This window comes from Podarcis erhardii (genome assembly GCF_964252035.2).
Source record: "Podarcis erhardii genome assembly, chromosome: 7".
NCBI classification, from domain to species: Eukaryota; Metazoa; Chordata; class Lepidosauria; order Squamata; family Lacertidae; genus Podarcis; species Podarcis erhardii.
Window position 1 is genome coordinate 55,624,740 of NC_138511.1, and position 70,782 is coordinate 55,695,521.

Genomic DNA, 70,782 nt, shown 5'->3' on the forward strand with positions numbered 1-70,782 from the left:
CTTTTGCTTAGATGACGTGCAGACAATTGATCACTCCACCCAAATAAACTAGTCTCTTGTTCATCATTGAGTGTGAATCTGTTCCTGCACCAAGTGGCTGACAAGAGTTACTAAAGTCCAGAGAACTCCATGGGAGACACATAGGCAACTCTGACCTTGTGTTTTAGGAAGACAGAGTGGAGTCGGCTTTTTATACATCAAAATAATATCTATGCCAGGGGTCAGCAAACCTTTTCAGCAGGGGGCCAGTCCACTGTTCCTCAGACCATGTGGGGAGCTGGACTATATTTTGGAAAAAAAGAAGAAGAACGAATTTCTATGCCCCACAAATAACCCAGAGATGCATTTTAAATAAAAGCACACACTGTACTCATGTAAAAACACCAGGCAGGCCCCACAAATAGCCCAGAGATGCATTTTAAATAAAAGGACACATTCTACTCATGTAAAAACACGCTGATTCCCAGACTGTCCTTGGGCCGGATTTAGAAGGCGATTGGGCCGGATCCAGCCCCCGGGCCTTAGTTTGCGTACCCGTGATCTATGGTCATGAAAGACCCCATCTGCTGCAAGGATTGCCTTGGGAAAGTTTTGGTGCAATAAGAAGAGCTACATTACTTATTATTTTTATTACATTTGTATTCCACCTTTTTTGTAAAGCTCGACATACACAGTCCTCCCCTCTCCATTTCATTCTCACCACCCTGTAAAGTAGGTTAGGCTGAGAAACAGTAACTGGCCCCAAGCCACCCAGTGAATTTTGATGGCTGAGTGGAGATGTGATCCCTGGTCTCCCAAGTCCTTGTCTGACACCCTGACCACTAACCCATACCGGCTCACATTGCACTTGTGCTTTGTGGGACCCCTCTGAGCAGAGACTAGGGTGCCTGTTGTTAGGAGAGGTGGGCATTTTCAGCTTCAACACAGTTCTGGTCCAAGTGTTGTGCTTTACTTCTTGGAAGTGGCAGCCACTCACTTATAGAAGCAAAAGGGGCCATTTTGCAATGCTACTAGTGGGGGGGGGCACACACACCTGGTGGCAAGGTCTCAAACTACAGCCTTTTTTTGCCCCACTTGATATTTGCATTGGAAGGTAAACTTCCATTAGTGGGTTGAGACTTCCATTGCCAATCTGCGCTGAGATTGCAGCAGGCCAGTGGTTAGCAGGGTTCTGTGCTGCATCAGACTCTCAACACCTACTGTGTTGCACTCAGTGCACTTTGCCAAAATTATCTACATGCTGGAAAGGAGGGGTTGTAGATGCAGAATGATCACTTACCAATGGCAATGCAGTGAACTCATGGCTGCAGTGAACACTTGGCAACTTCCATTCTCACAGCTCCAGCAGGCCAGCTGTTCCACTAGATTAGCTCTCCGACTAATCATAAGCAGCCCAAAAGCAGGGAGGGTGCAGGGTCCAACACCTGCTATCCCTTAACAAAACAAAACCACTACCAATAATAAAAGCATCCTGTGGACCACCCATTGGGCCACTGCTAATAAATGCATCAATAACCTCATCCCTGAGAAGCCATCTGTTAGGCCAGCGGTCAGGAAGGGGGGGGGGGGTGCAATAGCACACCCTGCACTGAAGGGACAATCTGTGGCACAGAGCAAGATGACTCTGACCAACTTATTAGAAACAACACTATTTGTCAGTTTCCCCATAGCCAAAAGGTGTCTTGCAGATCAACCAAGTTATAGCGTATCAATTATGCAAAACAGTAAAAAGACAGTTATGCAAAGAGGAATCATTGCTATTTGCATGATTAATATAGGTCACATAATGCAGCTTTTCAGTGTGTAGAATCTGGATGGCTCAGCCACCAAGGCCACACGCGGGCCCTGGAGGTGACCTGCCAATTCTAACAGAATCAAAAGAAGCCAAACTAAAGAGTTAGAACACCAACATCAGGTGGTGATCTTTTTAGTTTCAATAAGCAAATATTATGCAATAGGTGCAGAAGACAGAACTTGAAGCATCAGCACTTGTGAAAAATGTGTAAGCTATCAGACTGCTTTGAAGTACTTCCAGAAAATAGTAACCTTCCCAACTCTTCCATTTGATTATGGATACTTGAGTTAACTTTGTGTTTAAAGTCGATGCTGAAAGAGAATTGTTCAGGTTTAAGGTGAAAACTATTTTTACACCATCTAACATCTTTGCAAGGACAACCACAAGCCTGGTCCAGAGTAGGCAGGGTGGGTGCCAGGGTAGTAGTGAGCACTAAACTGAACACCCTGCCCTTCTGCCTTGGTTTATTTCTGCTACAAATCTACTTCTGAGCAAGGGTTCAGGCAGCAGTGGTGGTGGAGAGAACAGCAAAGACCAGCCACAGTCAACTTCTTAAGTGTTCCTGACTTAGTCCAGGAGAACCACAGACCTCTGTAGTAGTTGGTCACTTGTAACATAGCCAGGCAAACTTTACACAGCCATGAAACTTTCACCTAGGAAGTTGAATCCAACCCCTGGGTAATGGAAGAATAAAGACTATCAAAAAACTACAGTGACAAAATGTTTTATTAAAAAAAACCCTCCCTTTTCAATTCCAGCAAAGGATGTTTTCAGAAGCCCTGTAGGATGCTTAAAACTATTATTAGTACAGCTTTAAGTATGAAGACTGTATACACTTTACAAATCCTCAACTTTCCATATAGGTGGGCTTTCAAACAAATGTAGCAAATAGTTTGTCTGTTGTTTTGGTCCATCAGATGAATGGTAGAGTAGCATTAAAGTTTTACAAAACATCCCATATAAATAACCTGAAGCTGTAACAGTACACCAAGATCCGTTTCTGACACTGACACATCAGGCAGTACTAGCTGACAAATCAACATTGTTTTACAATAATGTACATTGTGCCGGCTGACTGTTTGAAATGTGACACATCTTTGCTTTCAAGGTTTTGGTTTGAGGGTGTGAAAAATGGCGAGAACTAGGCTAGGCTAACAAACAGTAAGAATTAAAAACCTCTCAGAAGTCACCAAGTGATAAAACCATTTCAGCAAACAGGAGTTGTCATATTTTACCATAACAATCCATCTTTCAGGCATTATATAATTAGACATGCTTCGTTTTCATGCCCACAATGCTTATAAACTAGATGTCTACTAAATCCTACTAGAGAAGTTCTAAGTCCTACCAAGCGAAAATGGGGAGATGCTGCAAGCCAGAGTCCTAGTTGTGGACATTTTGCACACCCTAGCAATCATCCTATTGGCACGTCCTACTGGTTGGAGCATTCTAGCACTCAGTCTAGTGCTATCACATCATCCTGCTCTTCAGCCAATTGTTCTGAGCGCAGCCGTTTGGTGCCAGTGTATTCCTTCTCATCCAGCTTCCTTTTCCGGCTCTTGCTTTCTGTGTCATCAGCATTGCTTGAAGAACCTTCCTCAGTCTCAACTATCAGTACATCATCATCTTCCTCTTGAGCTGGAAAAGAAAAGAGTCACTGTAGTGCAGCCTAGCGCTGTTGTTTTAAATATCGGCTTAACATAAATAGGCTAAATGTTCCACACTTGTACCTAAAATGAGGCACATGACTGTTTTCAAATATTCAAGACAATGAATGATACTGAGAGTGATGGCAAGTTGCCATCTTAGAAAATAATGGGCCAGCTCAATCCATATATGCATGGTCCCTCAGTGAGTTAAGATATATCGATTGGATGCGCAAAAGCTAAAGCAAAAATTGTAGGGGCTTAAGTGAATTTTCAAGATCCAGGAAAATTTGTAAGGCTTTATAAAGGTTTATCTTGCGTCCTAGAATTTTAAGGGGCTGCCAGTACCTCCAAGCAGCTGTAGGTATGTCGATACTGTTCCCTCCCACTGCCAGTCTTTACCTGTGGATGTTGAGGGCTGTGCCCCATCATCACTTCCATTGGTGATATTCTTAGTGACTGGCTGTTCTGATGGTTTGGGACCAACAACTTCATCACCAACAACTTCAAACTCCACATCTTTCCCAAGCTCCTCACTGATTTAAAAAAAAAAAAATGCAGAAAAAAACACTCAGATGATGGTCAAATGAGCCAAAACACTACGATGGCCAAATAAGAGGCAGTTTCTGAAATGGCTTATTCAACCTGAGGTGCTGGCTTATTCAACCCTTGCTTGCCTAAGCACCACAGTACACTCAAAGGCAGTTATGGATGCTGTGCCAATGGGGAGGGCCTGGAAGTTATTCTTGCATATTAGAGAACGCTACTGGCTCTCAATTTTGTGTTTTTCACAAATGCAGAGCTGGTCTCTGTATTAGCAAGACTTATATCACTTATTTAATCTGAAGGTTCTTTTGGCAGAGTTGCAGTTTCTGGTTCCGATAGCACTCTAGGAAATCAATGGCCTTCACCTGTGCAGTACGTTGATCAGCAGGGTATAGTCCTGCAGAAAGTCATCTGCTTGCAGCCGACTACCATTTCGGATCCCAAAGTCTGACAATTTCCTGTGGTTATTTGCTGAGGGGGACATGGGGAAAACAGGAGAAAAGCAGCATCAGCTACTCTGTAGAAACATCAGTCACCTCCAAGGCTTTTCTTAACTCAAAACACTCAAAAGCAAAGGAAAAGTAAGCAAAGTAAGGCTGCTAATACCGATTGATCTATGTTAAAATTTTATACATCATGTATACTCTTTTCTTTGCCAGAAATATGGAAGGCTGCACACTTCAAAGCGAGCAGCTACACTTAAGAAAACCTCCCAGCTTGGGAGGCTGGGCTATGGGATCATTTCTAGCGGCTTGCTGATATCTCCGTTCCTGGTTTGATTGCTAGTACCTGTTGCCAGACCCCTAATAATACATGACTGCAGCCAGGATTGCATTGTATAACCCAAACAAAATCCTCCAAATCTGAGAACTGTAGTAATGAGGGTCCAACTACAGCTTGGATAATATCCACATCTATGGATCACCTGGCCCAGAGTACCCAGAGGCAGACACAAGGCTACACAGTGTTGGCACATTGTGTGTTTGTTGCAGTGCACAGGACATAAAGTGTGGAGCTTCCTCAAATGTCAGACTGGCTTTTGACCACACCAGTATCACTTTCATTTCATACCTTCAGTTTCTCCTTCTTCGGAGGATATCAGAATAGTCCCCTTTCCATCTTCTATCTGGACATCAGGTGCTACCATATTGAATTTTTCTTTCACTATCTGAAAGGATGCAAGGGGGGGGGGGGAAATCTAGAAGCAAGACACTGAAACAATAATCCTTTTCCAAGACTTACACCCAACCCCCTTCTTATACATGATCTAAACAACACTTTCTACTAGGGATGTGCACCAGCCACAAAATTCGCCTTGCATCTGTAGTGTTGGTATGCAACCCAACCTATTTTCAGTCCGTGTCTTTCTGGTCTGACTAACCATTTCTGGCCAGATGAAATCTGTTAAATCTCAAGCTCCATCTCTGTGTGTGTTGACTAGGGTGTGGGAGCCTCCTGCTTTCTTCAGCCTTAGGGTCACATACCCTTTCCGGACATGTGCCAGCGGTGAGTGGGCCAGAGAAAAAAAGTGGGTGGAGCAAGGAATGTAAATGTGACCTTTATACAGGACACACCCACACTTACGGTACCTCTCTATCCTCCATTTAGTCAAACAAAAAGCAAAATCAAAGAGCAGGGAAAAATTCCAGCTACATAGAAACCCTGAGGGTGGGTGTGAGAAATGAGTGAGAGGCAACGCTTGAGGAGAGTTCCAAGGGCCAGGCAGAGAGGTTTGGAGGGCCGCACGTGGCCCTTAGGCCTGGGGTTCCCTACCTGTGTTTTAAGGCCTAAGGTGCAGAACAGAGTCTGCAGATTAGCGATTTAGGAATGGTGCTTAAACTGAAAAACCTAAGAGGTGGATGAAGGGAGAGGCTCATTCACCTTATCTTGTAGCGTCAAAACTGTGACTTTGTTGACATCAAGTTTCACTGTCACCTCTGGCTTACTTGCACACACATAGCAATTGGGATTAGGAGGGTCCAAAGCGCAGGGGACAAGTAGCTTCTTCCTTGGGTTTGGTTGTTTATTAAGGAAGATCTTCAGAAGATAAGAAAAAAGGGAATCAGTTATCCAGCATGAACAAGCAAAACAGAAGAGAGAGGAAATCAACACCACACTTACTGCTCTGCACTGCTCTATTTTTCCTGAGAGAATCTTTAAACCCTCCAGCACAATCAGACCAGCTATTATGGCATTAGTGGTAGCTATTGCAGGAATGATGTTTCCTGCCATTGCTGTGGAATAAGCAGAAATAAGGAGTTTATGCAGCATATTAAAACAAGGACAGAGCAAATCCTTCAAGAAAATAAATATAAGCTTTTCACTTACATTTGATATCAAATCTGCTCTTCATGTTCATACTAAAGATATGCATTCTGAGGTTCGCAGCAGAAGTAACAAAGTCCATTGCAGAAGGATCATCCTGTTAAATAGTCATTTTGAAGTAAAATAGAAAATACTGATCATTTTAGAGTGAACAGAAGCATTTCTGGAACTTGAAAAAAATAACTGTATAAAATAAGCTTGACCTCAAACTCTTTTAACACATTACTCATATAACATACCCTTCTAATTGTTAAAATTGCTATAAGTACCAAGTAACAGCTCTGTAATGCAACTTAATATGACTAACTTTTATTTTGTGGCCACACTGACAGCTGAGCCATGAGTCCAGCATTTCCACCCCTTGAAGCGGTGAGATACTAATCCCCCAAGAATGTAAAAATCAAGTAGTTCAATCACAGCAATGAGCCTTTGAGATATAGTTTGATTATACTGCTTTTCCAATAAAAACCATGGGAACAGATAAGTTTCTAAAGATAGTCCATTATTATATATATAAAAACATATTTAAACAGAATCTCTCTTCATCTATGAAGTAGCATACTCCCCATTTTTTATTGTGCCCTACACCACTCATTGTTAAACTAAAGTTTTGGAGAGAGGTACATTCATCCATAAGGTACATAGTTTCTAGGTCCAATTCAAAGTGTAAGTCTTCTCCTTTAAAGCCCTTCACAGTATCCCATCTAAACTGCCTGCTCCCAAATGAATCTCAGCACAAAGATCATTTCTCAGAAGGATTTTTGGAAACAAGGCAAGTGTTAACAGGGGAGAGGGTCTTGTCATCCTTAGAGAGGTCCACTTGGCATGGTACTATGTTAAGAGCTTTTTATTTGCCCAAGTTTTCTAAATAAACAGACTAATTTTAGTTATCCGATTTCTGATTTTAACTTCTGTATATAATATTATTATTTGGTTTTATGTAGTTGTTGTGAACTGTTTTGATTTTTAAAAATGAATTAGTGGTATATAAACAAACAAATTTTATCTGCTGACATTTTCTCTTAGGCAGCTTTATCACTTTTAGTGTAGCTTTTTATTCTGTTCTGCTTCTAATAGTTTGGAAAGGAAAACAAGAATGGAGAACTGCACTTTGTTTCTATAGGGCTTCTGCTCGAGACCTGCGCAGTAGATTGTTCCCTCTGCATCTATAGCTAACAGAGGCTGCATCTAAAATTGATAATTTGCAAAGCCCAGCAGAGGTTACAAATCTGTTCAACAGTCTGATGCCATTTACAAGGCTCAAAGACAGCCAATTTTCTGTAGAGAAGATATTCTGAGAACACTTACCCCTAGTGTGCTAGGCATATCTACTATTAGTGCTGTGCTAGAATCCAAACATTTTTACTGCTCTGCATGCAACACATCCCCAAACGTTTGCTGAACTAACCTTGTCCCATATAAGTTCAGCTCCATCACCTTTTTCCGCTAGTTGAGCTCTCAGAGTCTCTACGCTCTTAGAAAACAGACGTGCGTAGCTCTTGACATCCAGAACCTGTTGGTCTTTCAAGCCCAAGGAAGGCTCATTCTGTTGATCAGATGTGCTGTTTTCTTTAAAGGAAAGGACGCGAGAAACTTGTTTGTTAAAACCGTCTTTAAATTCAACTTGTTTTGTTTTCCCATCTATACACACGTCTTTAAGGAGTCAGCAAATGCTTCCACTGCTACCAACATAAGTCTGAAGCTAATTCAGTAGCACAAATGGCTGATTTACTGGATTTTTCATCACAAGGATTTGTAGTGAATATGTGAAAAGCATATTGTCTGAGGAAATTTGGAAGTGCAGCTGCAGTACCTCAGGGTCAGAGGTAACCATATGGTCCCCTCCAGATGTTGCTGAACTACAACTCCCATCATCCCTGACCACTAGCCATGCTATGAGTCTAGCAGAATCTGGAGAGCACCCCATTGGCCAGCCTTGATGCACACTATAAACTCAGATGTCTTCATCGATCAATATCTTATCCCAGCTGCTATCACACCCCAAACTATTCTTTAAATAGGGCGGATTCAGGAACCACATCCCAACACCAAAACTAAGCACCTGCAACAGCTCTGCAGCAGTTCAGTAATAAAATTCATACTTTACCTTAAAAGTAGACAGCCCAACTGTTAAGTATCAAAGAAAGGCAAATAATAATATGCTTACCCTGATTTTGTATTTCATTCCAGTCTAGAGGAACTGGAGGTTTCCTTTTCCTCCAGAGCTTATCCATTGTTAGCAGATATCTGATGTCATCTTTGAAAAGCTAGAAAATAAGATTTAGAAGAGAAGCCTACTATCAACTGATGTGCTTTCAAGAGTACATTTCAGATCTACTAACATTTAATATTGAACACCAGTGCATATTCATCTAGGCACCAAGAGCCCGTATTTGTATGAGAGGATATTTGTTTTATACAAATATCAATAGTCTTGTGATCAGCATGTTCTCACTACAGGATTCATTCTAGGGGCTCTGCTTACTGAAGTGCAACACAATTAGACTGTGAGGAAAGTGCAGGTTGGGAAAACATGGCCAGTGCGATATCTGGGTTTATTGAAACATGCTTAATTCTGGAAACCAAACTCTTGGAAACATATTTGAAGCTGCAGAGTGAAATCTTGCACATGTTTGACCAGAAGTAAACTTAGCAAAGTAACATTCACACTTTTCAGAACAAAGTTGCAGACATACTCTGTTCTGTTTATAAATTCTAAAGATTTAATTAATCCAGCCTTGTATATCAGAACTAGAGAAGGTACAGTGGTGCCTCGCAAGACGAAATTAATCTGTTCCGCGATTCTCTTCGTCTAGCGGTTTTTTCGTCTTGCGAAGCAAGCCCATTGACGGCTTAGCGGATTAGCGCTATTAGCGGTCTAGCGGCTTTTAGCGATCAGCTGAGAGGCGGCTTATCAGCGGAACAGCTGATAAGCGGCTTAGCGGCTTAGGAAATGGGGGGGGGGAGCGAAAAAAACCCGCGGGAACTCGCAAGATTTTTTCGTCTTGCGAAGCAACCCCATAGAGAAATTCGTTTAGCGAAGCGCCTCCAAAACGGAAAACCCTTTCGTCTAGCGGGTTTTCCGTCTTGCGAGGCGTTCGTCTTGCGGGGCACCACTGTATTGCATGCCAGTGTCCCTCTCCTTCCAGTCTGCAGCAAGCTTTTGTTAACTCAACTCCTTTTATTAGCTGATATCTCATGATGATGCAGAACAGGAGCAGCTAACCTGGCACCCTTCAAATGTTGCAGTCCAGAACTCTTATCACTGCTGACCAATGGCCAGTCTAAAACATCTGGAGGGCACAAAGTTTGCTATTATATAGACCCTTGACCAATTACTTGTGTCCTTTTTATTTTCTGACAACCTTCCCATTCCTCATACAGCCCATCACTAATTTAGCCATTATCTCTAACCCAAATGAAAGACCACAGGGACAAGAGGAGGATAGGTGTGTTGCTGGTCACGACTGACCCTACAGTGTCCTGAGTTTTAGCGCTCTGCCATTTGCACAGGAGGAGGATTCGGGCTGAAAAATCCAAATGCACCTTGCTGTATTTATTTTATTTTTTAGTCAAGTTTATATACCACTTCAAATAAAAATATCCAAGCCATGTACACCATTAAAAGCATACAACCGGATAATGTTGTATAAACTATGATCCTTCATTGCATGGGGTTGGACTAGATGACCCTTTGGGTCCCTTCCAACCCTACAATTCTATGAAAACCAGCAACTAAGTTGAAATCCTGAGTAAACGAATAGCCAGGCACTGAAATATCCACACAGTCAATGCTTGCCTAATGTGAACAGTTGATGAAAAGCAGATGCAAGTGTAAAGCAGATCTTACAACATGTCTGCCCCCGCTTAACAGTGGCATAAAAAGAAATTTCTACAAATGCCACTGACTTAAGACAAATACCTTAGTGAAGAGTTTAACCGAATCATATCCTGTTGATTTAGCCCATTCCTTGGTTGAAACACGTTTAATATCACCATCTTCATTAGATGCTCTTGCTCTGGCCTCAGCTTCTGCTGGCTCCCCTGTCAATAAGATGACATTTTCCATTTGCTATCAAGATCACTCACGTGGCACAGATACAATTTTACCAAAAGAGGGAAACCTAGTCAGGAGGTTTCTTCTACTTTTTCAACAAACTAGTCTACTAAAGAACCAGAATGTTACCTGAAATATTCAGAATGTTATGGCTCAATTAATGAACCAGGATTCAAAGCAATACTAATGTTGCTTATTTAAGAGTAAATATTAACCATCTACTGATGGTTCTCCTATATGCAGCATATACACAGAACTTTGCAACTCTGCAGCTGAGGATCAAGGAAAATATTATTCTGTGGCAGCTGATACCCAACCAGAAGTTGCACAGCTGATAGAAGGACTCCCCAAGAGAAGCACAAAATTGTCTTTTTTTTTTTTTTTTTTTTTTTTTTTTTTTTTTACTTACAAGCAGCTTCAGGATCAGCTCTGTCAGGAGACACTTCTTGATCAGCATCTTCTTCTCCAAACAGCTGACTACATTTTAAAACACAAATGGTGGTTAGAGACTGAAATGTCTTTGCTTGAATAATCTTGAAAGCAAGTTATTTATGGTAGTGCTATGTCCAGCTGTTAACATAAAGGTTTGGTTTTGGCCATTAAGTTGCTCCTCCAAATAGCATGCTTTATTTTTTTTCTTTGCAAACTGCTTTAAGACACAAGGAAAGTGGGGTGTAATTTTAAAAAACCAACACTAAGGGAAAAGTCAATTTATACTGCAACAGAGCTCAGAGATGTTTCACATCCAAACCATTCACACAAAATTGAGAAGGTAACTAGCCCTGACAAATAGGAACTGCAATAAAACTCTGTACTCAAACTCTCTTCAAAGGAGAGCATGCCACTCCCTCCTGCATTTCATATTTCTTTTTCAACTGCTACTATTCTAAAGCTACTGAGCATGCTCAGTACTCGCTGGGCTGCTTTTCCCAAGTTTTTACATTTCAGTTTTCTTTTTCAAAGTTATATTGTACTTCTGCATAATGCTGAGGTTCCCTCTAAACATGCTGACAACTCCCCTCTTGTTTCTTAAGGAATCCATTTTTGCTACAATCCTGTTGGCACTTGTATAGGAAGGAGTGATCTCTATGGATTATCAAAACATATTAGATATCTTTTTATAGGAACAAGCACTCAAGGCAACCTACACACAACAGACCAGACCAGCCTGATGTTCTAGATTTCCCGTAGCTGCATCGTAGCACCTAACTAATCTGCCAGACACACAAGGCCATCAAATTCATGACTCTTCTACACTTTGCAAAACAACCATGACAGTGTATCAGGTACAGAAAAGCTGGATCTAGCCAGTTTCCCCTGGTGCTCACAAATCAGATCACTGAAGAACTTTATGGTTAAAAAAATTAGCTTACTTGAACAAATACTTTGCCCACACAATGCAGTGGATTGGTTCAGAAGGAGTGTTGCGAATAGTACAACCTGGAAAGGTCTTCTGGGTTGGTTTGGGCTGACATTCATAACATTCCGTCACTCCCTACAGAGGGGGAAAGGTAGAAAATAATTTTTCAATCATGTCTCCATTGTTAGTTGAAAACCACACTTAAGGGATCATAATACTACAGCATATGAAAACACAGTATCATTGCCACACCTTTTTGATAACTGTTACTTGTCCAAGGTAGCCTGCAGTTCCACTCTCTATGAGGGGGACATCAGCTGCCAGACACATCCTGTTCACATGGTTACGGGCAGCTGTAAACAGAAGAAGAGTCACTGATTTTCAAATGCAAACTTTCTTATCCCCTCCTCCTCCTCCTCAGGTAACCCAAATAAGATATGTTCAATACTGCAACCTCACTGTACAGCAGGAAGAACATATGTAGCATTTTTGATAGGACTTCTCAGATTGCATTAAAAAGTACAGTTTGTAAAGATACCATTTGTCCCAATAGTCCCAATAGACTATTAGGAATCCAGCCTTGCACAGTCTCTCAGTTTTCAAGCACATTCATGTCAGAACAGAGGCATTTCAAAACTCCAGGTCTCAGTTGTCTCACATTATAGCAAAGATAAACCATACCTCTATTATCCAAGGCATTCATAACTAGGGTAAACTGACGAAAAAATTCCACATTATAGTCAGGGCTGCAGAAAAAGAAGACAAGATCCAGTTTAGGGGGTCAGTAAATAAATGATATTGTATATCACAATATTTTCTGGTTGCACTAGTTACACCAACCATCACACAGCACAAATAAAACAAGTAAAACTTTTAAAACAGCCATTTTCTGCGTCCATGGAGAAAAAAATTGTTTGGGGCAAAATAAAAGTAATTGTTTTATTACAGCATTGATGGCTCATTGACAGGGTATTGTGTCATTTCTGTAAACTTTTGATGTATGCAAGAACTGCCTAGGACCCAAATGGAAATAATTTGCTTTTTTCTTATCTATTCCCCACCCAGAACAAAATTGCCTGTGACATTTCCACTAATGACTAACAGTGTGGACACCCATAGCTAATAACTGTTTGGGGTATATGTCACTTTTTGTGGGCTTTTTTCCACAAAGCAGATACAAATTCCAAATGTAAGAAGAATCAGACATACTTCATTACGCTGTCATGATAAGCTATAATGTTAGCTCCAGGATGAAACCTCAACACACTTTCCTTGGCAACCTGCAAGACAACAAGAACACATAGATAATTTTTACTAATCTAGTCATCTTAAACCTCCTCCTATGAGTTAGAAATAGCCTTATTGGTTTTTTACAAAAATGTTCAAGCACCCAATTATCTTCTGAGCTTTGAAGATAATTCTGTTTCATGGCCTATTATGATACAAACATATTAAATATATAAAGGAACATATCATAAAGTAAACATTATAGTCAAGGTGAACTTCTTGAAGTTATCACATGAAATTTAATTCTAGCAGATGCCTAATAGGTATTCTTCTAAAGTTGTATCAAAAACAATACTGAATTAAATTGTGAAAGCTGCACTTTGAAATTCCTCTTACCTGAGCTTTTGATCTTCCAACATGCTTCTTCTGAAACAAGAATTGCCTGTTGAGATTGCTGACATCAATAGTATCCAGATCAATCTAGAAATAGATTAATTACAAACACTTCATATTTGTTCCGATTAACAAAACTGTACCTTGCCTTTATCGGAAATCAGTGTCTTTAAAAAATGCGCTGCCCCCATTTGATCTACAGCTATAGGCTAATTAAAACCAGTAGAAATAGAGTTTTTTTTCTAGGACTATAACACTTCAAACTACAAATGGAGGATGGGCAGTACATCTACAGATTTTTTCAGCATATAATTCATTGGCAAATACTGAGCTTACAGCACATCACAGAAAACAGAACTAGCCTAGCCATACTACCCCATTCTTGAATTCCAAAGTGGTGTACTGTATTCTAAAATAGAGTTCCACTGTCTGTTTTATGGTAGTCAAGAGGATGTAAAAAAGTTACAGTGGTACCTCGTAAGACGAATGCCTCGCTAGACGAAAAACGTGCAAGACAAAAGGGTTTTTTGAGTTGCTTCGCAAGACAAATTTCCCTTTGGGCTTGCTTTGCAAGACGAAAACGTCTTGCGGGTTTGCTTCCTTTTTCTTAAAGCCGTTAATACCCAGGGAATCCGCGCTCCGCAAGACGAAAAAATCACAAGACGAAGCAACTCGCGGAACGAATTAATTTCGTCTTGCGAGGCACTACTGTAAAAGAAACATGGCAGCAATGATTTTGAAACCAGAAGCAACATTTCTGCCATACTTCTTGTCCTCAGTTCTGAAAAAATGCAGTATGGCTTAATAGTGCATTTGATTTCCTAGACTTTACCATGGAATAATCAACTAGCAACCTAACTGGTTCTACTGTATTTGTATCATAAAATGAAATTAGTCAAGTTCTGACATGACAATCTGATCTAGTGGGCAATGCTGATCCACGTACTCTGGTCTATTCTGACTACAGAAGAGTGATAACTCTCTTGAAAATGTGACTGGAAAATTCAACCATATTATATATGTGAAATTGCAAAAGCAGAGATCACCAACCTTTTTGGATCTTAAGTGTGTATGTGTGCATTTGGATTTTCTGAATGAATGCCACAGGCACCACCTTCTCCAGTTGCTTCTCTCCCAATTCCTTTCCTCTCACCCTACCAGTGGCTAGTCTCCTCCCACTCCTCTCTCCCTCTCTTTGCTTTTCTAAGGGGCATGACTAATGTGTGATCCAGCAGAATTAAAATGGAACTTGTTGAATTTGAATGGTTTTACCTCCCCTCAAACATCCCTAGTATTAAAGCTGTTATCAGTAGACTGCACACTAAAAATGACAAAGCGACTGCTTGCCAGCACCACCAACATAGATTCAAGGCACAGATCCTAATGCATTTTCATATTTTATGATGGGATGAGCTATGTGCTGGGGGGCAGGCACATTAAGCGCTCACGCCCCAGCAGCTGATAGGCTGGACTTAAAATACACACAACAAATGCCTTGCTGGACAGACTCTTAAATCCATCAACTTTTTAGCAGCACCCAGACAAAGGCCTCTTGGAAGATGACAATAATAACTGAAGGTTACCCCTCATTGTTTGAACCTGACATCTGCTAGAAGGTATGTTGACTCCATTGAATTCATTCTTCACTATCAGTCAATAGCTGCAAAAAGACTTCCCCACCGTGTTTATCACCATGAATCTTTACAAACCTTTATAACTACCAATTCAGTATAATGGTGAGTGTTGGATAAGGACTAAGTTCAAATCTAAGTGATTCAAATCTCCACTTAGCCATGAATGGCTGAGTGTGGGCCAGTTGCCATCTCTCAGCTTAGCCTACCTCACAGGGCTGGTGGGAGAGTAAGATAGGAACACAGAGCCATACATGCCACACTGAAGGAAGGAGGAGGAGATAAAAATGTAACTGATAAACTGGGTTTGATATTAGTGGATCAAACCAAGAGCCCATCTAAGTCTAGCATCCTGTTCCTAGAAGCAGCCAGACAGATTGTGTAAACTGCCCTGTGATCTATGGTTGAAGGGTGGTATACAAATTTAATAAATATTAATAATTACTATCATTATTATTGATGATGGTTCTGGAGCTCACAAAGACGGCATTATTTTATCTAACAATCTGGTACTCTGTGTCAGCACAAGAACAGCATCTGCCAAGCCTGAACATCTATAAAGACTGCTTGATCAAAGACTCATTCTGGCAAACATTATGTCTACAAAAATAGCCCATCAGGTGCCCCTCAAAAACCCATAAGCAGAACATAAACAACTACATACACTCTGCACTGTGTCTGTAGCAACTGATCACTCAGCAATAGACTGCTCCTAGGAAGCTAGCTTATTCCAAGTCACAACCATTGGTGGATCTGGAATTACAGCACATCAACAAAGCCTTACTCATCACAGAGGAAGCTATTAGAATCCCTGATCTGTAGCAACATGCAGTGGTCAGAGCAGTGTTTCTTAAACTTGGGTCCTCGGATTTTGTTGAGCTACAACTCCCAACATCCCTGACCAGTGGTCCTGCTAGCTAGAGATGATGGGAGTTGTAGTCCCAACAATAGCTGGAGACCCAAATTTGAGAAACACTGGGTTAGTGTCGGACCAGGGCCTGATTGGCCATCATGAAGCTCCCTTGGTGACCTTGGGCCAGCCAGTACCACTCTAAGCTTAGCCTACCTCGCAGTGGGGGTTAAATGAGGAGGGGGATAACCATGGAAGCCACATTGAGCTGCCTGGAGAAAAACGTGGGCTATAAATGCAACGAACGAAGGAATCTGCCCTGCCCTCCGCTACCCAAGAGGCTGAAGCAGCGGCACTTCGCGGGGGGTCCCGCCTTGGAAATGAAAACAACAACGAAACCCCAATCCAAACAAGCGCGATGGCGTCACATCCCGAAGCCCCTCCCCCTCTCGGGTGGGGGAGGGGGACGTTGAGGCGACCCAATAAGAGCCGGCCGCGGGAGATAACGGCCAGGGCGGGCTCCGCTTTTAGTGGTTTTGGTTCCCTTCCCCGGAGGGCCTTCCCCGCCGCCGCCGCCTCCTCCTCACCACGTCGATGTTGGCGAACCCTGTGAGCACCAGGTCCTTGAGGAGCTCGCAGCCGATGCCTCCGGCGCCCACCACCAGCAGCCGCGCCCCGGCCACGGCCTGGGCCAGCTCTCCGGGCAGGGCGGCCGCCGCCACCGCCATCGCCGCTGCCTCAGAGGCCGACGGAGGGACGCGGGCGGGAAAAAGAAGGCACCGAGTGAAGCGGAGGCAGCGCCTTCGCGCATGCGCGGCCCTTCCCCTCAGGTCCTCTCGTCGGGCGCAGCCGCGCTCTCGCCGTCATGGAGCGGGAAGCCCCAGAGCGGCGCCTGCAGCGGCGGCGCAACGACTCCTAGCGGCTGGGAGGACGTATAGCCCATACGCAGCACCGAGCGAGAGGCAGCGTGGTCTTGTGGTTAGAATGTCGGCCTAAGGATGGAGAGATCAGGGTTCGAATCTCCACGCTGCAGTGGAGCTCATCTGTCTCACCATCTCTCAGCCTGACTTATCAAGCAGGGTGGTTGTGGGGATAAAAACGCGGGGGGGGGGGGGGTTGCCAGAGAACCAACGTGGTGCAACAGTTAGGAACCTAGGAGACCCGGTTCCTCCTCAGCCATGAAGCTCCCTAGGTGACCTTGGGCCAGTCCCTCCCTCCCATCTCAGCCTAACCCACCTCACAGCATTGTAGTCGGGATTAAATGAAGATGGGGGAGAAAGGAAGGTGGGAGTTGAATGCAATAAATCAATTAATTAAATCGTGCCTGTGGATTTAAGGTCCTTGCAGCAATAAATAGGCCACCAGTTGGCAACGTTAAATGCTGGAGAGACGGTGAAGCCTTTGCAAAAAAAACTTGCACATGGGAACATCATGGTATGGAAAGGAGGCAAAGGGAGATGTAGGCAACCCCACCATCCCACTCAGGTGCTACAATCTACATCGGTCTTGCCACTTAATTCTGGTGCACAGGACATTTTGTTGCCTGTGGCAGAGTAGTTGCTGCCCCAGCTCTGCACATCAGAGTGCAGAATACCCGAGAACATGTACAGAGTTGATTCTGAATAAACATTTTATTCTGAAACTGCACAAATGGGCCCTGAAAAACCAAAAGGTTAAAGTTATAGTCTGCATACACCCTGCCCGCATGCTCTAACTAGACACCCTTCCTCATTTTACTTTTAGCCTTCATCTTGCCTTTCTTGCTGGTGGTCCACTATGCCTGAGCTTCTAAGATGCTCTCCAGTTTCCATATACTATTTTTATTTCCCTCCTATCTTAAACATTTGCATCAAGGAAGAAGAGTTTGGATTTGATATCCTGCTTTATCACTACCTGAAGGAGTCTTAAAGCGGCTAACATTCTCCTTTCCCTTCCTCCCCCACAACAAACACTCTGTGAGGTGAGTGGGGTTGAGAGACTTCAGAGAAATGTGACTAGCCCAAGGTCACGCAGCAGCTGCATGTGGAGGAGCAGAGTCATGAACCCGGTTCCCCAGATTATGAGACTACTGCTCTTAACCACTACACCACACCTGCTCTCAATAGTTTAGGAGTAGCTAAACTATTGGTATTTCAATTTACAGCAGAACTGGGCCACATGTGAGCAGGATCTGAGCATCACTGCCTCCTGTGGGAGTGAGTTGCATAGTTTGACTATGTGCTGCATGAAGAAGGACTTTATTTTATCCATCTTGAATCTTCCACCGTTCAGCTTCATTAAATATCCATGAGTTCTGAATGATGGGATTTCCTCTCTCTTACATTTCTCTACAGTGGGAAACCATTGTCGATTATTGCCCAGAATTTGGAAAACAGAGGTGCATTCCTTCCCACTGAGTTAAAATATGCCACTCAGAGTCAAAAGGAATCATACTATGTAAATGCTGACATCACCAACGTGGAGCCTTCCAGACACTTCAAACTACAACCCCCATCAGCTCCAGTCAGTCCAGAATGTCTGGAGGGCACCAGGTTGGTGAAGGCTTGTAGAAGAGAGCAAGAATTGCTAGAGAAGTACAAACCTCTCTGTCTCTGCGTGAGTTATAGTTCTGGGCATACTACTCATCAATTCACTGATCACAGACTGACTAAACAGAAAGCTGGCATCTCAACCAAGTTGTTACTGCATTTATTATTTATTTATTTTTAAAAAAACACAGCTACAAGGAATTAAATAAAATCTATTTAAATAATTTCTGATCTGGATCTTCTTGTACAAAAATAAATTCTTCCAAGGCTGTTGGCTGATTGGCTGGCCAGCAGCTCTTCTCACAAGTATACACCAATGCTGTTCCAAATTCCACTGACACATCTGAAGAGGGGGAAAGAAAAGCATTAATATTATTATACTCACCCATACATCTGCTTTGTATGTGGAAAGTCCCTGGTTCATTCCCAAGTGGTTCCAGGTACAGCTGGGAAAACGTATTTGCCTGAAACCCCCGACAGTTGATGCCAGTCAGTGTAGACCAGGGTGGCTCAACGTGTGGCCCTCAAGGCCTTTTTTGGCAGCCCTCGCAACACATGACCCCTCCCCCAGCCCTCACACTGCCTCCCCAAAGTTCAGTGAGTGAGGCACTAGGCTTTGGAAAGGAGATGTGAGAGGTCTGACAGTGTCTTAGAGTCCTCCATCCTCCTTTCCAAAGCCTAGTTAGCGCTTTCCCAGCTTTGAGGAAAAGGCTCTAGGACCCTGCAGAGCCACATGCCTCCTTCCCAAAGCCCAGTTCTATGGGGAGGGAATCAAATTTTGGCTCTCCTGTCCCACTTGTGACCATAGGTGTAGCCAGGCCTTTTGGGGGGGGGGGGCAGAACCTCAGTTTGCTATGTCTTTTTATTGATTTAGGGGAACAGCTGCCCCAAGCATGCAACAAGGCAGTGTACAGCCCATAGGTTCTTGCAGCCCACTTGGTACGAAAAGTTGGACCGCCCTGGTGTAGACAATACAAAGCAAGCTGGACCAACAGCCCGACTCTGTAGAAGACAGCTTCCTTTGTTCCTGTGGAGATGTTTCTGAAAGTTCATTTAAAGCACAGAAATGAATATCTCCTTTGGATACCTCTGTTGTTTTTTCACAATTCAATTGGTTTTTCTCAAAAAGTGTTTCTTAGATCTTCTTTTTGTTTCTGCGAACATACATTTCAAGGTATTTTAAAATAATTTAAGATACGCCTTGCGCAAGTTCATAAAATGAACGGGAGATGAAGAAAAGGAACATTGGAGGAACCCTGAAGCTGGATGAGACCAAAGGGGGCTAATCTAGCCCAGCACCCTCTTCTCCACTACCCAGATGCCCAAGGGAATGATTGCAAACTGAATTCTTTAATGAAGGGGCTTCATACCATCAACTCTTGTCTTGAGCATGCTGACCAAGGTGGGCATAAGCTGAAATTCAAATATTCTCTTGCTTTTGCAGATATTACAAGGTGGGGCTGCTGACCCAATGTCTGTTGAAGGGCAGGTGATAAATAAAGGCTGGCCACCCCAGGAATACCTAATGGTTAAAAGAGGATAGTAGAAAGTGTCTATAAAGACAGGCTAATTTCATTTCTGCTAAAGACCTATTCTCCATCACAGAGAAATGGAAATGGTCAGCCTACCTTAAGATCTGTTCCGGGCAGAGAGAGATCCTTTTCATGAACTTAAGGAACACCTGGTGTCTCTTTTCGGCTTCACTTTTCTCATACTTCTCACCATCGGATGCATAGCTAAGCATGGGGGGGGGGGGGAGAGAGAAATTGCAAATATTACAGTAACTGTGAAATTACCAGAAGGACAGCATAAACTGTGGAATCTTTTCTACTTAACAGAAAATGAATAAATCAAGTGGGTATTAGTTGAGCAGCCGTGTCAGTAACCAGACACAACAATACAGGAAGATGGCTTGATGCATCAAGCTCAGTACTGTCTAAATTGGCAGTGGCTCTCAGGGTTTCAGGTGTGGAAACTTTCTCAGCCTTACCAGGAGATGCTGGGTGTTGAACCCTGGCAACTCCCACCTGCAAAGCAGACCCTCCACCACGGAGGCCCTTTCCCAAAATGTCACATCCAACTTTAATTTCCATGCATCCATCCAGCACAAACCAACCATTATACTGAAAAAAAATACTAAGGGTTTACCTGTACTAGTGGATGGGATATTGTTCTGGGATTGGGCTGCGTAAGCCAAATAACGTATTTAGAAGCTATCTAATACTGACCACTGGGTTGCCTTTTTTCAAAACATGAGCACTGGCCAGCAGGGGCAGTAAAACAGCATTCCCCAACCTGTTGCCCTCCAGATGTTTTGGACTACAACTCCAATCAGCCCCAACATCATACATCCGTGATGGCTGGAGCTAATGGGAGTTGCAGTCCAAAACATCTGGAGAGCACCAGGCTGGGAAAGGCTGTTCCATTATCAGCGGAGACTCTCAGTGGCTGAAGTGCAGTACAAGACACATTTTCAGTGAAGATAAAAACAAAATTCTATCCAATGACCATTTCTATTATAAGTAGGTAGAAACAGAGTTATCTAAAGGCCCTTGACGACATCTGAAATGCACTCCTGGTGACACAAAACAGAATTGCGATTGAAAACTGATAGAATTTCAGTCCTGCAATACAATAATTAGTGTTATAAAAAGGAATAAGACATGGAAGACATGGACTTATCTAGTAGTCACGGTGGCTGTTTGGGGTGTGTGTGTGTGAGGAGCACCAAAGCATCTTAGATGCTAAATCTACAGATAACTGCTTTAAATCCACATTTATGTGGTGCGGTGCCAGGCACTATTAAATCAGAAGAAAACCAGCCACATTTAGATGCGATTTTGCCTGTAAATTCCTTCACAATCAACACATTGTTCTTTGTATACTGGCTATAAAATTCAGAATTAAGAATATGACTAATGCACCTGGATCAGGTCAAAGGGGGTCCATCTAGTCTAGCATCCTGTTCTCACAGTGGCCAACTGTGTGTCTGTAGAAAGTGCACAAGCAGGACATGAGTGCAGCAGCAGCAGCACTCTGCCCACACATAACCCCTTGCATACTGCCACTGACCATGGAGGTCTGGAGATGTGTCAAGGGACTGGTCTGCCCCTTTTTGGTTTTACTGACCTTGGAGCTCTGATACTTGTTGGGTAAGAGTCATGGAAGATACTGCTGCAGCAGAGAATGGGAATCTGAAATGGGCTTTCCGGTTTGGGAGCTCCCCAAACCAGAGATTTCTAGCGGTTTCCTGCTGTAACACTTGCACACTAGCCCCAACTCCATGGCTCACCTTTCCAACATCAATTGTTCCAAATCAAGACCCTCCCTCTGCTGATACTCCTTCAAGAGTCTTTGGGCATGGCCTGTATCTTCATAGCAGAGGAAGTCGTCTTCTTCCACAACACTGATGTAGTAAGGTTGGAACTCAGGGACATAGCTGGGCATGATTTGCTCTTCCCCAGGTAGATTAGGGGAGTGCAAAGGGTGGGAGGCACTGGGGGGTGCTTCCAGGCTGAGACCCTGAAACTGTGCTGCGCAATCTCCTTCTCTGAGCATAGAGTCCGACACTGCAAGCAAGTCACGGCTGTGGCCTGTAGTGTATTCAGAAGCAGCTGCTTCATTGCCTTCTCCCCAGTCATCTGCTTCCTCACACCAGTCCTTGACTGCAAGCAGACATTCTTGCTTCTGTGAATACAAGGACACAACCTTAGACAGGTTTCAAATCAAAGGTCCTGGAAAGAAGCTGACATTCGACATTTTATAAGTAGTACAGCCCCACAGAAATAAAGCAAGAATTTCCAGAGGGGTAGCTGCTGCATTAGTCTGTTGCAGAAAAACAACAACAAAAAGCTTTGTTGCACCTTAAAGACTCATTTTTTCATGGGTGCCATTGGTAGGCTCCAGCCCTCAAAAAGTGATGTCATCAGAACCTCGTTACTTTTTTTAATGATAGCTTTATTTATTTTTTTGAAAATGTCTCCCCCTTAACAAAGTATCTCGAGGTATACAGTGAAAATGCAGTGTAAAAATACACCGCCAGTAGTCTAAAGCGTAGAATATTATTTAACCAAGAGCAACCAAAAAGGTTTGGATGGTTATGAGAGTTCAGGGTTGTTTTTCTTCTCCATGTAATCCATAAAACTACAACATCAGTTGTAAACAAGTCTCTGTCCTTTAGTCATATTTTGTTTGTCAATTTCTCTATTAGGGCCACTTGTCGAATTCTTCTAAGCTGATTCAATAATAGGCTATAATATACTTACAAAACTGGGCTACAAGAAACTTGTTCGTTTTAAGGTACAACAAAACTCTTTGCAGTTTTTGCTACAAATATATAAGCAGGGTTAAACAGCACACTCTCCCTGAACACATGCACAGAGAGTCCCCTTGATCTCTACAGATCAACATACGCAGAGCATGTATTCTCATCCTCATGCTGGCGTGCTGAGCAGGAAGGTTTAAACCTCCTCCCCTCCCACACATGCCATGATGCCAAGGGGTGTGAGAGGGAAATAATCCATGTTTAGGAGCAGCAGGCAACATTGTGCAGCTGCTATATTTGTAAGAGGGAAGAGATGCTAAAAGTCTCAGGTACTACAAGGCCAAATGTCAGTTACCTTTGGCCGCATGCTATTATTACCTAAAGCAGGGGTTGTCAACCTGGTCCCTACTGCCCACTAGTGGGCATTTCAGGATTCTAGGTGGGCGGTAGGGGGCTCTATGGCACAAGCTGAATCCTCCTTCCATCGAGTGCTGGTGGGCGGTAAGGAAATTTTACCATCAGGAAAGATGCACTAGTGGGCGGTAGGTATAAAAAGGTTGATTACCCCTGACCTAAAGAAAATGTCCCTGATGGTGCACAATACCTGCTTCCATTTGCAGTCTTGCATTTCTTTTCCTTGCACTTGCAGATACTGGGACCGCAACACCTTCCAGCTTTAGATGTGCAGCAAGCCAAGCAGGACGGAAGAAACGGAAGTCATGTTGGTGGGTCAAAGTTTTCAAGTTTCATAGTATTACTAGTAGCATAGTGTAGGTGGCTAAAATATAAATCAGGCAGTCTGTGGTTTGATTCCCTTCTCCATCACAAGGTGGATTTGGAAACACAAAAAGCTACCTTACCTTATACTAGGGTCAGACCATCATTCTCAGTATTGTTTACACTGACTGGCAGTGGCAATCCAGCATTTCAGAAAAGAGTCATTTACTTTCCTACCTGGAGATGCCAGGGATTGAAACAGGAACTTTCATGATACAAGGCATGAACTCTACCCATGGGCAGATGCCACTCTCACTAATCTGCAATAAGGGATAGAACTGACTTACCTTGCAAGGTTGGAAGGATTGCTGAGAGAGTTTTGAACATGCTATAAAGTATTTATTTTTTTACTTAAGTATATGACTCTAGCATCCAAGAGCCACTTTCAGCACTGCCGCAATCACAGAGCAAAGGCAAATAAACTGCCACACACCTTTTGGAGTTCCCCCAGCAGCTTTTCATTGTGCAAGCAAACACGTTAATGATGCGGTGGAACGGTGAGCCTTCAAGCGGGCAATAGATCTGAACAATGTGTGCCAAGCCAGCCTTGCAAACCTCACAGGCGGGATGAACCAGAGTGACCGAAGGGGCACAGTCCTAGGGTGAAAAAGGAAAAAGAAGTAGATTATTTTTAAATTGTGTTTTCAGCAAAAAGACCCTCCCAAAAGTGGCTCAGATTTGGCATTGGCACTGCAGCACTTGTCCATTAAAACTATTTTCTGATCTGCAGCACTCCCTTGTTCTACTCATCACAACAAACCATTAATAAAAATGAGTATGGTGGTGGTTCAACAATTATGCCACATATGTCTTTTTCAGATATCATAATAAGCCAGTTTGTCTCAAAACAAGCCACTTGGATCACCATTATGTGACATGTAACCTGAAGCTTATGCTTCATTTCAGAGTGAAGTTTTGTTTTCAGTTTTATTTCTGGCTAACCCGTTATGGTTTAACAAACAAACCATGGTTTAGGTTCAGACAACATGACAAGTTGCACTGTGGTTTGCTTGAGCTGCACCGGCACCTCTTGGCGGCAGGGAGGCAAGAACTGTGTGGTGACTTGTGTAGCAGTGAGGAGGCACATTTATGATTAAATCATGGTCTAAGATTAAATCAGGATTTAAAATGGTCTAATATGAACTGTGTTCTATTGTAGCATGCAAACCAGTCCATCAGGTGGCAGTGACCACCGGTTTAGATGGTTTTCAAAGGGAAATTAGACAGCTTCATGAGGGATGAGACATCTATCAATGGCTACCAGTCATTCTACAGAGTCTTTAACCAAAATGCTCAAGGGGGTGCAAAGACTCTTATGAAAAAGAATGCAGAGTCTGGAACTTTTCAGTTTAGAGCAAAAGCAACTAAGAAGCGACATGATACAAGTTTATAAAATTATGCTTGGCATAGAGAAAATGGATAGAGAAAAGTTTTTCTCCCTGTCTAATAACACTAGAACTTACAGACATCCAAAGAAGCTGGATGTTGGAAGATTCAGGACAGATAAAAGTACAGTGGTACCTCGGGTTAAGAACTTAATTTGTTCTGGAGGTCTGTTCTTAACCTGAAACTGTTCTTAACCTGAAGCACCACTTTAGCTAATGGGGCCTCCCGCTGCCACTGTGCTGCCACTGCACGATTTCTGTTCTCATCCTGAAGCAAAGTTCTTAACCCAAGGTAATATTTCTGGTTAGCGGAGTCTGTAACCTGAAGCGTATGTAACCTGAAGCGTATGTAACCCAAGGTACCACTGTATGCACTTCTTCACACAGCAGAGAGTTCAAACTATAGAACTTGCTCCTACAGGAGGCAGTGATGGTCCCCAAGTTGGATAACTTTAAAAGAGGATTAGACAAATTCATGGAGGAAGGGGCTATCGATGCATACTACTTGTGATGGCTATGCTCTGCCTCTACACTTAAGAGGTAACAATGCTTCTGAAAAACAAATGCTGGAATCTACTGGAGGGCAGAGTGCTTTTGTGCTCAAGTATAGCAGTTAGCAAGGGAAGAACAGGAGCGAACCGCCATCGCCTTCATGCTCTGCTTGGAGGATTCATGGGGGAGTAGGAGTCAGAAGGCCTCTTTGGCGCAACCCACCTTAGGATTCTTATCCCATTACTCTAGTCAAGGAAGTGAAACACAGAAAGCTGCTTTGCAGAGCCTGCCCAGGAACACAGGGGTTACTTTCCAGGCAGACTCAACGTCAGAGATGCCGGGGACTGAAAGTGGGACCATATTTAGGGTACGCAGAGCATAAGCTATATAGAGCCCTTCCCTTCAGAAATCTGACTTTCGGACTGCGGTTTAAAGCCCAAGCAACGTCGTCCACAGCTGGTTGTACAGCCACTGAACGGCTTTGCAGCAGACACTTCCGTGCCACCTCCGAGCCTTTTTTCAGCAGCGATTCCGTTTTTTTGCCACAGCCTGCGGGTTCCTGGACTCACACCTTTACTTCCGAGTAAACCCGCATAAACTCGGACTGAGAACCGAGGTGAAGGGACGATTTTGGGGACTTTTTTTTGAAAAGAGGTGGGGGGAGGCGGTTTCTCTCTCTCTCCCCCCCCCCCGCCAAAGGCACCGAGGAAGTTCAGAAAGGGCCCCACGCCCACTCCCTGCCACGCTGCCCGCCGCCGCCGCCTCCTCACCGCAGAGCCGCCCAGTTTGCTCGCCGCCCCGTGGAGCTGAAGGAGACCGGCCTGGCAGGAGCCCGTCGGCGGCACAGCCGCATCGCGCAGGCCCAGGAGCACCGGAGGAACAGGCGGAGAAGCAGCGCCAGCCGCCATGGGCAGAGCGACGGGGCAGCCCGGCCCTCGGCGTGACAAACACGTGGGGCCCGGGGGAAGCCCGGAAGCCGCGGCTGCTGACGTCAGAGCTTACGTGCATAAGGCAGCCGGGGCGCGCCAAAGCTCTTCAGTTCGCGAAAGCCTCCCGCGCAAGGAGGATGGAAGGGAGTTAAGCAGGGGGAAGAGGGAAGGAGGTGGAGCTCCAGGCAGACCAGGATGGACGGGTGGGAGGATGGGCATCGCCTGTGTAGCTTCCTCCCCACGTTGGACTCTCGTTCCCAGCACCCCTAGCCATAGGGCTTGTGTCCAGCAGCCTGGGGAAGGCCACATAGCTAGTTCGCCAACCCGCCGCTAGGAGCAAAACACCGGGGGATGCTATATACTTTTTTTATTGCATGCATTTCTATTTATCCAAAAGAGTTCAGGGTGGAGCACACGGTTCCCCCACCTCCCGTTTAACCCTTACAATAACCCTGTAGGTAGGTTAGGATGAGAGACATGGTATCTGAAGAAGTGTGCATGCACACGAAAGCTCATACCTAGAACTAACTCAGTTGGTCTTTAAGGTGCTACTGGAAGGAATTTTTTTATTTTGTTTAGGATGAGAGACAGTGGGTGGCCCAAGCTTTTAAATAGCTAAAAGACACTGAAGGGCACCAGGTTACAGAAGGCTGATGAAATCACTAGTTAGGATAAGCTGTGTTCTTTAATAGCGCGAGATCTTAGCTATTCTTAACAAAACAAAAAACCGCATGCACACGTGGAATTTATGAGTGCTGTTAAAATGTGCTTTCGTTCCCCTTTTCCTCTTAATTAGTGATCTTTAGTGACTTCTGGGGCAGTCCTTCCATTCTGAGAGGAAGGAAGGTTGCTAGACAAAAAGCAACCCACGCTGAGTGTTCTGGTACTAGCTTAGTGCCATTTTCATATTTATTTAAACCAAGTTTACCGTTTTCGAATGTATGAATTTGCTGGACAATCATATATTCCAATTCGCTTCTCCAATGACTAAAAGCTATTGAATGACAGCTACACAGGGCTCTTTCTGAAACCTACTCCCTTTTGCCTCCTCTCCTATTCTTTACCCTTTGCCATCTATATGAAATTAGATCAATGACCACGTTATTCACACCAGCCTTAATGCATCATTAAAAACCTCTGACCAGACACCCACAGATCTTATTCTACTATAGAATATGTGTGCTGATAGAGAAGGTATATACATAAGCAGATATACGAAGCAATACCACTTAAATGAAAGTCAGAGGCTTCCACCCCGGCCTCATTTGGAATAAGCCCAGGTGAAGAACATGCAACATAATTCTGAATAAATATGTGTAAGGTTGGATTGTCATTACAGTCTGGAGATTTTCAGAAGGAAGGGATGCTAATTACTAGGCAAAACTGTGTTTTTCCATGAGATAGAAAATAAATGTCGAGGCTCTTTCCATAAATATTAATAATTTCAAAGTGAACAAGCTGCAGAATTCAGGTTCATGCTGGGCATTAAAAGGACTGTGGATCATCCCAGTGCAATAAAAGATGGCAAAACTTTTCTAAGTTTGTGATGACCCCAAGTTCCTGCCCCTTTGTACCAAACCTTAATATGAAAACATGTACTATCTCCCCCCCATTCTTTCCTTACAAAGAAAACAGCATTTAATAAGTTTGCAAGAGGTTCCAAATTCAGATTTAGATCATGTATGTATTCAGATGTCATTTAAAACCATATTAATTTTATGAGAAAAAAATATAACTAAAATCTTTTAAAAATCCAACTTGCATATATATATATATATATATATATATATATATATATATATATATCACAATTATAAGCCCTGCCAATTTCTTTCCAGAGTTGAAAGGTTACAGTATGATGAAAGAGAACACTTAAAGGAAATAACAGGGTTTATCCCATACACTGGCACAATACTAAACAATGGACTCAAAATCAGCAATATTAAATTGGATTCCCCCCCCCCACCTATTCAGGGCAGGTTTACAAAACAAGGATAAGCTAGAAAAAACTTTCACAAAGGCAGTTTTTATTGAACTGTTTTATTCTGGCTCAAAATAAAAGCCCCATTTTTCTGTAGCAAGGTACACTGAAGGTATGTCATGCTGCCGTTCACTGGGGTAAAAACACACCCCAACTAGTAAACCCAAAGGATTGGTAGATAGGATGAATTCATACCTTCACAGAATGTCTCATTGGTATTTACAACGTATCTGGTTTAAATAAACTTGGGACACCTCATACAGTATACATACTTATTGCGACATTACAGCACTTGCCTTTTGTCTAAAAAAAAATAAATCAAAACTGCTCAGTATCATGATTTGTGGATCCCAAAAAGGCATTGTTGTTAACATGCAAAATAGTACTAAACAATAGTATCTAACTTCTACTGCTTCCAAATACTTGACCTCATAAGTAAACCAATTACAAAATACTTCCTTATAGTGCTATACAAAAAGATATAAAATTATGATTCTATCACTTAAATATTCCCATTTTCTAACAGTGCAGTTATCCACATTTTATCACTACTGAACATAAAGGAGAAACAAAAGAAGATCAGCAAATTAGGTAAAAATTGTTTAATCTTTGGATCCCTTTATTCCTGTGGCTTTCATACACACATACAAAATACAAGTTACCAAATTACTGTTTCTAATTATAACTTAATGTCAAAAAAGTCATAACTAGTATTTCAGAATTGGCAAAAGTTTACTCCATACCAAATCACTGTTGGGATAAGAATAAGCAGTCAATGTCTCCAAGCTACAGTTCATCAAAACTCAAGCAATTGCAAACACTAAATAGTCACTTTTAAATTGAGTATGTCAACATTAAAACAGAGTCAACATTTCAAGAATCAACACATGGAGACATGTCATTTTTATTCCGGGCACATCAAAGGAAACATAAGAACTTGTGTGTGCCTGGGTCATTTTTACTTCCAAGAGTTATCACTAATATGAACTGTGAATTGTGACATGAGTGTTGAGGTTTGTCTTCATTTGAAAAAAGCCCATTAATCTGGTCAAATCCTGCAATATGCCAAAACCTACAAAATGAATTTCTTGCAAGAGAATTATGTTATCCAGTTTTTATATAATGGAAGAACATCTAAAATGTTTATTTTTAGTCAAAATATAAAAATCAAACAAGTTTAAAGCTGAACAGCTATGAGGAACCGCCCCTGCAAAACAACTAATGTGTGTGGTGTGTTTGTGTTTTAGCATTTCAACCCAGCAGGTTTGTAGACTTAAAAATGTTTATTCTTAAAAAATTAGTTGCTTTTATACAGCTATACAAAGTCTTTAGTGTTTCTTTGGCAATGGGATAATCATGGAATTTTACAACTATAAAAAGTTTTCCTTTGCCTAAGAAACAGGATTTACTGTGTTTACATTGTTTTTGACTGACAAAAATCAAGTTTTCTATTGCCCAGCACCCTATTTGACAAAGAGCACAACCATCTCAAAAGGGAGATTAAAGGATTTCCAAAAACAACCTTCACTGGCTCAACACACTCACAGTACTGACGGCCTTCTGCATACAATTGTCTTTGCAGCCTGCAGTAGTAATCAAATACAATTTGATAAATTCTTTTTGTGATGAAAAAAATACTTAAAAACTCCACTGAAGTACTGCTTTATATTTTAACTCTATGTAAGAAATTACTTAAGTCTTCTATCTCAAATATATTTAATGCTCATTGTTTTTGAAGATGGCCATTTTTTCTCCAAAAAGAGTTCTGCTCCATACCCCTTTGAAATTAAAAACAAACCCCAGTGCTGGTGACGAGTTTTACAGCAAATTAACAATTCTTTGCAAAGACTGACACATTCTCTGGATCATGAAGATCAACAGGTCCACCTGTGTTCAACTTCAGCTATGCAGCAACTTTGTTGTCTTTCTAAAAAAAGAAAAAAGAAAAAAAATTACTTCCAACCAATGCCAGTTTAGTCAAATTAATCAAGAACAGTAACAGATAAACGGCTCAAACTAGAGAAGACAACGTTAACAGTATTCAAAATGGGGCCCAAATCTCTCTAGATTGCATCTGTCATAATTCCGGTTAGCAAAGTCAATCCCAAAATGCCTTCTAAAGCTAGAAATCACTGCAAGAGATTCCAAAATGCACACAGTTCCAAATTCCAAAATGCCTTCTAAAGCTAGAAATCACTGCACACTCTTGTGTGCAGAATCCTCTGTAGCCCAACTCAGCTATAGGTTACCTCAGGGACCACCGGATCTCAGCTCAATCACAGAGCTCACTTGCAGGAGTGCCACTGGTTGTTCCCCAAGTTGGCAAGGCTCATTTGACAAGAAGAAATCAAGCCTTTAGTGTCACTGGACAGTTGTGGAATACTCTGCCAATAGAGATTCAGAAGGTGCCTTTTAAACACCTGCTGAAAACTTTTCTGCTTTTCTACTCTGTCAGGCTTATGCAGGCAGGCAATTAAGAATACATCTTTCCACAATAATAAGTTGATTTCAGAGTTCATCTTTCTTATACGGTTTTTACTGCATATGGGTTTTATGTACAATTGTTAAAATGTTTCATGCTGACAGAAATCTTTGACATGTTAGAATAAGAAACTACGTCTACAGGTGTGGCTGCAACTTTTTCTCCCACAACCAAACAAATTAACCAAGAATAAAAAAACGGAGGCAAAAAGATGTACAAGAAAGTTTTGCCTCATATATACTTTTGTTTAGAATATATAAAAGTGTATTGATGCATAAAAAGAACTACACTTTAGGTTAACTAAATCTGAATGGCTGCAAAGAAAACTCATGCCCAGTATTTAAGAGATTTTATGAGATGATTTGTTTTTTGATTCTCTCATCCAGTATTAAACATATGTACTATTATTGCAGTTTTTTCAAGGTTTTTGTCATACTTTTTGTATTTTTAATGAATTAATGAGTGGCTGTATCTTGTTCTGATTGTGTGGCATTGTAGCTATTTTTATTTCTGGAATTATTGAATGCAGTGCCTATGGCTATAAGCAACAGATATAGGTGGGGAACTTGTGCCCTTCTTAGGCAGTTATGAACTACAGCTCCCATCATATTGCTGGCTGGGCGTGGAGTTGAAGTGCCTCAAGTGAGAAGGCCACCAGTTCCCCATCCCTGCAGCAGAGTTCATAAGCAATTACCCTATATTCAAAATCCGCAAATTCTCTGCCGCCACGTCCACCTCTGAATCCACCACGAAATCCTCGAGGGGCGCCATAATTTCCTCTTGTGCCTCCACGTCCTCTTCCGCCCCGGAAGCCACCAACTCCTCCTCCACCTCCTCTACCTCTGTAGCCCCCCCGGCCACGGTTTGGACGCAATGGAATTCCAAATGTCTCTGCATTTAGTCTTCTTTCTTCAGCCCAGGTTGGTCTTCGGTCTCTGAAACATGCAAGTGACAAGAACACTAACTCCAGATCACTATCATTTTCATCAGAAGGAGTATTGATGCCAAAGACAGTTTGATGTTTTCAAGCTGCTTAGTACGTTAATATGCACACAGTGAAACCACACAGAAGCATCACTGTGCAGGAGTGGCATTCCAAACTCCACTTTTGGAACATTTACATTGAGAGCATGGCAAGAGTGAAAAAACAGTTTCTCAAATCAGAACCAAGTTATATCATCCCAATTACCCATTGGCTGCCTGAGTGAAGAATTTCCTGGTTAATGTTACTAGCAGCTGTCAGATTAGTTATCACTTGCCTCATGAGGTCTCCTGATGTTTTACCATGTGAGGCATGGTTCACCACTATCTGGAACATAGCTTTATCAGAATGCTTGACCAGACACAGATGGGTGGCCTGGGGAGCTGCTAAATCTGCTAATTACAATGCCAGTTGGTTTCCCTTACATCAGGCACATTCAACCGGTCGATCGTGATCTACTGGTAGATCACAGGATAAAATAAATTTGCCAAGGTCTCCCCACCCCGAAATAAAATAAAATAAGCTCAACTCTTGGCAACGACAATGGGTAGATCACTGCCAGTTTTTTAATACAGGGAGTAGATTGCAGTCTCTTGGGAGTTGGACGTGCCTGCCTTACAAGAACAGGGAGGTATCTTCCCATATCCTTCCAGCTTCTCATTTTTTGTTATGGTAGAGGTATTTAAATACAATTTGCTTTCGTGGAGCAAGAGTGTAATTTGGTACACTTCTTTGCTGTTATTATTTCATTCCGCAACTCTCTATTGCTTTTTCTCTGTTCCTTTTTTTGGTGTCTTGTATATATTTTTAGTGAAAAGTTTACTGTTCCTTAAGACATGTTGATCCACTGAAGTGGCTCCTACTAAATTAGCTGAGGGAGCACCATGTAAAAGAAGAACCTTTCATGCTTTGGGAGTAATACCAACTCCTCTGCAAACAGTTTCAGTGAAATTAATTACAGGCGATTCCTGTTTATCAAATTACTGATATAGATGCAAATAAAAATATTGCCTGTTTGATACTTAAGAAGAAATCAAATACAGTGGTGCCCCACAAGATGAATGCCTCGCAAGACGAAAAACCAGCTAGACGAAAGGGTTTTCCGTTTTGGAGGTGCTTCGCAAGACGAATTTCCCTATGGGCTTGCTTCGCAAGACGAAAATGTCTTGCGAGTTTTTTCGACTCCCCCCCCCTTTTTCTAAGCCGCTAAGCCGCTTATCCGCTAAAAGCCGCTAATCCGCTAATGGGCTTGCTTCGCAAGATGAAAAAACCGCTAGACGAAGAGACTCGCAGAACGGATTCTTTTCGTCTTGCGAGGCACCACTACAGAAAAGTAACAAAAGGTTTACAGCATATCCCCTTTCCTCTATCAATCCAAGGCCAAAATAATCAAGTCTTACGGAAGGCTCAACCTTGGCCAAGAGCTTAGATACACTAGAAATGGAAGGAGACATATGATTCCGCAATGTTTTCACTTTTGAACATCCACTGCAAATTTAAAAACACATCTTTACCAACAAATCTGGTCCTTGCAAGATCATGGATTATGGTTTGCTACTTCCTAACAAGCCATGATCAGGAAGCTAATAAACCATGATCCCTGGTTTGAATGGGAAGTAATGGGAAGTCAAGGCTTCCTGGCTATATGGAAGAAGTGAAGTAGGAGCAACTGGGAGAGTATAATAATATATAATAATAATTTATTATTTATACCCCACTCATCTGGCTGAGTTTCCCCAGCCACTCTGGGCGGCTCCCAATCGAGTGTTAAAAACAATACAGCACACTTCTCATTCACAGAAGGCCCGGTATATCATTATGCACAAATGCAGCCAGTCTTGACCTCTCTGAACTACAATGTATCCAACCCTCTTTGAATTACAAAGCTGTCACTTTGTTTCGTTAACGAAGCCAAATATTTTGCATGCAGCAGTTGCAGCATTACATAGGTATAAGGTACAGCATTTCATTCTGCACTTTAGTATCCATGGATCTTGCCATTTGGAAATTATATTTTCTGCTTGCCCAGTGGACTGCCAAAAAACCAATTAGGTACCTATTGTCATCACAGGAAATGTTATCAAAGAAAGACTTGGTTTTGTCATAATAGCAGTTGGGTCCAAGTGGATCCTCTTCATCTGCATTGCCTTCACTGTTCTGGGTATCAACACCTGAGTCACCTTTATCTTCCCCATTTACAGGCTTCTCTGGTTTATCTTCTAACGAATCCAGGGGGCAGGGGGTGAGAAGAAAGGAAAAGGATAACCTCAGTGAACAATAAATGAAAATGCATCTTCAAAGAAAAGCAGAAAGTGACTTGTGTATAATGCTACCCTAGAAGGATGTTATAGATCAGCACACACAAAAATAGCTTGCCATGAGTTCAGACAACAGCTGCCCCCTCTCTCCCTCTTGGCTATTCTCCTTCCTACTGGTCCTCTCCAACAAACAAGACATTGCTGTAAAAATAGGAAAAAACTGCACTCCCTGTCTGACTTTGGATGACGCAAGTTGTCTTCAAGATGAGAGCAGCACAATTACAGCAACTAAAGAAGTGACAGAAGAGAATGTGGCAAATCACAAAGGGAGTATACTTTTTAAAAGCACTCCTTTAATATCTGTTGCAAGCCTTCCTTGTAAGACTTTAATCCTGCCAGGAACATCCATACATAAACTTTAAAAAGTGCTGCAAATTTGTCCAAGCGATACTTGATTACACGAATTGTAGGGCTAGCAGCAGAACACACTGCAAAGGGCAGGATTACAGCCCACTGCAGGTTGTGCTTTTTTATAATGTCCAGGTAATTTGATGGGGAGCTCAGTACTTCCTATTATATTAAAAATGCAAGATTCTACTCCTTAAAACTGTGAATGTATATTAATAATTAATACTGTTATATTTCTAGACCATCCATCATCCAAAGATAGTGGGGCATCATGCAACATAATATAAAACCATACAATAAAACTACAAAACAAATATTAAAAATAAAAATTAATGTAAAAATAAACTATTAGCTCTAGCAAAATATGTACAATCTCAGTTTCTTCCAAAGGTCTGAGTAAATAAATGCTTCCTTGAAAGGCACCTAAAAAGCAGCACTTATGCTGGAAAGCATAAAGCATCACCAGCTGACTCTCTCCAAGGTCAGAGTGATAACTGTGGACAACTTTCTGTGGTTGAGGTACAGTCACCTATGTAGCATTTTGCCTCTAACCATAGCTAGTAAAATCAGGACCACAGAAAATAATAAAAATGCAAGGAAAGGGGAGGTTAATCGACAGAATCTATACAAACTGCAGAATTCAGAATTTCCTAGGTTGGGAACAAAAGTTTAATTTCCTAAATATGGAACACACACAGCACTGCTTATCATTCCCTTCCATAACGTTTCTGATCACCTCAGGGAGGAGGAAAAGAAACAGAGAAAAAGGAGGCAATGAATTATAACCATAGACTTTGAATGCATCTAAGTGAAATCTCTCTTTTCATCTGAACCTATACATCTTAACTTCAAAACACTGCAGGATTAGCCTAACTTAACTCTCAACCTCTACAGGAATAAGAACCCTATGCACAACTCCACATAAAATGAAGTACCGTATTTTTCGCCCCATAGGACGCACCTAGCCTTTGGGGGGGGGGGAATAAAGAAAAAATGTTTTATTTCCCCTCCCAGGCGCTTGTGGGGCCGGCAGCGGGGAGAAGCACTCTTCCCCCCGCCGCCACCCTTCAGACCAGGTCCGGGGACAGCGGGAAGGCGCGCTGCGCCTCCCCGCTGTCCCCGGAGCTTGCGGGGCTGGGGCTCTCCAGGCTTCAGCCAAAGTCTGCATTCGCCCCATAGGACGCACACACATTTCCCCTTCATTTTTGGAGGGGAAAAAGTGCTTCCTATAGGGCGAAAAATATGGTATACGATAGCAGAAGTACGAAGGGTTTATCTTTCCTTTTTTAAGAACTTTGATTAAAGAGCTTGAAACAGAAGTCAGATTTCCAAATTACATCTAGTTTCCATTAACTACCAGTCATTTAGATCCCGTGTCTATAGAAGGCTCAGGTTTACCTGTAGTTGACAAGACAGTCATTATTCCCTTGAATCAGCATTTCAGCTTACCTTTCAGTTTTAGTTTGTTGTGAAATTCGCGATCTATTTCCTCTTTATTGAATTGTGCATTAGCACTTTCAAAGTCAAAGTCCTTCTCAAACTTCATTGGAACATCCCGTCTAATACCAAATCTTCCTCTGCCTCCCCGGTGACCCCCACGGCCCCTTCGTGCTGAAGGTGCACCTGGAACTGGGGAAAAATAGGTTTTGAAGGGACCTATAAACAAAAGACCTGCAGTTTCAGATTTGTTCTTGTAAGCAGCAACATAAAACTACTATACATAGGACAGATGGAGAGCTTTCTGTTTGCCAAGCTGATATGATTACCAGACATCCGGCTGATCAAGATATATCATCTTCCATTGTTACACTTTCCGTCACTATATACCTTGAAGTCCCATCATATACTTCTCCTAATAACCTAAGAGCAGCTCTGCTGAATCAGGCCAAAGGCATATCTAGGCCAGCATTCAGTTCCCACACTGTTCAACCATATGCCTCTGAGAAGTCCACAAAACAGGACACAAGTGCAACAGTCCCTTCCTGCTTGTGTCCCCCAGCAACTGCAATTCAAAGGCAGGCTGCCACTAGTACTAAAGCTGCAGATAGCTTTACTCTCCAGGAATTTGTCTAATCCACTTTTAAAGTTGGCAGCCATCACTACATCTTGTGATATAATTCTAGAGTTTGTTTATTTATTAAGCTTATACCCTGCCTTTCTTCCCAAAGGAACCCAGGACAACATAGTTTTTAACTATACAGTGGTACCTTAGTTTTCGAACGTCTCCGTTTTTTAACATTTCGGTTTTCAAACACGCATCGGTAGTCAAACATGCCATGTGGCTTCCGTATTGAGGCTTTCATTTTGAGTTTTCAGTTTTCACACATTTCGGAACTCAAACGGTCTTCCAGAATAGATTACGTTCGAAAACCGAGGTACCATTGTACACTGTGTAAAACTAACCCTTTAAAAGGCTCTGACGTCCTACAACAATCAATCCCACAAGACCAAATTCTTTCTTTTTTTATTTTAAACCCATTGCTTATCTATTTCGCTAGAGGGTCATAAACATTTGTCACAGTGACTCAGTTCAGAAGTAAATGAAATAATGGTTTCCCATTATGAGAACACATAGCCACAGGTGCTGGGCTTGTGCATGCTGCACCTCACCCATCCTCTGTGCACGAGAAAGGAGGTACTTCTTTTTGCTGTTTGAAACAAATTGCTTTATCTTATTAAGCTCAAGCACAGGAACTGTTTGTTTAGGCCAGTTAATTAGAACATCATTTGACTATTTTTTCCCAACCAGCTGCAGTTTGAACTAGTTTCCTATATTTGGGTCTGGTTCAACAAAAGTGACTTTTAAAAAGCACTAGAGTTTTTATCCTTTCCAAAAACAAATTCAGTTTACCCATTTGACGTTTGTTTTCATTTCTCAGATGCTCTGCTTCAGATCTTGAAATCTTGTGTGCTTCAGCTAAGAACAAAGAATGCAAAGAACATTTTGTTATTTTTCATTTTCTGTATACTAACTGCGAGCATGTAAGGAAAAAATCTCTAAGGGCTGCATCAGGGCAGTACTGCCCTCTGAGAAGAAAAACCCCACAAGTTAACCCCACTTGCCAAGCAAGCTGAGACTCCTATGCTGACAGAAATATTTCCCCAACCCACAATAAAAGCATTCAGGCATAAGCCTCACTTTACTACAAGCCATGCCATTTTACTGCAGGGTATTCTCGGTAGTGGTGCCCACCCTGTGGAACACCCTCCCACCAGATGTCAAAGAGAAGAACTACCACCAAACTTTTAGAAGACATCTGAAGGCAGCCCTGTTTAGGGAAGCTTTTAATGTTTGATGTATTATTGTATTTTAATATTTGGTTGGAAGCCAGATGGGCAGGGTATAAATAATAAATAATAATAATTATTATTATTATTATTATTATTATTATTATGTGTCATGACTCACAAATTTGTGTCTTCAGTGTCCACACTCAAGACACTGAACTTTAAAAATAGACATATGGGTTTCAAACTTTGAATCCTAACTTTGACAAAAGCAATTGCTAAGTCACTTGCAAAGAACAGCTTTTTCACTTTGGCAAGAAGTATCAACAGAGCTTAAAATAATCAAGGTCCAAAGGCAGAGTTCTACCTCTTCTGTGCTCTTGATTTTCCAATGATTTTTGACTAGCAGACCCTTGAGGTCTGGCTGAAACAGGACTCCTTCTCCCAACTGGTGCTGAAGCAGATAAGTGGGTTCCTGCTGTTTGTACTGCCTGCTCCAGGGTTGGGCTCTTTCTCAAATGGTCTAATGAAGGACTTGAGCGACCTGAAACAGAAATGACAACATCTTATGCCCAACCTTAGCATAAGTATTACTTTGAAGTCAATTATCTGCTTTCCCTAGTCAAGACAACTATGTCCAAAGAGGAAATGGTTTTGCAACTTTAGCTCCACTAACCCAAGACTTAGGTCACATATATATATATTGATTCTCCCTCAATTTTCAAAGGAAGAACAGGGTGAGATAGCTCATCTTTACCAATGCAGTTATTAGCAAATGTCTGTCACCCAGAACTGCAGCTACTCCCTTAGATGTCATGATTTCTTAAAATAAAATAAGCACTAACAGTGAGTAGTATGGATGCAGAAAAAAATAGATATTGAAATAGTATCTAATTTAGCTGTTTAGGTGAGGCAGATCTTTTTATTTATCGGCTTCAGTCCAAGAGTCAGTGGCCCAGTTTGGATGCCACTATAAGCCATGTTTAACGGCTTGTTATTAATGCAGACAATGTTCCTCCCTAGCAAAGGCAAGCCATAATCTCTGGCTCTGCTCTAGGTTCATAGCTTGCAAGCCAAAAAACAACCACTGGCTTCACATAGTAGTCTGTTTGGAAGAAAAATCACAATGATCCCCTGGGGTTGATATTTGTTGTCCCCACTAGCAGAATACACCTAAAAGATTATTCAAGCAACTTGGAACACAAGCTCACTTTCAGTGATAGGAGACAAGGCTAACTCTGCACAAAGAAGCAGAAGAGTGGTTCACATGTCATGCTAAATCATGGCTTAGCAATACATGCATGAGGAGGAAGGTGTTGCCATGAGTCTTTGGCTAGTGCATTCCTCCTGCGCCATGTTTGCATATCACACTAACAAGGGTTCATCACAACAGGCTCAGCAAACTGAAGTATCGCATGTGGTCTCCTTATCCTTCATGAAACAGGGAGGACTTTGGAAGCTCCCCTCCCCACACTTTTCTTGAATCTCAACTTTTTGTAGTTTACTAAAAAAATTAGCCAATTTCAAAAAAAGACACATTCAAATCATGGTTTCAGAAGTTGGCTTGCTCCAACCAATTAGTTTTTTTATAAATCACAATACCTGGTTTGGGAAACACAATAAAGCAATAAAAAATAAATAAAAAATTCAAGGAAAGCAGAATTAAAAGCTACCAAGTCTTCCTTCTTGCAACATGGTAGGAAAGCTGAAGAGGCAGCACAAGAAACTGAAGTTCATTACAGCTAAGGCATGTTGTGGTAAACCAGAAAAAGAATATATTTCACAATTGAACAACACACTATGGCAATGCATTCACCTTCTTAATCAAAAAGATCAAGAATCTGACTGACACCACCAGCCTTTACCTTGTGAGAGCTGTGTTTTTAATGACCTTGCATCAGTTGTAAAAGTGGAACCAACTGCGCTGCTTTGGGACAAGTTAGCATTGGCTGAAGTTTCAGTTCCAAAAGATGTCAGTGAACTTCCTGCATGAAGTCAGAAAATAGATGTCAAGCCCCTGTGGTGCAAGGCTACACTTGCAGAACTGTCAATGAACTTCAATGTACCAAAATGTGCAGCTACCCTGTTTTGCCTCAAGCAGCTCTAACCATTACACAAGGATTCTGAGAGTTCTCCATTAGTGACCCGTAGCCACTACTACCAAGTACTCCTCAGGAAAAGCTGCATGGTTCTAAAAATGTTGAGTCTTTGTAAGGCTAAGGGGGCTAACCATTTAAATTGCCACTCTTAGACTAAAGCCAACTGACCCAAATGTTAACTAACTCTTGTGACAAATAAAAGATGAAAAATTTTATTAAAGCAGCTAAGAAATATCAAAACCACTTCTCAAAAGCTACAAACAATTATGTGATCATGTCTGTGCTAATTTTCTGAATAAAGAAAAGTGTTTTATTAACAGCTTGTTTGTTTTATTTAATAAACTTGTTTGTTTTATAAACTTGTTTTATAAACTTGTTTGTTTTATTAACAGCAGAAATCTGTAGAGATGTCAAAGTATATGCAGAGTAAGTGGTTGAGTATAAGTACAAATACACCACACGCAGCTGAACCACATGTGAAACATACGGTAACTAATTCAGCTCAGCTGACAAGAAGGCTGCTGTTGGTGAAAGAGACCTGGAATAGATCTCCAAATTCAGTTGTGGCCAAAATTTGAGAAGCATGAACTGAAATTACAGTTTACTAGTTGCCATATCCAAAACTGCATTTATAATCAGCAAAAAGTTCTCAACGGAAGTACAATATTAAATAAATTACACACAAATTATATTCACAAATTAGCTATGGCAGTCTGTCTCATGATATTTTTACTGTTTTTAAACAATCCATTTATCTTGTTATTAGGCCCTTGTTTTATTCTTCTCCTTTATGTTATTACTGCGATCAGTCAGCAAAGTGAGCCAGTGTACCTATTCACGTATTCCCTAAGGATAACATCAAACTAATAAGACTGTTAAACTTGGGCTGCTCCTCTCCCTCAAAGCTATTTGAAAGTAATCTTTGATCTATTTATTCTAATGTGGTATCTCTCTAAACATATACACTGCACATAAAGTTGTTTCAAGAAAGATTAGAGGAGACCATCATCAGCAATATGCTATGATTAACTATAAAATTGTAACTTCCTGAAGCTATAGCCCAGATAACCTCTCCCATAGTCATGGAGCACACTTTAAACTCTTACTAGGTTCACACCACAGCTTAGCAACTTCTGAACAAAACCACTTTACAAACTGGAACCTGATGCGGAGATGTCCAGTGACATGCCTGGTGAAATTCTTGTTTCCCACCCACAGGACAATGCTTACTAGACAAAACTAGTAGAAAGCATAATGTTCACAATACTCAGATGTTTACAATTTACTGGATTTGGCCAGAGTCCAATATTTATAAATGTGGAAAAGTGAACCTGACAGTGTAGTTTACTTATACAGGGGTTATGTTCACAGGGACAGTGCATATACGTGAAATTGTGTACAGTGGGTAACACCATCTAAAAAGCTTGAAAACGCCTCTCTGCTAAAAATGCTCCCTCCAAACCTCCCTCTCAAATGCCAACTCCCCACAAGCCTCAAAGGTCAGTGCAAAGGCTACTGGGATTACTAGCCATTTCCCCGCTCTTCTTGTGACATTTTTGCAGTTTTGTCATTCGTTTTGCACTGTTTTTGCTCTTTTCATACTCTTTTGCAGTTTAAATCAATATACTGTATTTAATTATTTCCCAGCACCACACATACAGTGGTGCCTCGCAAGACGAAAAGAATCCGTTCCGCGAGTCTCTTCGTCTTGCGAAGCAACCCTATTAGCGGCTTAGCAAAAGGGGGGGAAAAGCGGAAAACCCTTTCGTCTAGCGGGTTTTTTCGTCTTGCGAGGCATTCGTCTTGCGGGGCACCACTGTATATGCCATTGCGCACAAGTCAAACATACATAAGTGGGGAGACACCTATACTACTATTTTCACACTGGGCATCTAGGAAATTTCAGTCCATCCAAGAATGAAGCAGATATGCTCTTGCCTCCCACCATCTTTCCACCAAAGATGCTTTAAAACACAGTAAACCAAGAATCTCAGCACACAGTCCCCCATCCAATTTGAAACTATACAGTGGTGCCCCGCAAGACGAATGCCTCGCAAGACGAATTTCCCTATGGGCTTGCTTCGCAAGATGAAAATGTCTTGCGAGTTTTTCCGACTCCCCCCCCCCTTTTTCTAAGCCGCTTAGCCGCTAATAGCGCTAATCCGCTAATGGGCTTGCTTTGCAAGACGAAAAAACCGCTAGACGAAGAGACTCGCGGAACGGATTCTTTTCGTCTTGCGAGGCACCACTGTACTAGATCCTGCTTAGCTTTACAAATGTGCTAGCAGTTTAGTATGGTTTAAGGACTGCAGTTTTTGCTCCTGAGCATCAGCTGCCACTGGGTTGAACTACATCAATGTCCCAATGCTGCTCCTACAGGTAACCCCTTTTATCTTCATTGTAAACAAGATTCCAAGTACCCTCAAAGAACTGCCATCAACTCTGACAGTCTTATAAAGCAGATCTGCCAAAATGAAAACATTTACCAAAATGGGTTTAACATGGACTACTGTGTGCCTACTTGGCCACAAATGTGTCCTGCCCAAGAAGAAAGAAAATAGCAGCAGCCAAAGAACACACTGTCCACATTAGTGAAGCTTGCAAAGGAGAAATTATTGAGGGGTAGGTAGGAGGGTGGCCTGGGGAATGTGGCTTTCTTGGGTGAACATGCTTTCATTAGATCAACTCAGTAAATGTGAATTTTACCCTATGGAGTGGGAACAGTATATACTTGAAAATATTTTAACATTTATATGCTTGCCAAGAAAAGAAGTTTAAAATGCAAACATACCAACACCAACAGCGCCAAATTGCTGGCCCACTAATGGACTTGGACTAAACTGGCTGTAGGCTGGCATTCTGCCAAAAGGACCGTAGGAACCCACAGATTGGAATGAAGAAGTAGAAGATGATCCTAGAGAGGACTAAAGAAAACCACATTCATGGAAGACTATCAAAGCAGAAAAAAACAATTATCATGCTGCATTAAGTTAGCAATAAAATCAGAGTACAAGACCCTTTCTTGAACTGGGTTGCATTAGGAAGTGAGAAATACAACACATTCCAACTGATGTAAGAAAATGAATTTATTTACCAAATGTGTGCTTATTTTCCAGATAACATAGCCATTTAAATACTCAGAATGGCATGGATCATCCAAAATGCAATAACTAGTTCTTCTGGTCCCTTCACTGCGAGAAGTGAAGTTACAGGGAACCAGGCAGAGGGCCTTCTCAGTAGTGGCACCCTCTCTGTGGAATACCCTCCCATCAGATGTCAAGGAAATAAACAACTACCTGACTTTTAGAAGACATCTGAAGGCAACCCTGTTTAGGGAAGTTTTTGATTGATTTTTTTATTATGTTTTTAGTTATGTTGTAAGCCGCCCAGAGTGGCTGGGGAAACCCAGCCAGATAGGCAGGGTATAAATAATAATAATAATAATACCTCTGTAGTGTATGCTTGATGCCAGGGGCGCCGACTTATAAAAAATATTGGGGGGGCGGGGGCCCATACTGACTTATAAAAAATATTGGGGGGGCCCAAGACCTCCAAACCGCTGCTGCTGGGGGAACGAAAGGGGCGAGCCCCGGGCTGCCCCGACCTTAAGTGAACCTGTGAGGGCCCGCCCTTTGCGGCAGCCGATTGGCTGCCGCCGTGGGCGGTGAATATTAATGAGCTAGGGGGAATCCCCGCTTCTCGCCGCGAGATTGTTGATGGGTCAAGAGCCCGCAACCCCACCCCCTCTCTAGATCGGGAGTGGCTTTGTTTTAACTCATTACTGAATGTATTTTAAAAGGTAACTATCGTCAAACAAGGAAAATAAAAAATACCAACATAATTTTGTGATTTTACAAAGCATAACATAACTAATAATTTTCTTAAATTATTGGGGGGGCAGAGCCCCCCCAAATGAATTTTTGAGGGGGCTCGGGCCCCCTCAGGCCCCATGGAGTCGGCGCCTATGCTTGATGCAATGGCAAAAATCAAAGACAGACTGCTGCTTATTATTAATAAGTAATATTTATACCCCACCCATCTGGCTGGTGTTTTTATTGAAAACATGATTGGAACCTATCCTATTAGAAATATGGGCTAAAATTTCTAGGTAGTGTAAATGATTGTGCTGTACAACAGTTGGTCATGGAAACAATCAGAAAGGTAGCAAACTCTAGACTTAAGTGGCACCCGGGACATGTTGCAAAATGAAACTGTTATTGAACTGACTGCTATATAATTCAACAGGTGAACAATTGCCAAGAAATTCAAACACAGTCGCATCTGACTTTAAAAGAGGAAACTTCCCCAAAATGAGGGGGCTGGTAAAAAGGAAGTAGAAAGGGAAAATGAAGAGGCTTAATAGAAGCTGAGATAAAATGTATACTGCAGACCAGGGAAGATACAACTAGGGCCAAAAGGATGGCAGCGTGGTTAACAGAGTCAAGGAACCTATTGGAGACAAGAAAGCTTCCTTCAGAAAATGAAGGGTCTTGTTCAAATTTGGAGAACAACAAAAATAATACAAAGGCTGGCAAAAGAGAAGAGAAAAAACTTGAGGAGCCAGTCTCTTTAAAAACTTATATGCAATGACAATGTTTTGTGTGCGTCCAATTGTTGTGTGACCACTGATGCACAGCTCCTTTAGTACCCAGAAGAGGGCTGAACAGGGATGGGCCAGAATGGGCTTATGCGCACTCCACTGATGCACATGGGGGCTAGGAACAGAACCCCCATGCAAAATGGTTGTCATCTGTACAATCACCAACAACACATCATTTACATACATTAGAAGAGACCAGCTGGGAGGCAGCTGGACATCTGAATAACAAGCAAGTCAAATATGTGCTCGAGCTTGGCAGAGAAGCTCAACAAATTCTTTGCATCTGTATTCATAGCAGAAGATGTAGGCCAATCCCTGTGCCTGAATAAAACTTTCTCAAAAAAGGATTCTAAGGAACTGAGGAAAACAGTGGTGACAAGAGATAAAATTATAGGGCTTGAAAAATTAAAACTGAGAAACTACCAGATCAGGATAGGATCTTCCCAAGAGCTACAAGTTTCATATTTTGGATAGAAGATCATCAGTTTCAATCTTGAGTTCTTTATTATCTTGAGGACTGGAAAGTGAGCAATGTAACAAAATTTAAAAGGGCATTCAGAAGGGATCTATGAAACTATAGACTGGTTAGCATGTCTGTTCTAGGAAAGCATTATAAAAGATAGAATTACCAAGAATATCAAAGAACAAGTCTTGCTCAAGAACCAGCATGGCTTCTGCAAGAGTAGGTTCTGTCTCATTAACCTATTAAGATTTCATTCAGGGAGTCAACAAGCATGTAGAGGTGATCCAGTTAATGTTTTGTATTTAGACTTTCAAAAAGCTTTTGATTAAGTCCTTCACCAAAGTCTCCTGAGTAATCTTAGCAATCATAAAATTGGAGGAGAGGTCCTCTTATGGATGAGTAACTAGCAAGAATAAATGGACAGTTCTGTCAATGGACGGATGTAGAAAGTAGAATCCCCCAAGGACTGGTATTGGGATCTGTGCATTTTAACCTGTCCCTAAATGGTCTGGAGTAGGCGTAAGCAGTGGCATATCTAAGTTTGCAGATGGTACCAAATTGGGGCTTAAAACAAAAAGGGACCGGGAATTGCTTCAAAAGGATCTCTCCAAATTGAGTGAATAGGTAGTAAAATGACAAATGCAATTCAATGTAAGCAGTGTAGAGTGATGCATATTGGGGCAAAAAACAACAACAAAAACAACCCCAATTTCCCCCTAATTTAACATATATTCTAATGGGGGTTGAACCATCAGCAACTGTCCAGGAATGAGTCCTTGAAGTCATAGTGGATAGTGATGAAGATGTTGACCCAGTGTGCAGCTGTGATAAAGGTGAATATGCTAGGGATCATTAGGAAAGGAATTGAAAATAGAACTGGCAAGATCATAATGATGCTATACAAATCTATTTTGAGATTGCACTTGGAATACTGCAAATGGTTCTAGTTGCCACACCTCAAAAAGGGTAGTATAGAGCTGGAAAAAGCTTCAGAAAAGGGCAATCAAAATGATTAAGAGGCCAGAGCAACTTTTCTGAGGAAAGATTGCAACATTTGGGTCTTTTGAGCACAGAAAAAAAGGTAAGAGGGGACATGACAGAAATGTGTAAGATCATGCATAATTTGGACATAGTATGATTGTGCAAGTTATGGAGAAAGTATGAGAAGCTTTTATCCCTCTTTCATAATACTAGAACCTGGAACCAGTCAATGAAACTGAAGGCTGGAAGTTTCAGGAGAGACAAAAGAAAGTACTTGTTCACATAGGGGGTAGTTAAACAATGGAATTCACTCCCACAAGCAATAGTGATGGCCATCAATTTGGATGGCTTTAAGAGAGGATTAGAGAAATTCATAGTGAATAAGGCAATCAATGGCTGCTAGAGATGCCAGCGATGGAGGTAATAAGCTACTAAATGCCAGCTGCTGGGAATGACAATTGGGAGAGTGCTGTTGCGCTCAGGTGCTGTTTGCAGGCCTCTCAGTGGGAAATCTGTTGGCCACTGTGAGAAAAGGATGCTGGACTAGATGGGCCTTTGTTGGATCCAGCACAGCTCTTCTTATGCTAATATACATTTTGTCATTAATAAGTTTGTGAAAAATCTCTTGAACACATATAAATAACTTTTTTCCCTAAACAATATAAGATGATCCAGATCATACAGTTTCAGGTATATACACACCAAAACTGATCAGAGTGTATAACTAGACATAGCTAAAGCTACAACTGCTACATGGTGACTATACCTGAACGATAGCTGGATCCTGGGGCAGAGAACACTGTGGTTTGGGTGGTTCACAAACGGTTAAATCCTTGATATCACTGCCACGGAATATAATGTATTCAAATACTTCGTCACGAGGTGGTATAGGCCGATCAGTTGGTCTATCTTCTGTACCAAAAGAACGAACTGCAGGAAAAAACAAATTTTATCATGTATCATCCAGTACTTTCTCATAATATTTACACATAGACAAGTAAAAAGTTTGCATCAGTTTGGTCTAACGCATCATGTGACAAAGTGCAGCTGAATATTCATTAGGTTCACTACTTTCAAAAGAGCACTTTCCCCCCAAGTCAGCTGAATTCATTCAGATCAAGTCTATTTGCGTTAAAAGGTCAGCAAGTCATTTTTCTTGATTTACTTCATACAAGCTTACACAAAAGCAGGCAATCTGTAAATTCCCTGGGTGATCGTCTGAAGGCACTGTTTTGCATGGTAGCCTAAATAATGCAGAATGGGCAGCGGCTTGCCCAGAAAAGGAGGGGGCAGAGAAAGGGGCATCTGGCGAAGTTAGTTACTAATGTTACTATGGCAAGGTGTGTTGAGGGGAAGCAGAGCCTGAATTAGGGAGGAGTCATAGTTCAGTTGTAGGCACACACACGCACACACACAAGCAAAGGTCATCTTGGCCCATAAGAAAAATGAAAAGCTTTGCAGGTTTAATTTCAATGAGTTCTATGCTGAGGTAGGTCTCGATGGAATAATGCATAAAGGACGGAGGCATACATAAGGTTAAGCATAATGAGGTGAAAAGGATCATAATGAACAAGGGACAATCTTAAGAATTTCTAGTTTATGTGCCTTGTAAGCAGTACTGAAGTGCAGAAGCAAGAAAATAGACAAGGAAAATAGAAAGAAAACACTTTGTTCACAAATGAGATGAAAATGTATGAGGCTCAGTTTGATTTGATTGATATGAAGATACAAAAAAAAAAAAAGGCACTTCTATGCATTTTTACCTTTTGGCTAAGATTATGTGCAATGTCTAAGAAAAATTTTAAGGTTTATTGGATACTGTATAACAATCTTAACTTAACAAAAGTAGCCCACATTTCTCATTTCTGCCAAATACTTCTTTGAATACACAGGTAACTTACAAGTAATGTGGATGGAACTTGTGCATATTCAGCTTTACATGCTTGGCATTTTTTAAAAATTAAAAAGACAGCAGTCTTCTGTGAAAAAAGACTTTTGTAATCCCACCCACTACTGAATCCAGTGTGTTTTGACTCTATGCAATTTTGGCTTTACATCAGGCTCCCTCAACTTCGGCCCTCCAGATATTTTGAGAGTAAAATTCCCAGCATCCCTGACCACTGGTCCTGCTAGCTAGGGATCATGGGAGTTGTAGGCCAGAAAAAATTAGTTTTGGTTTCCTTATTTTTGTCAAACTATGTGAAACCTATGGTGTTTGCATTTAAATAGCTGGCACCAAGGGACTGCCCCCCGCTTCTCTCCTGAAAGCTGTCTGCACATTCTTAGTTGAAAACAATATGCATAAAATTATAGTCTTCTTAGGGCAGGGCGCTAACCTGTGGCCCTCCAGATGTTGCATTCAGATTCTCATCAGTCTCAGCCAGCAGGGTTAGTGGTCGGGAATGATGCGAGTTGTAGAAATATCTGGGTGCACATGTGCATCACCTTGTATTGCAGTAAAAATAGTCAACAAGCATGCTCCAAGCAAGTTTATGGAAAGTAAGCAGAACAAGGTGGAACCAAAGTGAGAGTTTTGAACCAAAGTAAGAGTTTTGAGGTGGCATAATGGGCAGTAAGACTTCAGCATGGCAGTGTAAGATAAATGACACTTTTTAAAAATGCTCCCTGATGTACTGTTATTGAGGCAGTTTTAAAAATATAAGGGAGAAGCAAAGGGAGTTTTAGCACACAGTATTCTTTTCACTGGGATGATTTCACTTGGATGAATAGATATACAGTATATTCCCTGAGGTGTACTCCTGTAGCAGAACTTAACAAACTCAGTTTACCGCCTCATCCAGCTGTATGTGTAACCGAGGTATGTGCCTCAGCAACTTCTGTGGGACTTACTCCAAAGTGTGCCTTGCAATGCAGCTGCTTTTGCCTCATTTGTTTTATTTAGGGCAGCCTTCCACAACCTGCTACCCTCTCATTGTTTTGGACTACAGCTCCTGTCAGCCCCAGCCAGTGCAGCTGTGATGAGCCGTACTACCAAAACATCTGGAGATTATACTTGACATCCAGCTTAGAGTGGGCGCTGCAATAACATCCAGCAACCCTAACCCTCCTAGGGGCTCTTCAACTGAACCTCGCACAACATATCTCTTAAGATAATTCTACAGGCATCTTTGCTTGAATCCTGGTTTGCTTGCCCCCCCCCAACTCTACCCCGCCCTTGTAGAAGTGGTGTGCCTTTACATCTCAACTTACCTTCTCAAGACAAACCACCCATCTCTTGTGCGGGAAGCCAGTAACCCTCCCTCCCCTGGGTAGTCGATTGAAGCTCGAACAACGAATCTCCAAAGGGAATCTTTATTTAATTCCGTGTTTGCTTGCCTCCAGCTCCGCCTCCACCCCCCGCCTACCTTGCAGGCTTGGCGTGCCTTTTGTATTTCAACTGGGGTCCCCGAAACCGACCACCCACTTCCACTGGGGAGAAGTGGGGGCTGAGGCCTCTCCGTGCCCCGCCCCCAACCAACCGCCAAGCAGGCCGAGACCCCCCGCCCCGGCCACCTTCTCCTTTCCGGGCCGCCTTACCCTTCGCGAGAGCCACCGTGGAGTTCTCGGTGTCGATGGTGTAGAGGATGCCCTCATATCGGATCTCGGCCTTGGAGATCAGGCTGATCTTGCTGCCGATATACGGCGTCCCCCCGCTCATGGCGGCGGCTGAAGCAGAGGCCCGGCTCGAGGCTTCCTCACGCCCCCCCTCTAGCACCCCAGTCGGGTCCGGCTTCGGACGGAGCCTCCGCCGCCTCGCAGCCGCCGCCGCTCCCTCTTTTTCCCTCACGCCACAGGCCAGGCCGCTTCCCTCTCGCTCTTCCCTTCGCTTGGGCCCGGAAGGCCACTCAGCGCCCTGCCACACAGGCCTCCACTGCTACAGCTGCCCCGACGCTTCCAACATGGCCGCCGCCCGCTCCGTCAAAGCGCCCGACTCGCCTTTCCTCCTCCTCCACCACCAGCTCAGCCGCGAAATGCATGTTGGGAACAAGACGCCAAATCTCGCGATGAAAGCGAAAGCGCGCGAGGCGGCCGGGAGGCTAGAAATGACGCGGGCGGGAGCGAAGGAAGCCTGACCAGGCCGCGCCACAGCAGGACAAGGAGGCTCTCCTTTGCAGAGGCTCCGCGCTATATTGGAACCTTTCATAGCAGGCCTGTAGGCCTCTCTGAGGATTCTGGACTACAACTCCTATAATCCCTGAGTACGGCTGAGGCGGAGGGGGCTGCTGGGAGTTGGAGTCCAACGCTTAACGATCGCCGATTGGCCTCCGCCCGCAGGGCTGTCATCCCATGAATTCCATCATGCTCAAGTTCCTTCAGAGAGGGGTGACTACAATACCGCACATCGCGGGTGGGGGAACATCTGTGACCCTCCACATGTTTAGCAGCTCCCATCAGCCCCTGCAGCCAGCATAGTGAATGGTCAGGGATGATGGGAGCTCAGTCCAGGAACGCCATGAGTGCCATAGTTTCCCCTGCCTTATAGAAACGGAAGAAGAGGCTGCTGCATTAAGACAATGGTCCAACTAGTCCAGCATCTTGTCACAGTGCCTGAATGAAAAGCCTGGAAGGAAGATCCAAGTGCAGCAACACTCTCCCTTCCAGCAACTGGTTTTCAGAAGCATTGCTGCCTCACAGCCACCAAGCGTAGTAGCTTTAACCTAAGAACATAAGAAGAGCCTGCTGTATCAGGCCAAAGAAGGCCTATCTAGTCCAGCATCCTGTTCTCACAGTGGCCAACCAGCTCTCCACAATCAAGACCTGAGTAGAAGAGCAGCACTCTTCCCTCCTGCAGTTTCAAGCAATGGGTGTTCAGAACTTTCCCTGCCTCTAACCGTGTAAGCAGAGCAGACCCATCATGCCATATAGACAATACTTGTGAAAGTAAATCTGCCTCTTGTTTGCAACAAATATTTCTTTGTAGGGTGGGGAATGGTTAATATCTCACATTTGATGAAACCCACATGATTCTGCATCTTTAGTGTATTTAGAGCTCACAGCACTGCTGGAGAGTAACAGCTGGGGAAGAAGGTTTTGGCTTTTGAGCTCTGTGGGCTTCCTGTAGCATCTTGTCCAGCTGCTATGGGGAATAGAATGTTGAACTAGATGGATGCTCATTCTGGCTCTGCTTATGTGCACTTGTACAGTAATTATATTAACTCAGGAGTAAGCCCTAAGGTTGCTTGTACTTGGGGACAAGTAAACATGCTCAGGACAGGGCTCTTAAAAATTCACCTTCAGCAAATTTTGCACTGAGCTATTGAAATAAGTGGAATCAACCTCTATAACTTCTTAAAATTTATCTGGATGGCCCCTGAAACCATGCCATGGGGAGAGGTGAAGACCTGTTAATATTTCTGCAGCAGGGTCACTGACCCTAGTATCCAAGAGCTGCCCAATTAGCATAAAATAAGAGTCTCATTAGTCTTCTCACTGTTTATACTGATTGGAACCAATCAGAGTAAAAAGAGGGGGAAATTGTATTCCCGCAAGTTAAGCATTTAGGAACACTGAAAACAAGATGCTTCATTTTAAAAGGTGTGCAAGTTCTGTTGCATGCAATGGAACTTCAAGGAAAACACAACTTAAATCCCTCTGAAATAAGATATTGCAGCACTCTAAATCATTTGTGTATAGAATTTGTGTCTGTACATAGAAAATATTAGATCTACAGTGGTGCCCCGCAAGACGAATGCCTCGTAAGACGAAAAACTCGCTAGACAAAAGAGTTTTCCGTTTTTTGAGTCGTTCCGCAAGATGAATTTCCCTATGGGCTTGCTTCGCAAGACGAAACGTCTTGCGAGTTTGTTTCCTTTTTCTTAAAGCTGCTAAGCCGTTAATAGCCGCTAAGCCGCTAATAGCCGCTAAGCTGCTAATAGCCGTGCTTCGCAAGACGAAAAAACCGCAAGACGAAGAGACTCGCGGAACGGATTAATTTCGTCTTGCGAGGCACCACTGTAGTTGAATGGCAACACATGGCGATCTGCATTGATAGTGGCAGTGCATTCCTAACTATTATTATTGTACAATTATAAGATTATTGTAGAAGTGGGTGCGTGTGTGGCTTTCATAAAGGGATCCTGCACTTTGTTACCTATTGCCCATAGGTTCTTGCTTTTAGTTCCTACTTAACAGTGAGTGCGGTCCTATCCTTAAGTCAGTGTTTCCCCAACCTTGGGCCTCCAGCTGTTTTTGAACTACAATTCCCATCATCCCTGACCACTGGTCTTGCTAGCTAGGGATGATGGGAGTTGTAGGCCAAAAACATCTGGAGGCCCAAGGTTGGGAAACACTGCCTTAAGTTATGCTGGTTGAATTTCTGCTAGATGTCAGTGGAACACCATTGAAGAAGAAGAAGAGGAGTTTGGATTTGATATCCCACTTCATCACTACCCTAAGTAGTGTCTCAAAGCAGCTAACATTCTCTTTTCCCTTCCTCCCCCACAACAAGCACTCTGTGAGGTGAGTGAGGCTGAGAGACTTCAAAGAAGTGTGACTAGCCCAAGGTCACCCAGCAGCTGCATGTGGAGGAGCGGAGTCGCAAACCCGGTTCACCAGATTAGGAGACTACCTCTCTTAACCACTACACCACATTGGCACCAGGGGCAAAACCAGTGGGGGATACAGTGAAGAAAGAGCTGATCTGTATTCACAGATGAGTACTTTCCTTCTCCCACTAATAGTGTATCATAAAGAGGTGGTGTAAAGTGACACAGTTCCAGTTATCAGAGAGCCCCCAAACTAGGACCCCACTGCTCTGCTGGCTGTGGCTGATGGAATTTGTAGTCTAAAACATTTGAAGGACACCATGGCAAAGCTGCTTCATGTGTTGTTTAAGAATTTTTAAAGTTTTTGTTTGTAAAAAAAACCTAGAAGAAACATCTTAAATTTGGCTTGTATAACAAAACTTTCATTGTCTGATATCTGTCAAGTGTTGCATGTGGCAAAAAATGACTAATAAATTTAATAATAGACATAAAAATGCTACATATGCCTTGCTGTATTTTTTATGAAAGTGCAGTGAATAGAAAATTCAGTCAAGCAACCTATCAATTTTCTTTGCTGAAATTTGCTCCCCCACCCCTAAACCTTCCAGTTGTTTGAGGTCAGATGAAACTGAAAACAGTTCGGTGCCTTTAAAGAAAGGGTTAAAGAAAGGACTTAGCATTAGAACAAGTCTGTGAAAGTTAATGCAAAAAGTGAGCTTTTGAAAGGAAACAATAAAGCAATAAAACGGGAATGAGATGAGTTTATCTCTACCACAGGCAGGGAGGAGAGGAAGGAGCCGAAAGCCTTTTGTGTGTGTCATAGGATCAAAGAAGGTAAAAGATGTAGGAAAGCCATTGAAAAAGTGTGAAAATGTATGCATTATAAGTACAAGTAATCGGCACAGCATTTTCCTTGCTTATTCTGTAAGGTCAGTCTGCGTAGCATTGGAATTCGTAATAAACACTCTTTTGTTTGAACACCGAACCTGGATCATTAATTGGCCTCCCAGGTTGCCCGCAGGAAAGGATTTTTCCTTATCACTGTCACCATATACCACAAAACAGCCTCAACTAGGCATATGTATTTCTTTCTATTTTGAAAGAGCAAGCCTATGCAGCTTATCTGTAGTATGACAGAGGCTACTGCTTTTCAGTACTCAGTAAGGAAGGCATGCAAAATATCTGGAGCTGAGTGTTGGTTTCTGCTCTCTTCACTGTGCAGCGAAGTGCTTGTCACAAGACAATGTTTACATTCCACAGTCAGAGTTACTGTTGGTTTTTCCCATGGGAAAGGGAGACTGGATGTGACGTACACTGGTTTCCTGTTTTTCACTGTTCCTTGCAGTTCAGTGTGTGCTTTAGAGGAGAGAGGATCTTTTCTCTGCTCCGGCAGAGGCAAGATGTTTTTTCTGTAACATACCAGCTTTGAAGAGTAAGGTTTAAAGCAATATACAGTATGTAGCACGTACTCCTCATCCTTCCGCTGTGCACGGGACTACTGCTTATCAACAACATTTGGTTATGGGCCCAGAAAAATGCAGTCATCTTAAGAATGGGCTCCAGAAGTCGAATCGGAGTGCCGGCAAAGGATCGGAATGCAGGGGGACAGATCGGAACGGAATCTGCTCTGCGCGTCAAGATGATTGATGAGGTATGTGCTACTGCTCCGGGCAGCCTGCCAGCTTCTAATTAATGGCTTTATGGCTGGACTTTGAACTTTTTAAGGCAGTTTTGCCGGGCTGGGGAAATCGAAAGTAACTTTTAAAAGTGCTCTTGGAATAAGCAGAGTGGCACAGGCAGAGGCTGTTTTGAACTTGCCTTTGGAATGAAGCAGCACAGACGCAGCTTGTATAAAGCAGCATGATTTAAAGCAGCAGACATGACACAGAAGGCTAATACCAGAGTCATGATGGCTAGCTGCAGAAGGCTGGCTGAGGCAAGTGGGGAATTTGATACCACTGATCAGCCAAATGCTCAACTCACAGTAGCCTGTGATACTGCCATGATTCAGAATCAAGCAGACCGGCGGGGTGCTAGCTGCATGGGCAATGGGGAGACTTCACAGTCATCATCCCATAGTGCAGTGGAACCACCAGATGGCGCCAAAGCTTTGAAGGCAGTGAAATGCTACTCGTGTGGACGTCTAGGCCATATGAAGAGGGAATGCAAATATCCCAGGGCCAAGACAGAGCAGCGCAGTGGAAGCTCATCGCGTGGAAGAGGCCAGAGCAAAGGCAAAGGTCCGGTGTCCAGGACAACGCAGCACAAGGCAATGGTCTCACGCTTCACTCCAAAAGATGCAGAGGTCCAGAAGATGTCTAGATCTTTCTTCGTGGTTGATTCAGCGGCGACCCACCACATGTGCAACGATAAGCGACTGTTCGTGTCTTTTACACCGCAGGAAGGTGCGATTCACCAAGCGGATGACCACACAATCCCCAGTAAAGGCTACGGAACTGTTGTTCTTCACAGTTTGGACTTATCGATACAGAATGTGCTTTATGTGCCGGATGCCAAACATAATCTGCTCAGCGTTGGACAGCTGAATGAGCGGAATATTGACGTTTCCTTTAAGAACAAAAGGTGCATCATCACAAAGAAAAATGATTATGTATTGTATGCTGAATATGTTGATCGTTTATATGTTTTGTATTATGATGATGTTGTGCAGGATGACACTTGTTGCATTGCAGGTACTAACAAAAGTTTGCATGCAGAATGTATTCATGATTTTCACAGAAAACTTGGTCATTTGCATTTTGAGGCAGTATCTAAGATGCCTGCCTTGGTTGAAGGTATGACTATTAAACCCTGCAGGTACCACATGAAGTGCAAGGCATGCGCAGCAAACAAGGTAAAAATGGCTGCGAAAGGTAAGGTGTCTAGTAGGCAAGCTACAGAACCATACCAAATTGTTCATGCTGATTTGGTTGGACCACTAGCGCCCTCTTTGGGAGGAAACAGGTACTTCATGGTTCTCATTGATGCATTTTCCAGGTATATTTATGTGTACAATCTCAAGCAGAAATCAGAGGCTTTTCCTAGGTTCAAGGAATTCTGTGCTTGGTTGGAAAATGTGCATGGTAAGAAGGTAAAGACTCTTTTCAGTGATCGTGGGGGAGAATTCACTTCTCAGCAGTTTGAAGCTTTTCTGACTGAGAAAGGAATTCAACACGATTTGTCTAGTCCTCGCTCGCCATGGCAGAATGGACTTGCGGAACGAGCAAATCAGACATTGCTTCAAGGGTTAAAAACCTTGCTGCATGATGCCAATCTTCCAGAGAGTTATTGGGCCGAAGCTCTCTCATGTTTCACTTACAGTTATAATCGCAGGTTATCTTCAGCGATTGGTTGTACCCCCTATGAGAAGATGTTTGGCAAGAAGCCATACATCAAACACATGAAAATTTTTGGTTCTGACATGTGGGTTCACTCACCACAAAACTCCAAGTTAGACAAGCGTGGATTGCATGGTATCTTTCTAGGTTACCAGAAAGGTTCTTACAGAATAATGATGACTGACTCAAAGGCAATTAAGCTCACAAGAAGTGTTGAGTACAATGCCAAGTGGGGGGAGAATGTGGGAATTTTCCAATGTTATCCTGATGACAGTGATGAGACTGAGGATAGTCAAAAGCAACCACAACAACCCACACCCACTGATGAAGGTTCTGATTCTGAGTCTGAAACTGAATCGGGTGATTCAGAGGATTTCAAGAGTGCGAAAGCCTCTATGCGACCCTCTGAAAGCTCTGATCAGGAATTGGAGGAACCATTGTTCACAATAGGTCACTTTTCTCCCAAGAAGGAAGCGGAGAGTGTTGAAGACCTACGGCTAATTCGCAGGTCACAAAGAGCTACAAAAGGCAGACCTCCAAAGAGATTTGCTGATGAGTTTGCTAAGATAGCAGTAACAGCTGTTAAAAGCTCCAAGAAGGTATTTGAACCTTCAAGTTTCCAAGAAATCCAGGATTTGGATTCAAAGGAAGCTGAGCCATGGTTAAATGCCATGAAGGCTGAGCTTGATTCCTTGGAAAGGAACAAAACATGGGACCTAGTTCCAGTAGTTCCAGGAATGAAACTGCTTGGAAGCAAATGGGTCTTCAAAGCGAAGACTGATCAAAATGGCAAGATAGTCAGACACAAAGCCAGATTGGTAGCCAGAGGTTTTGCACAGGTACCAGGTGAAGACTATCACGAGACCTACTCACCCACAGTGAGGTATGAGAGCATTAGGCTTATGCTCAAGCTAGCTGCAGAGGAAAATCTACACATTAGTCACCATGATGTAAATACAGCTTTTCTGTACGGATCTCTAGATGAATCACTTTATATGCTTCCACCTGATGGCGTACAGGTAAAACAGGGATTTGTTTGTGCTCTGAAGAAGTCCCTTTATGGTCTCAAACAAAGTGCACGGTGTTGGCACACAAAACTCACTGAAGTATTGTTTTCTCTAGGTTTTAAGCAAGGGAAAGCTGATCCATGTGTATTTGTCAAAGAGGAGGGGCAAAAGAAACTGTATTGTTTGTTTTATGTTGATGATCTTTTATTCTTTTGGAAGGATGTCACAATGTACAATAACGCCCTAGCTCAACTGAAAGAGCACTTTGACATGAAAGATCTTGGTGAGGTAAACAACTACCTATCTCTGGAAATAGAGAGAGATCAAGATGGTAACATTCTAGTACACCAGTCACAGAAAATTGGTGATGTGTTAAGCAAACTGAACCTGATGGATGCTAACCCTGTAGACACACCGATGACAACAGGTTATCAGGTAGATGACACTGAAGAAGCATTTTCTGACACTACACTGTACAGAAGTGTGCTAGGCAAGCTAAATTTCATTGCCAGATGTTCAAGACCAGACATTGCTGTTAGCTGTAATTTGCTAAGCAGACAAGTCAACAATCCTACTGTTAAGGATTGGAAAGCTCTGAAACGCATAGCGCGGTATTTGAAAGGCACTCTGCATTACAGACTGAGATTTAACAATCAGAAGTCTGGTGGTCTTGAAATATTTGCAGATGCAAGTTTTGGAAGTGACACTACAGACAGGAAAAGTACGTCTGGAGTTTGCTATATGTACAATCAGGGTCTATTTGATTGGTCATGCAAGAAGCAAACAACAGTTAGCTTAAGTACTTGTGAAGCTGAACTGAATGCACTGTCTTATTCACTTAAAGATTGTGAATGGTTGTTACAATTGTGCAAAGACATGAAAATTCCTGTCAAATGTCCAATCCAGGTTTACCAGGACAACAAAGCATGTTTGGCTTTGCTGAATTCTGAAGGTTGTAAGCAAAGCACGAAGCACTTGCAATTGAAGTTGCAACATGCTAGGGATCGTATTCAAAAGGGACTCGTAACGGTGTCCTATATGCCAGGTAATGAAATTCCTGCTGATGTATTGTCCAAGATTGTATCAAGGGATCAACACTGTACCTATGTGCAGAAGTTGGGTTTGTACTGATATTGTACAAACACGCTGCCCAGTGATGTTCACAGAAAGGGGGAGGATGTTGGTTTCTGCTCTCTTCACTGTGCAGCGAAGTGCTTGTCACAAGACAATGTTTACATTCCACAGTCAGAGTTACTGTTGGTTTTTCCCATGGGAAAGGGAGACTGGATGTGACGTACACTGGTTTCCTGTTTTTCACTGTTCCTTGCAGTTCAGTGTGTGCTTTAGAGGAGAGAGGATCTTTTCTCTGCTCCGGCAGAGGCAAGATGTTTTTTCTGTAACATACCAGCTTTGAAGAGTAAGGTTTAAAGCAATATACAGTATGTAGCACGTACTCCTCATCCTTCCGCTGTGCACGGGACTACTGCTTATCAACAACAATAATACTGTTGTAGAAGATGTTCGATATTTACTGAGGCCCTTTACAGTCTATGTGGGCTGAGTTGCTTGGATGAGTCATGCAGTATATTACATTAACAAAAGAGATGGTACTCACAATCTAAATTTGATGGTGTGCATGTGTGTGTGATAGAAAGGTAAAGGCAATGCATAACCTTTTGCCTAAAAATAATGAAAAGTTTAGAGTATAACGAAATATAAATTTCAGATCAAGTTAGTCATACTTATTTTTATGTGTGCGCTTAGGTTTTATTTATTTATTATTATTGACATAACTATAGAAACAAAAACCTTTTCCATCTCCTATTTCCTTAACATGCATTTCATAACTCAAAATACCCAATTCCATCTTTTGGCAAAATCAGCACTATCTGGCCTTCCTTACCTTCTTCTGACTAGCTCCATCAACTTGTCTGTTACAGTCAATTCCATACATGTCATCAGCCATTCATTCCCATTCTGTCGGGCCTGTTGGCACTTCTATTTTCTTGCCCATTCAAGAGGGTGAATCCAAAGAAAGACTTCAGATGATGTTCACATGATGGCCATAAGGTCCTGGTACATTTCGGTTGGCAGAGGCAGTGAGTCAGGTATTGTAATCCCGTATCGTATAGGGTTTTATAGCTTAAAAACAACACTTTGAATTGGGCCCAGAAACATAGACAGCCAGTGCATGCATATGGGATTATATTGCAAGACATCATAATTAAGTGACTAGCATAAATAAGGAAGACGTTAGATAGCTCAGGAGTGGGTTGAGTTCACCAAGCTCTTCCTTCAATCATTAGCAGTTATTAATGCCCTCCCATTTGGCATTATTAATGGCCCATTACCTTCCCTTTGTCTTTCTTAATGGCTCTTCTCCCAGGTGATTACCAGGCTGTCATTGCTATTCCAGCAATTGAATCTGCTGGATCCAGGAATTAGAAGGGGCACAGGTATTAGGCATTCAGCTTAACCACTCAAAACTCATAACAGTATTCATGACTTACACCAGGGGTCGGCAACCTAAAGCCCATGGGCCTGTAGCCCACAAGGCTTGTCTAACCAGCCCATGGCGACCCCTGCCCCCCCTGTTGCCCCTCACTGCCTGCTCTTACCGGAGCGGCATGGGGACCGACTTCCAGGTTGATGGTGCCAGTGCGCATGCACATGGGCACTCCTCTGACCTGGATGTGTGCCAGAAATAGCGTGTGCGCACGTGTGCGGGGTGGAGAAGTGCCCTTGCGAATGCGCACATGCTATTTCTGTGCACTTCTGGGTCGGAGGAGTGCTGGCAATAGTGTGTGCGCATGTGCACGGGCGCCCCTCCGACCCGGAAGAGTGCGCGTGCGCACACGCTCCAGCCCATCTGACGGACGGAGCGTCGACTGGCCCATCCTGGGATAAGGTTGCCAACCTCTGACTTACATCATGTTGAATGAATCAAACCAAGGACTTGAACAGGAAGACATTCATACAACTATATAACAAATCATACTAAATCATATGATATACTATCCAGCATTTTAGCACTGCTGGTTTATTGAAATAGCTGCCATTTCTAACACTGCATTTAAAATATAAGAAAGCCCATTTATAGGAAAGCACCCTCAGAGTCATTTGCCTCCTAAGCAAAAATAACTGCCCCCAACAGACTTAAAGTGCAATATTATCATCTTCAAATAGGGTTTTACTACAGGGTAAGTGTACCAGGTAGAATTATAGCCTTATCGTGACTTTTTTATTTTAAAAAAGTTATATCAATTATAAAGTCCAACTGAAATCTACTGGATTTGCCCACATATGTTTGACACCAGGTTGGCATTAAAAATAATTTAAATTATTGCATTAAAAAAAAAGTTTCACAGGAATTTCTACCACTTTCATTTGGCAATTTTTAGCTTTTTCCATAAGCTTTTTCCATAAATTCCATGAAGAATGCAACAGTGGAATTTGCTCAGATTAAATTTTTCATATGCAGGTAGGTGCTGCCATCTAGTTTTTAGTGTGAACTCTGCTCCATATTCTGAGAGCCTTCTTTCATGTGAGATCAGCATCTCCAAGAGAATGTACAGCAGCTATTATTTCAGAAGACCTTTCTTTCCTGAATTGTGTGAAACACCTAGATCGGTCCAAAAGTCAGAAGAAGAAGAAGAAGAAGAGTAGTTTGGACTTGATATCCCACCTTTCACTCCCCTTAAGGAGTCTCAAAGCAGCTAACAATCTCCTTTCCCTTCCTCCCCCACAACAAACACTGTGTGAGGTGAGTGAGGCCGAGAGACTTCAAAGAAGTGTGACTAGCCCAAGGTCACCCAGCAGCTGCATGTGGAGGAGCGGGGAAGCAAACCCGGTTCACCAGATTACGAGTCCACTGCTCTTAACCACTACACCATGCTGGCTAACAGCACAACCTTCACCATATATTTCTTATAAGTAGATCCTCTTAAGTTCAAATGGGACACAGGTGGCGCTGTGGTCTAAACCACTGAGCCTTGGGCTTGCTGATCAAAAGGTTGGCAGTTTGAATCCCTGTGATGGGGTGAGCTCCCATTGCTCGGTCCCAGCTCTTGCCAACCTGGCAGGTCGAAAGCACCCCCAAAAAGTGCAAGTAGATGAATAGGTAGTGCTCTGGCAGGAAGGTAAATGGCATTTATGTGCGCTGCTCTGGTGTCGGTGTTCCGTTGCGCCAGAAGCGGTTTAGTTATGCTGGCCACATGACCTGGAAAAACTGTCTGCGGAGCGGACAAACACCAGCTCCCTCAGCCTGTAAAGCGAGATGAACGCCACAACCCCAGAGTCATTCGCGACTGGACTTAACTGTCACGGGTCCCTTTACCTTTACCTTATTAAGTTCAACAGGGCTTACACCCAAGTAAGTTCAGCTACATATTTACTGGGTAGTAAGGCCTACTAAAAAGGTAAAAAAGTAAGGCCTACTGACCTCAGTGGGACTTACTTTCAAGTATGTTTGTATAGGATTGCATTGTTAGCCCTCTTATGGAAAAACTGGGGGGCTGTTGCTGCTATTTATTTATATATATATAGCACCAGGAATCTACATAAACAAAAATGACAGATCCCTGCCTAGAGGGCTGTGCAACCTAAATGTCAAAAACATGAGCGGCATCTGAGGGAGTGGAGAGGCAAATAAATTTCCAGTGCTTGGAAACCTCTTTTTTAAAATGAGCTAGATCCTGATCATTCTTTTACCAAACAAATTAGTTCAGTTGAAGTTCGTCAAAATGAATCTTTTAGTTCAGTTCAAACTCATCAAAATTATCTCTTTTGTTCAAAGAAAATTCATCACCAGCAAAAACATTTGAGCATGCAAAATGTTACAAGCTGCTTTGGTGATGTATGGGGCCCTAAAGTAAATCAGGGGTCTTACACAAGTAATAAGATATCTGACAGACAGAATGTCAACAGGTAAAGCTTTTCCTATAATTGTATTTCCATACTAGAAAGTGCATACCCTGTTTAATCTGTGCCAGTCACACAGCTGTTAAAGGCACGTGACATCATTTTTTTAGTTCTTGTATCTTACTTCTCACTGCAAGCTGCTCCTGTTGGAACAGAGCAAATCTCTTTGGCAGGGAAGATACAGGAAATACCTCATGTAACTTCTTTCTAATTGCTTAGCAACAATGTTTAAATGTTTTAATAACATAAGGAGAACCTGCTGGATCAGACCAATGGCCCTTCTAATCCAGCATCCTGTTCTCACAGTGCCCAGTGCTCATAGCAAGCAGGATTCGAGCACAATAGCAATCTCCCCTCTTGTGGTTTCCAGCACCTGGTATTCAGGAGCATTGCTGCCTCCAACTGTTGAGGCAGAGCATAGTCATCATGGCTAGTAGCTACTTAGTCACTTAAGTGATCCCAGCCATAGCAGCAGATAGGTCTTAGAACATTGCCTCCACAATTTGCTTTCTAACTTTCTTTGTCAGACCGATGTCATTATTTTAATGAAGGGAATGAATATAAAGAGCTAAGAATCAGACAAAATATACCAAAATGAACTTAATTCACCTTTAGTTCACCTATCAATTATGGGACTACTTTTAGGCATAGTTCAGAGATTTTAGAACTAGTCCAATTGAACTAGTTCCTCCCAAGCACTGGATGAATCTGTGGAAATGTGAGTTTTGTGTCAAATGGGGAAGTAAGTCTTCCCCTATTGTAGCAGCATGCATGAGTACATGTCGCATTAAAACATAGTTTAATGAGGTTCCCTACCCCTGGATTAAACTATAGTTAACATGAACAGTGGTTTAATGTGAAATAGTATGTGTTTTCCTCTTCCTCACTTGTGCCACACTGCTGGGAAACAAGCCAATATCTGGCTTGTTGGGTCATTTGAACTTGAGTTCATAGCTTGTTCCTCCCAAATCATGAGTGGTAAGCCAATCTCAGCAAACACTCATGTTTTGTTTGGAGTAAAACAAATTATCAGCCAGGGTTCAGAGGACGCAAGAAACTAGACTATGGTGTGTTTCCTGGCAGTGCAGCAGTAGCACCAAGTGGGGGAACAACAAAGTGTGCATGATTTCAGTTGCATGAACCAGCACACTGTTCATTCACATGAAACCATTCTTCATTTTATCACTCACTCTCAACGGTAGTAGGAAATTATTCTCAGGGGTCCTGTAAGCTTTTACCACTTAGCCCTAAAGTTTCCCATTTTGTTTTGATTCTAATTTACTTGGCCTCTCTCAGGCCTCATGTCAGGACAAGGAGATGGTTGGGGGAGGACTCAGTCTCATGCCTTTGCTTTAGTGTTGATATAGACGGATCCCATTCATTTGTAAGAAATTTATCTTTTAATGTGGCAGCACTGTGTAGAACCAAACGGTGACACCACCCCAGAAGATTTGTGAACACCATCTTGGTAGTTGATATAACCCTGGGACAAATTGGTGCAAGGTGTAAAATGAGATCATATATGCTTATCTGCTAGCTTTGAAGCCTTGGCTGCTGGCTTAACTTGTTGGGAGAGGGGAGGCTTCTAGCCATGCATTCTGCCTGCCTATCAGCTACGCCCTTATCTGAGAGATGGATGGGAGTTCGGGATGGGCCCCTAAGCCAGGTGTGATTAATTGGACTATTGCTGCTAGCTCACGTAGCTTGTTTTCTGTATAAAGTAAAGGTAAAGGTACCCCTGCCCGTACGGGTCAGTCGTGTCCGACTCTAGGGTTGTGCGCCCATCTCACTTAAGAGGCCGGGGGCCAGCGCTGTCCGGAGACACTTCCGGGTCACATGGCCAGCGTGATGAAGCTGCTCTGGTGAGCCAGCACCAGTGCAGCACATGGAAATGCCGTTTACCTTCCCGCTATAAAGCGGTACCTATTTATCTACTTGCACTTAAGGGTGCTTTCGAACTGCTAGGTGGGCAGGAGCTGGGACCGAAAGATGGGAGCTCACCCCGCCGTGGGGATTCGAACCGCCGACCATGCGATCGGTAAGCCCTAGGCACTGAGGTTTTACCCACAGCGCCACCGTTTTCTGTATAAGTAATGCATAAACTGTTAGTCCATCATGGACAAAGTTGTGGTGCTTGCCGCTTCAATGTCTGTCCTGGGTTGCAGCGGCAAGGAATTCTGTATCACACATTGTAAGTCTCTTTGTACAAGGTGTGACCGGAAAGTTTGGTGAATGGTCACAGAAATCGGACAGCGAGAAATATTCGAACATACAATCGGCATCGGAAACCCACGAAATGCTCACAATTGTGTACAGAGATGAAGCCGTATCTCGAAAGACGGTGTATGAGTGGTTCAAGCGTTTCCATGAAGAGCGGCAAACCATTGAAGATGACTCTCAGTCTGGCAGACCATTGATGAGCAGAACGGTGGCAAATGTCGACAGAATTTGTGAGTTATTGGTGTAGGATTGGCGTTTGACCGTCCGAATGATGGCGGAAGAATGGCATATTCTGTGTGAAATCGTTACCGAGGTTACTGAGTTGTCCCACCCTCCATATTCTCCTGATCTGGCCCCACCTGTTTTATTTCTTTTTCCAAAACTGAAATCTGCACTGAAAGGGCGCAGATTTTCCAACATTTCATACATCCAAGCTGCTGTGACGAGGGAACTGAAAGCAGTCCAAAAAGAGGACTTTTCCAGACGTTTCCAGCAGTTCTACGAACATTGTCAACAGTGCATTGTCTCAGAGGGGGCCTACTTTGAAGGCCTGTAAGGCATGTATGTTCGAATATTACTCGCTGTCCGATTTCTGTGACCCTTTACCAAACTTTCCAGTCACACCTTGTATATCCTTATAATAAAGCACTAGAACTGATCACTCATGCGTTTTGTGCATCTCTTTTTGGAATCCCTGCAACTGGCTCCCACTGAGGCATCAGTCAATCCTTTGCCCAGGTCTGTATTTGAACCCGTAGGGCAGAACAAGCACCCACACTTTGGAACTCCCTCCCTATTGACACGAGGTTGGTACCTTCATTGTACGCCTTTTGGCACCTGCTAAAAACATGATTGTTCAAGCAAGCCTATCCAGACATGTAGAATGCTGACTTGTTTTAATCTTATTGTTTTATTTTATTCTTTAAATGTATTAAATACAGTGGTACCTCAGGTTAAGTACTTAATTCGTTCCAGAGGTCCGTTCTTAATCTGAAACTGTTCTTAACCTGAAGCACCACTTTAGGTAATGTGGCCTCCTGCTGTTGCTGCACCGCCAGAGCATGATTTCTGTTCTCATCCTGAAACAAAGTTCTTAACCCGAGGTAATATTTCTGGGTTAGCAGAGTCTGTAACCTGAAGCATATGTAACCTGAAGCTTATGTAACCCGATGTACCACTGTAATTGATTTAAACTATTTTTACTGATAAGTTCATTGTTTTATTCCTTTTGCAAACCACTCTGAGAGTTTATTTTACAATCAAGAGGTATATAGATTTTAATATATAAACAAAACTGACACTGCAGTTTATCATGCAAAGAACTGCTGCAAAACACCCACAACCTTGTCATTTTTTGGTTATATAAGTCAAAACACATGGAACTAACACACACGTGTGTATTTTTAGTCTTAGGTTTCCTTAATAAAACCTTCATTATTTCACTGAATTTTGAGACTGAATGGAAGGGAAATGTGTAGGAGTGTTTATTTGATCATAAGGCAGGCAAGGCAAGGCTGTGTTTTCTTGATCGTGAAGCTGATAGCCTTTAGGCTCCCCCAGTATTGAAGGCATCCTAACTCAGGGGCTTTTAATGTTTTTGGTGTGCCTTTTTTTGAACATGAAAGCCTGCAAAACAGAAAACAGCCAAAAAAAGGAGGGGGAGGGAGAAAGAAACAGCGAGAGCAAGAGAAGGTTTTGTTCAGATGTCAGGTACAAGTTTTTATTCCTCGTTACTATGAAGAAAATATTGATATCTGGCTGAAGGTGCTACTGTAGAGATCGGTGAAGAATCCTGGGGGTGTTGATTGCATCCCTGGGCTCATCTTCTTGAGAGGGCTTTAATACATGGTCAAGTCTTTGAAGAAATATTTTGTGTGGGTTTATACCAGTCAAGGCAGAAGAAACTCCGGGCAAGTCAGTCTGATGAAAATATTGGTGCTTTTTTTCTTCTTCTGTGAGGTATGGAGCTCATTAAGGAAGCCGTTTGCCTTGCGCTTCGCATTATCCAGCTTGCTTTGACCTCACACAGTGCTGGTATAATTGAACATAAGGCAGGAAATCTCCAGCTTTATATGTGCCTGTTTATTTATTTTGAAGTATTTAGAAATCACTTAATATTTCTAAAATCTTTCAGCAGTGTATGATATAAAAACAAAATATCATTAGAACAAATAATAAACATAGCAGCATAAAAGCAGGCAAGTTCCACTTAGCAAACACAATGCATTCCTTGGAAACTGTTCATTAGGTGAGCATTCACATAATGAGTCAATGATTTCCATTTATTCCAACAGGGAAATTTCTAGTACGTTCCCAACCGTGGAATTTTGCCCCCCCCCCCCACAAATGCTCTATGACAATGTTGCTACACCCCAACCTTTTCTGCACATGTGTTCTTCTATTCCTCCATGATTTCCCCACAAAAACGGCAGGAAAGAACTGTATGCTGCTATATCACCCCATAATTTGTCAGTTTACTCCCTTGATTTTCCAGGGCAAAGGAGCTATTGATGGACTTTTCTGGAATCAACATGGAAATGAGTGTTAATCAGGCACTATAATGCATTTGTTTCTGGAACCCCAAATATAATGCAGAAATTAACAGGGAAACATCAGAGAAATGGAATAAACTGCAGTGTGAACGGAACCTAAGTGAGTAAACTCAAGTTTCATGATGGAAGTGGGGAGGGGTATTCTCCCAAAGCTGTCAAATGCAGCCCAGGTACATTTAAAGCAACAAGAGCAATGTATTCTGCAGATCAAGTCCATTAGGAATATTGCAGACAGATGTTGGTAACTCAGCTTGAAAGTAGGACTTTGATATGAGCTCGAAAGCAACAGGTTTTGCCACTGCTATTAAAAACATTTTATATCTCAATGCCTTTTAATAAGGCCAATTGTATGAACATTCTCAATAAGACTGTAAGTCCTGAAAAAGATGTCTGCATTTATACCATCCAGTTATGTATTAAAATGTGCATCCCTGAGGGAGCTGCAGAGATAAAGGTCACTGATTCTTGAGTTCTGAAAGACAGACACGGCACATCTCCAAATTAGTATTTGATGGAAGGCTGGCATTGCTGTAAATGAACTGAATAATTCTGAACCTGCAAACCTCCCGCAATATCGCTCCCCACAAGAGCATTATAAACCATACACTTAAAAAACCTACACAGCTTCATTGTGCGGCCGACATCGGTGGCTGGTCAGAGACAACTGAAATGCAGTTCTGGCAGGACAAGAAACAGAGTCAACTGCAAGTCCACACCTGGAACTGATGAAGCAGTCTGATTAGGATGAGAAGCACTAAAAAGAGCGTAAAGCAAGGCCAGGAATTAGGAGTTGTGACTGGGCAAACACACAGATACAGCAGGGAGAACCAGGGCTAGAGGCAAGGGCAAGCAGCAGCAGAGTTTTGATTTGATATCCCGCTTTATCCCTATTCGAAGTTGTCTCAAAGCAGCTAACATTCTCCTTTCCCTTCCTCCCCCACATCAAACACTCTGTGAGGTGAGTGGGGCTGAGAGACTTCAGATAAGTGTGACTAGCCCAACGTCACCCAGCAGCTGCATGTGGAGGAGCGGAGAAGCGAACCCGGTTCCCCAGATTACGAGTCTACTGCTCTTAACCACTACACCAAGGCTAGGAGCTAGGTTGCCTGTCAACGGAGCAGGAATCAGAGAACAAGGAGCACAGTGAGAAGGAACCAGTGGACTTCAGGCGCAGCATAGACCCAGGCCTGACCCGGAAGTATTCATAGCAAGGTCTGGTTGAGGGCTGCCTGGAGGGTGGAGCCATTCTGGAGCCCAGAAGAGCAACACTTAGTCTCCTTCCAGTCTGTAAGCCTTGGGTGGCACAGTGGGTCAGTGCATCTTAGAATCATAGAATCATAGAATCATAGAGTTGGAAGAGACCACAAGGGCCATCGAGTCCAACCCCCTGCCAAGCAGGAAACACCATCAGAGCACTCCTGACATATGGTTGTCCAGCCTCTGCTTAAAGACCTCCAAAGAAGGAGACTCCACCACACTCTTTGGCAGCAAATTCCACTGTCGAACAGCTCTTACTGTCAGGAAGTTCTTCCTAATGTTTAGGTGGAATCTTTTTTCTTGTAGTTTGGAACCATTGCTCCGTGTCCGCTTCTCTGGAGCAGCAGAAAACAACCTTTCTCCCTCCTCTATGTGACATCCTTTTATATAGTTGAACATGGCTATCATATCACCCCTTAACCTCCTCTTCTCCAGGCTAAACATGCCCAGCTCCCTTAGCCGTTCCTCATAAGGCATCGTTTCCAGGCCTTTGACCATTTTGGTTGCCCTCCTCTGGACACGTTCCAGTTTGTCCGTGTCCTTCTTGAACTGTGGTGCCCAGAACTGGACACAGTACTCCAGGTGAGGTCTGACCAGAGCAGAATACAGTGGCACTATTACTTCCCTTGATCTAGATGCAATACTCCTATTGATGCAGCCCAGAATTGCATTGGCTTTTTTAGCTGCCGCGTCACACTGTTGGCTCATGTCAAGTTTGTGGTCAACCAAGACTCCTAGATCTGGCTGTCAACCAGAAAGTTGGGGGTTTGAGCCCACCCAGGGATGGCCCTGGGCAGGATTGGTTGGAACAGATGACCCTTGGAATCCCTTTCAGTGCTACCATTTTAAGATTCTGTTCTAATTGATTCCATCTATGGGGAGCATTAAACAGAACCTAGGATGTTTCCAGCCAATTGAGACGCAGAAGTTGGAACACACTTGACATCGCTGTGCCCCCAGCTTGTTTGGAAAGGAAATGTAGGGACTCAATGGTACCATGGGGGGGGGCGGTCTCTGTGGATGCTGTCATGATAGACCCTTTTGTGGGGCAGGAGCTCAGGAGAGGAGATTAAAGAAATTGCTGGGTACAATATTCAGCACATTCCCCAAAACTATTCTACTTGGTTGTTTAAAAGGTGAAGTAGTTGACTGTCTTGCATTGCTGACCAATTTGTTAACTTGAGTGACACAAACCACACCAGCTCACAGGATATCAGGAGAAACTCCACCTATTCCAAGCTTGCATCGAAGGTGTCTTCTTAATCCTGCTCATGTGCTGCAGTAGGGCTGAGGATCTACAACAGGGCTCAGCAACCTTTTTCAGCCGTGGGCTGGTCCACCGTCCCTCAGACCATGTGGTGGTACGGACTACATTTTGAAACTAATAATAATGAACAAATTCCTATGCCCCACAAATAACCCAGAGATGCATTTTAAATAAAAGGACACATTCTACTCATGTAAAAACATGCTGATTCCTGGACTGTCTGTGGGCTGGGTTGAGAAAGCGATTGGGCCGCATCCGGCCCCTGAGCCTTAGGTTGCCTACCCCTGATCTACAACATACAATTTCATTGAGAAATTGAGCTTATTACAAATCACTGGAGTAACAAATGCCATGACAATGCCTCTTATTTAATATTAACTTTATATATCCTATTTTTCTTGATCAAGGCTGTGGTCATACACATGCTTACCTGGGTATAAATGCCATTGAACTCTGTGAGGCTTACTTTTGAGTGGTCATACATAGGATTGCACCGTTAATTCCTTTAAAAATGTGTTACTTTTTCATTTTTTTACTAATGAAAAGCCTTAGTCAAAAACACAAGGAGGCATGTGGGTGCAAGTGTGAATAAACCTCCAGGACAGAATTATAATAATCAAAAAGCAAAATGGAATTTTAGGGAATTTCAGTTTACATGGCATTTAAGGAGGAGGGAGGTTCAAAAAGCTATTATGCAAGCTTCTTATTACTTAGCTCCTGTTATTTGGCCAGGAGGTTCTCATGTCCTTGGTTGCAGAAATAAATTATAATCCTTTGCTTAAACCATCTCAAAAAATGGCTGCAAGTACGTCTGTCTCAAAGGGCCGAACAGTAGAAAATCAACCTATGACAACCTCCTCTGGCACTCTAAGCCAAGTGAGGTCAGACTGAGATATTTTGCTCACTGAAAATAGAGGTCAGACACAAATTTCTGCCTTCACCTGTCTGCCGGGGTTCATGGTGCCACCTGAAGCAGGTCACTTCATGAGGACAACATAGTAAAGCCATCCCTGAACCTGGCCTCCAGAGGAAGCTGTTCCTCTTTGAAGCTGAAATAACTAATTTCCTTTGAAATTGCCAGCCTGTGCCTTTTTAAATTGATAAAACCAGTTTAACCTTGAGAGAGAGGGTGAAGAACACACACAAAGTAGATGTGCTGGAGTGTGTGTGTAGAAGAGTGGTTGCCAAAAGCTGCTGGGCATTAAATTTTGATGTTTTTGAAGAAGTGTCAACATTTTTAATGCCACATTCAGGCCTCTCTGCAACTTGCCCTTTTGAACATGATCAAGCAGCAAATTCTTAATCTAAGGAATATCTTACATGGATTCTGGCTGCAGCAAGAAGTTCTTTGACCTAGAAGTGAAAGACACTATGGGACTTCAACCTCTCATTGCAGTACAAGAATATGTAGACTGTGGCTGCTGCATGGAAAATAACTCACAAATTATGCATGGAAGATGCAGAGCCATTTCTATGTCATTTGGTGGGATTCCATTCCTTACGTGTCAAATTCAGATATACAAAACTGTCCTCCCCCACTAAATCATGAGATTTGACTTTCAAGATGTGTTTAGCTGCTTTTATTTTTCAGCATTATCTGCTCTCTGTTTATTTGGAAAATTGTCGAGTTGCAGCTCGGCAAAATACAAACTCTGGTCTGCTCTTCTGTTTTGTAATCTTGATTTTTTTTTTTTTAATGTTGCTTTGTACCTTTGACTTTACATTAATAAGTTTTTTGTTTTAGTTTTTTTTAAAGTTGATTTTCTGTGACCAGTGTCACAGACTCTTCTCTGGGCTTCAGGCTGACCAAATTTGGAGAAGAGTTATATGATGCTCACAACTTGACCGGCAAAGGAGAATTCCAGCTGGCTTTGCCTCAGGCTGGCCTGTGTTTGGGGGGCAGGGAGACGAGCTGAGTGCCATGTCCTCTTAGCCTGAAGCTCACTGAGCAGAAGGCCAGCTGGCTTTTACAGCCTTTGCTTTTTCAAAGGAGAATTGCTACTGCCACTTTAGACTTTTTAGATATTGTCTATTAGTGATATTTTCATT

The 70,782-nt window shown here is 42.6% G+C and overlaps 3 protein-coding genes and 2 long non-coding RNA genes across 8 annotated transcripts; 1 reads left to right on the plus strand and 4 right to left on the minus strand.

Annotated features, from left to right (window-relative positions):
* Positions 1-2,505: 2,505 nt before the first annotated feature.
* Positions 2,506-16,606, minus strand: UBA2 (ubiquitin like modifier activating enzyme 2). Its single transcript, XM_081872198.1, has 17 exons — positions 16,418-16,606; positions 13,353-13,436; positions 12,939-13,009; positions 12,411-12,475; positions 11,982-12,082; positions 11,743-11,864; positions 10,779-10,846; positions 10,235-10,356; positions 8,480-8,579; positions 7,721-7,881; positions 6,316-6,409; positions 6,109-6,221; positions 5,869-6,024; positions 5,059-5,155; positions 4,353-4,458; positions 3,844-3,977; positions 2,506-3,433 (listed from the first exon to the last, which is right to left on the minus strand). The coding sequence occupies exons 1-17, from the start codon at positions 16,556-16,558 to the stop codon at positions 3,252-3,254; spliced, it is 1,917 nt and encodes a 638-aa protein (XP_081728324.1). The 5' UTR covers positions 16,559-16,606; the 3' UTR covers positions 2,506-3,251.
* On the plus strand, positions 13,448-15,258 carry LOC309347548. Its single transcript, XR_014158972.1, has 2 exons — positions 13,448-13,819; positions 14,067-15,258. It is a non-coding gene; the product is annotated as an uncharacterized lncRNA (long non-coding RNA).
* A 1,896-nt stretch (positions 16,607-18,502) lies between the features above and the next one.
* Positions 18,503-26,237, minus strand: PDCD2L (programmed cell death 2 like). The gene is made up of 7 exons (XM_081872208.1): positions 26,047-26,237; positions 23,833-23,996; positions 23,227-23,296; positions 21,651-22,045; positions 19,987-20,094; positions 19,729-19,880; positions 18,503-18,701 (listed from the first exon to the last, which is right to left on the minus strand). The coding sequence occupies exons 1-7, from the start codon at positions 26,182-26,184 to the stop codon at positions 18,571-18,573; spliced, it is 1,158 nt and encodes a 385-aa protein (XP_081728334.1). The 5' UTR covers positions 26,185-26,237; the 3' UTR covers positions 18,503-18,570.
* Positions 26,238-28,229: 1,992 nt separating this feature from the next.
* Positions 28,230-49,659, minus strand: LSM14A (LSM14A mRNA processing body assembly factor). 4 transcript variants are annotated; one of them, XM_081872202.1, is made up of 10 exons: positions 49,225-49,657; positions 46,454-46,617; positions 42,435-42,567; positions 39,410-39,529; positions 37,912-38,088; positions 37,168-37,233; positions 35,766-35,945; positions 33,707-33,869; positions 31,363-31,603; positions 28,230-30,113 (listed from the first exon to the last, which is right to left on the minus strand). In XM_081872202.1, exons 1-10 carry the CDS (start codon positions 49,343-49,345, stop codon positions 30,090-30,092), a joined length of 1,389 nt encoding a protein of 462 aa, XP_081728328.1. In that variant the 5' UTR covers positions 49,346-49,657; the 3' UTR covers positions 28,230-30,089. The 4 variants fall into 4 exon arrangements, with proteins under 4 accessions (XP_081728328.1, XP_081728327.1, XP_081728330.1 ...); XM_081872201.1 differs by having other exon boundaries at positions 35,766-35,972; XM_081872204.1 differs by lacking the exon at positions 39,410-39,529 and having other exon boundaries at positions 49,225-49,659.
* Positions 49,660-65,593: 15,934 nt separating this feature from the next.
* Positions 65,594-66,907, minus strand: LOC309347132. Its single transcript, XR_014158879.1, has 3 exons — positions 66,830-66,907; positions 66,035-66,177; positions 65,594-65,688 (listed from the first exon to the last, which is right to left on the minus strand). It is a non-coding gene; the product is annotated as an uncharacterized lncRNA (long non-coding RNA).
* Positions 66,908-70,782: the final 3,875 nt, after the last annotated feature.

Bases quoted from the DNA above. Each gene is read 5' to 3' on its own strand.
- UBA2 (XM_081872198.1), bottom strand. From the start codon at position 16,558: ATGGCGGTGGCGGCGGCCGCCCTGCCCGGAGAGCTGGCCCAGGCCGTG. The intron at 10,847-11,742 runs GTAAGCTAATTT...TTTAAAATGTAG, and splicing joins TGGGCAAAGTATTTGTTCAA to TCAGCTGTTTGGAGAAGAAG. The intron at 10,357-10,778 runs GTAAGTAAAAAA...TCTTATTGACAG, and splicing joins AGCTGATCCTGAAGCTGCTT to GGGAGCCAGCAGAAGCTGAG.
- PDCD2L (XM_081872208.1), bottom strand. From the start codon at position 26,184: ATGGCGGCTGGCGCTGCTTCTCCGCCTGTTCCTCCGGTGCTCCTGGGC. The intron at 23,297-23,832 runs GTGTGTGGCAGT...GCACATCTAAAG, and splicing joins TGCTGGGGGAACTCCAAAAG to CTGGAAGGTGTTGCGGTCCC. The intron at 20,095-21,650 runs GTGAGCCATGGA...CCCCATGCTTAG, and splicing joins GAACAATTGATGTTGGAAAG to CTATGCATCCGATGGTGAGA.
- LSM14A (XM_081872201.1), bottom strand. From the start codon at position 49,345: ATGAGCGGGGGGACGCCGTATATCGGCAGCAAGATCAGCCTGATCTCC. The intron at 39,530-42,434 runs GTATGTTTGCAT...GACTTCATGCAG, and splicing joins ATTTGGCGCTGTTGGTGTTG to GAAGTTCACTGACATCTTTT. The intron at 35,973-37,167 runs GTAAACTGAATT...TTTTGTTTATAG, and splicing joins TGAAAACAAACGTCAAATGG to GTCCCTTCAAAACCTATTTT.